The following is a 72,089-nucleotide window of genomic DNA, read 5'->3' as shown; positions in this document are numbered from 1 at the left end:
GACTTAAACGCACGACCTAAAACCATAAAAACCCTAGAAGAAAACCTAGATGATACTATTCAGCACATAGGCATCAGCAAACACTTCATGTCTAAAACACCAAAAGCAATGGCAACAAAAGCCAAAATTGACAAACGAGACCTAAGTAAACTAAAGAGCTTCTGACAGCAAAAGTAACTATCATTAGAGTGAACAGGAAACCTACAGAATGGGAGAACATTTTTGCAGTCTATCCATCTAACAAAGGACCAATATCCATAATCTACAAGGAACTTAATCAAATTTAGAAGAAAAAAATAAAATCACCCATCTAAAAGTGAGCCAATGATATGAACAGACATTTCTCTAAAGAAGACATTTGGCTGGGTGCGGTGGCTCACACTTGTAATCCCAGCACTTTGGGAGGCCGAAGTGGGCGGATCACGAGGTCAGGATATCAAGACCACGGTGAAACTCCGTCTCTACTAAAAATGCAAAAAATTAGCCGGGCGTGGTGGCGGGTGCCTGTAGTCTCAGCTACTCGGAGAGGCTGAGGCAGGAGAATGGCGTGAACCCAGGAGGTGGAGCTTGCAGGGAGCCAAGATTGTGCCACTGCACTCCAGCCTGGGTGACAGAGAGAGACTCCGTCTCAAAAAAAAAAAAAAGAAGTCATTTATGGAGCCAATAAACGTATGAAAAAAAGCTCATCATCACACTGGTCATTAGAGAAATGCAAATCAAAACCACAATGAGATACCATCTCATGCCATTTAGAATGGTGATCATTAAAAAGTCAGGAAACAACAGATGCAGGAGAGGACTGGAGAAATAGGAATGCTTTTACACTGTTGGTGGGAGTGTAAATTAGTTCAACCATTGTGGAATACAGTCTGGTGATTCCTCAAGGATCTAAAACTAGAAAGACCATTTGACAAGGCAATCCCTTTACGGGTTATATACCCAAAGGATTATAAATCATTCTACTATAAAGACACATGCACACTTATGTTTATTGAGGCATTGTTCACAATAGCAAAGACTTGGAACCAACCCAAATGTCCATCAATGACAGACATGATAAAGAAAATGTGGCACATGTACACTATGGAATACTAAGCAGCCATAGAAAAGGATAAGTTTATGTCCTTTGCAGGGACATAGATGAAGCTGGAAAGCATCATTCTCAGCAAACTAACACAAGGACAGGAAGACAAACACCGCATATTCTCACACATAAGTTGGAGGTGAACAATGAGAACACATGGACAGAGGGAGGGGAACATCACACACTGGGGCTTGTTGGTGGGTGGAGGTTTAGGGGAGGTATAGCATTAGGAGAAATACCTAATGTATGTGATGGGTTGATGGGTGCAGCAACCCACCATAACATGGGTATACCTATGTAACAAAACTGCACGTTCTGCACATGTACTCTAGAACTTAAAGTATATACAAAAAAGAAATACATATATATATAGACATATACTATACATGTATTAAAATATATATAATGTATAATATATATGTATTAAAATACATATAATGCACAAATTTCATCTATATGCAATACATATATAATTATTATAAAATATGTGGAGATATATATACTGTATATGTTTAGGTTAGGAATACTTATATTTATAAATTAGTTATATAGCTTATATGTTTTATACATAAATTATAAGATATTAACTTAAAAGTATAAATTATAGTTTTCTATCACATGTAAATTCCATATTACTTGATAGACAGTAATACATTTTACATTTTATATACTTCATGAATTCCATATAACACTCAGGCATAAATAATTGTAACTTTGGTTAAAACAGTGAAATCAAATACTAGAGGGAATTTAGAGGAAAGTTGTAAACAAAGATCATTTACATACTCAACATCGTTATCTGAATATTACTTAAGCCCTCAGCCAAGTAACTTTAGGCAAAGCACAACTTATACAGTCACAGGAAACGACTGGGAGTATCACCTTCTCTGCCATTAGGTTTATTGAAGCATCATCATTTGGTCTCTCTGCTTGAACCTGATACTCACTTGCAGTTTACAGTTTGTTTTCTCTGTAGCCAGAATTATACTCAGAGTAAAACCAAAAGGGTTTGTCTTTGATCTCACTTAAGTGTTTTATTTTGTTCATCTTGCCACATGATGGGTGTATGACTACTTGCTTAATTCTAGTCTCAGAATTATTTCAATGGCTATTTTCTCTGCCTGGAATTCTCTTCCTCCAAATACCTGCCTAGATTACTACCCTAAAGGTTTAGTCTTTGCTTAAGTAAAGCATTTTTAAAGGCATGTCACTCCAAAAGACATTTTCCAACATCTTCCTATCACTTATTAATTTATCAAAATATGTTTTATCACTGAACATTTTACTTTACTTTTTTCTTGCTTGTAGGTTGACAAAAAATGTAAACTTCATGATAGTAAGCCTAATTACACGATTTTATAACCAATAACCATTAGCCCACACGAAAATAAATGCTTAAGCACTTCATATTTTACGAATGAATGACTGCTCATTGTTTTTGTTCTATGTTCAATATCATTACTTTGAAATGTAAAGAATATAAATTTCTTTAACAGATTGTTTAACAGATTCTTAAATCTGATTTAATTTTTTAAAGGCCGTCTTGCCTATTGCTTTCCAGAACAGAAAATGTTTTATTCCTCTAAAGTATGCTACTTTTGCTTTAAAATATTTCTGTAGGAAATTTTTTTCTGTGGCTCCTACTGATTAAAGAATCAAGTCTAAATATCATAACTTCAAATTATGAATTCAGCTTATTTTTCTGTTCTCATATCTTCTCTATCTCTTTTTACCAACTTTTTCAGAAAAAAAAAACACATTTTCCTATCCAAATATAATCTATGTATTAAATATTCTTCCTACATCTGTATATCTTATTTCTATAATAAAGAGCTGATTTTCTTTCAAGGCCCATTCTAAAAACCTAATCAATGTGTACATATAATGAACCATATATTCTATATATTCCTACCATTTGCAATACAGATTTCTGCATGAACATGGACTTGATTTATTTTTATATTAGACAGTAAGCTTTCTAACTACTGGGCTCAGGATTGGATTTTTCTGAGAAGTGGGATGAGGCCTGTTTCCTGTATGTGCCCTATTGGGTTAGAATTCTTTGTCTGTACCGGTATTCTGCCTGTATTAATTGCAAGTTTTTTAAGTACTAATTTTATGATTTTTTTATGTTAGTCTTTCGGACTTCGAAAATGTTCCAATAATGTTTGTTAGCAAAGAATATTGAAATGATTTAGTATCCCTTCTCCATCATAAATTCCATTCATATTTCAAATAGTTTAACTTTTCTATTTTTTTTTTTTGAGAGAATGACTCTTCTCTGTCTCCTAGGGTGGAGTGCAGTGGCAAAATCTCAGCTCACTGCAAACTCTGCCTCCTGGGCTCAAGCAAGTCTTGTGCAAAATCTCAGCTCACTGCAAACTCTGCCTCCTGGGCTCAAGCAAGTCTTGTGCCTCAGCCTCCTGAGTGGCTGGTATTACAGGCATGCGTAACCACAACAGGCCAATTTTTGTATTTTTAGTAGAGAATGGGGTTACACCGTGTTGGTCAGCCTGGTTAAGTTTTCTTCTGAGGCCAAGCGTGGTGGCACATGACAGTTATCCCATGTAATCTGGAAGGTTGAGGTGGGCAGATCACTTGATCTCAGGAGTTCAAGATTGGCATGGGCAACAGTGAGACTCCACCACTAGAGAAAAATAATTAGCTGGGTGTTGTGGCATATGCCTATGGTTCCAGCTACTGGGAAGTCTGAGATGAGAGTATCACTTGAGCCTGGGATGTCAAGGCTGCAGCGAGCACTGATTATTATGTCATTGTTCTCCAGCCTGGATGACAGTGTGAGACCCTGTGTAAAAAAATAAACAAATAATAATTCTGGCCATTTTTGTCTTCTTAGTTGTGGCTATTTATACACTAAATATTACCCCCTTCAGAAGGTACTACATGATATCCTACATTAGGCTTTAAGAAAAAGACCATGATATTCTATTCAAAAGTAGTTATTTGTAGATGTGTGTTTTTCAGGACTAATTTTGTTGTGTTATTTTGGATTTTTATGATTGATAATGACCTTTCATAACTGCAGATTTTCATTTTTTTATAAATTCTTAGTTTATGTTTGTTTAATTGGATTACAGATTTTTTCTAACAAGTGAGTTCAGGAATCTAACTATAACTCTGTTGGTTTTTCCTATTGTTTCTAAATATCTTTTCATTTATTCTATTTATTCATTTTTTTTTTTTTAGAAACGTAGTGTCCCAGGCTGGAGTGAAGTGACAAGATCATAGGTTACTGCAACCTCAAACTCCCTGGCTCAAGAAACTCTTTCACCACAGACTTCAAAGTAGCTAGGGCTACAGGCACAGTCCAAAACACCCAGCTATTTTTTTTTCTAGCAACATCATCTCACTATGTTCGCTAAGCTAGTCTGGAACTCTTGGCCTCAAGTGATCCTCCTGCCTCAGTTTCCTAAAGTATTGAAATTATAGGCATGAGCCACTGTGGCTTCAGAGACTTTTTATATAAGTTCCCTACTTCTTAATTTTTTAAAATCACTAAAAATGCTTCTGCTTTATTTATTTGTGATTAAAGAAAATACATGCCTTCACGCACCTTTATAGAATTGGTAATGTGTTTCTACAAACCCCTGACAATGCTAACTTTGCCTTTATATAGGAAGTACCCAGCAGTCTTCTTGTGGCTGACTCCAGACACATAAATTATTATTTCTAGTCTTGTGAGTATGTTGATGGTGGCAGAAGAAGAGGTATAGAAGCTTAACTGACAACTTCTTGATACTGCTGCCAAAGTTATTGTGAGCTGAAGAAACAGAGAAGAGAAGGATATGAGATATGCATTATTCCATTAGGCAATTTATATCATGGCTTTCCTATAAGATTTTATATTATAGCTTTCATTCATTACAAATATCCCCGAGACAGTTCAAATTATGTTTATCTCCATCTCATCTCATATATGCTTACTTCATAGACTCTTGGATTTTGGCAAATCACCTTACACCAGGTAACAGAATACAGAGTAATTTCAATGTCTGCCATTGTGATTTTTCTTCCATTGTTACCCATATAAAGAGGAATAATATGGATTCAATTATATACTAGTTTTTTATAAGCTTCTGATTTTATGTTTCCATTAATTTTCTTTTTATTATCAACCTCTGAATTATATTAATGATATAGAGAATATGACTCTTGTGGCTTAATCTGATATTGGTATACCCTGTAGTGTCTGTACAAGCAGTTATAACAGCTCTTCCAAAAGATGTTGTAAGTGTGGGAATCTGGCATTTCTTCACTTCTGATAGGGTATTGGAGAAGGAACTCTCCTATATCTCCCATTTCTGGATCTGTTCCAATTTGTGGATTAAATCTTGGGTGCAGGCAGATTTTGTGGCCCAGTAAAACACCTTCCTGGTCAATGACTCCTGAAATGGCTAGGGTGCAAATGCTTCCTAATGGAATGGAAACATAAAGAATACAATAAAAATTAAAGTGAGAAAAGCATTTAATTTTACTTCAATTTAAACTTAAATGTTTGCTTAAATATAATTTTTGTTGGCTTGGCATGGTAGGTCAGACCTGTAATCCCTGCATTTTGAGAGGCCTGTAATCCCATGACTGCCCAATGCAGGCAGACATCTTCAGGTCAGGAGTTTCAGACCAGCCTGGATAATATGGTGAAACCTATCACTACTAAAAATACAGGGAAAAAATGGCTAGGCATTGTGGCACGCACCTTTAGTCCAAGCTACATAGGAGGCTCAGGCAAGAGAATGACTTGTATCTGGGGAGCAGAGGTTATAGTGACCAAGATTATGCCACTGCACTGCAGCCTGGATGACAAAGCAAGAATCCATCTCAATAATAATAATAATAATGCAATAAAATATAAAATAAAAGAAATCCTTATTTAGCAATTTAAGCACTTGATATTTTACGAATGAATGATCCTTCATTTTTATTCTATATGCTATATCATTACATTGCAATATAAACAGTATACATTTCTTTTTTTTCTTTTTATTATTATTATTATTATACTTTAAGTTTTAGGGTACATGTGCACAATGTGCAGGTTTGTTACACGTGTATCCATGTGCCATGTTGGTGTGCTGCACTCATTAACTCGTCATTTAGCATTAGGTATATCTCCTAATGCTGTCCCTCCTCCTTCCCCCCACCCCACAGCAGTCCCCAGAATGTCATGTTCCCCTTCCTGTGTCCATGTGTTCTCATTGTTCAGTTCCCACCTATGAGTGAGAACATGCGGTGTTTGGTTTTCTGTCCTTGTGATAGTTTACTGAGAATGATGGTTTCCAGTTTCATCCATGTCCCTACAAAGGACACGAACTCATCATTTTTTATGTCTGCATAGTATTCCATGGTGTATATGTGCCACATTTTCTTAATCCAGTCTATCATTGTTGGACATTTGGGTTGGTTCCAAGTCTTTGCTATTGTGAATAGTGCCGTAATAAACATACGTGTGCATGTGTCTTTATAGCAGCATGATTTATAGTCCTTTGGGTATATACCCAGTAATGGGATGGCTGAGTCAAATGGTAGTTCTAGTTCTAGATCCCTGAGGAATCGCCACACTGACTTCCACATGCTTGAACTAGTTACAGTCCCACCAACAGGGTAAAAGTGTTCCTATTTCTCCACATCCTCTCCAGCACCTGTTGTTTCATGACTTTTTAATGATGGCCATTCTAACTGGTGTGAGATGGTATCTCATTGTGGTTTTGATTTGTATTTCTCTGACGGCCAGTGATGATGAGCACTTTTTCATGTGTTTTTTGGCTGCATAAATGTCTTCTTTTGAGAAGTGTCTGTTCATGTCCTTTGCCCACTTTTTGATGGAGTTGTTTGTTTTTTTCTTGTAAATTTGTTTGAGTTCATTGTAGATTCTGGGTATTAGCCCTTTGTCAGATGAGTAGGTTGCGAAAATTTTCTCCCATTGTGTAGGTTGCCTGTTCACTCTGATGGTAGTTTGTTTTGTTGTGCAGAAGCTCTTTAGTTTAATTAGATCCCATTTGTCGATTTTGGCTTTTGTTGCCATTGCTTTTGATGTTTTAGACATGAAATCCTTGCCCATGCCTATGTCCTGAATGGTATTGCCTAAGTTTTCTTCTAGGGTTTTTATGGTTTTAGGTCTAACATGTAAGTCTTTAATCCATCTTGAATTAATTTTTGTATAAGGTGTAATAGGCTGCATTGTTGCTAGATGCTGACAATGGGCAATCATTGGGGTCAACGAGTATAACAACTGCTTCTGAGAATTAGGTACTAAATGCCTTTGTACTGTACTTTATTTTGTACTTTTTGTTAATTTGTTTGTTTTTGGGACAGGTTCTTACTCTGTCACCCAGACTGGAGTGTAGTGGCTTGATCATGGCTAACTGCAGCCTTGACCTCTCCACTCAAGCAATCCTCCTACCTTAGACTTTTGAGTAGATCACACTATGGGCGTATACCACCAAAAGTAGCTAATTTCTGAAACAAATATTTTTAGAGATAAGGTCTTTCTATGTTGTTCAGGTTGGTCTTGAATTCCTGGACTCCAGTGATTCTCCCACTTCAGCCTCCCAAGCAGCTGGCACCATAGGTGTGCACCACCAAGCATTGCTAATTGAAAAAAATTCATATATTAGAGATGAGGTATCCCGGTGTTGCCCAAGATGATCATGAACTCCTGGGATCAAGTGATTCTTTCACTGCAGCCTCCCAAAATGCTAAGATTACTGGTGTGAGCCACAGCACCTGTTCAGTATTTTCTCTCTCTCTCTTTTTCTCTCTCTTTTCCTTCCTTCCTTCCTTCCTTCCTTCCTTCCTTCCTTCCTTCCTTCCTTTCTTCCTTCCTTCCTCCCTCCCTCCCTTCCTCCCTCCCTCTCTCCCTCTCCGTCTCAAAGAAAAAACAAAAACAAAGCAAAACTAAACAAAAAAAAAACTTGAAACCACAAATACACTTGTTTTTGAGTCTTGGCACTAGCACTTTCTGACATGTGTCATTAAATATACCATTTAACCTTTATGAAACTCAATTTAGGAATGTCCTAAAAAGGAGCTGTAGTGCTGCAGCTGTCTAATTTTGGGTGGTGGCTCCATATCATGCAGAACTAACTGGAACTTGGTCATAGTCTTCTCTATTTTTGTCAATTGATCACAGGGAACTCCTCACGAGACCATCATTACAGGTTGAAGGAGAGGAGGCAGGGTGGCAGGAGTAGAGACATGGACTTTTGAGCCACTTCCTCATATAATTTACTTGTCCCTTCAGGACCTGCTCAAGCATGGTCACATATATGCCACTTCCATTTGGTGATGAAATGCTTCTGTGCACAATGCACTTTGTGGCTAGATGGTTAAGAAATCAAGCAGTTCATGATAGACAGTTTAGTTCAAATGGTGACTTGATGACCCACACTCAAATGTTCAGTTTCCACCAAAGCCCAGTAATGGGCCAAGAGCTGTCTCTCAAACTGAGAGTAGTTATCTGCAGAAGATGGCAGGGCTTTTCTGCAAAATACTGGAGATCAATGCTGTGAATTACCTATGGGAGCCTGGCAAGGCTTCCAAACAGCAACCTTATCTACCAATGATGCCTCAAGCACCATTGGATCTCCTCGGTTATATGGCCCAAGAGGCAGAGAAGCTTGCACAGCAGCCTGGAACTGCTGCAGAGCTTCTTTCTGTTCTGGACACCACTCAAAACTGGCAGGCTTTCAGGTCACTAAATAAATGGGCCAGAGTAACACAACCAAATGAGAAATGTGTTGCCTCCAATATCCAAATAGGCTCCATAGATATTTTGCCTCTTTCTTGGTTGTAGGAGGTCCCTAAAGCAGCAACTTGTTCTTTACCTTAAAAGTAATATCTTGACATGCCCCACACCATTCAACCCACAGAAATATTACTGAGGTAAAACATCCCTGAATTTTAGTAAGATTTATTTCCCATTTTTTGATACAAAAATGTCTCATAAATAAGTCCAGTGTGTTTGCTACTTCTTCCTCACTGGATCAAATCTGCATAATTTCATCAATGTAAAGGACCAATATGCTATATTGCAGAAGCCGAAACTAATTAAAGGCTCTCTGAATAAGATTACGACACAAAGAGAGTTGATATACTCCTGTGGTAGGAAAATAAAAGCATATTGATGGCCTTGCCAGCTGAAGGCAAATTGCTTCTGGTGAGCCTTATGAACAGGAATGAAGAAAAAGATATTTTCCAAGTGAATGTTTGCATACCAGGTACGAGCAAATGTATTAATTTGCCCAAACAATGTAACCACATCTAGTACAGCAGCTACAATTGGAGTCACCATGCTGTTAAGCTTATGATAATCCACTGTTATTCTCCAAAATCCATCTGTCTTCTGCATAGGCCAAATGGGAGAGTTGTAGGAGGATGTGTTGCTAATTACCTCTCTTGTGTCTTTCAAGTCCTTAATGGTGCCACTAATCTTCACAATTTCTCCAGGAATTGGATATTGTTTTTGATTGACTATTTTTCTAGGTATACGCAGCTCTAACAGCCTCCATCTGACCTTTCCCATTATAGTAGCCCTCGCCCTGCAAGTCAGGGAGCAAATGTTGGGTTCTGACAGCTTCTAATTATGTCCGCGAATTATGGATTCTGACACTGGGTAAAGGACCACAGTGTGAGCCTAGGGACCCAGTAGACTCCCTGTAAGTCTGGCTGAAGCTAAATCTTTATTAATTACCCAACCTTCATAAGGTCCTAATTTAACTGAAGGATCACAGTAATGTTTTGTGTCCCCTGGAATCAACATCAGCTCATAGACAGTGTCCAGTAGTCCCTGAAAAGTCTGATCATTTCACCTTCTTCAATGCACAGCTGGCAAGCAGCTATGCCCAGCTTTCCTTTAATAGTTGAGTGCTGCCACTTGGCCCCTGCCACATCAGGATTTAATTATTCCTATTGTATTTAAATTTTGTAGTGTAGTTACTGACATGCAGAGAAGAGAAATTTCAGGGCTTTTCAAAGATGCAGGTGCTGATCTCACAAATCTGTGTCACAAGGCACTGATCAACAGTGTGTCTTCTGAACCCTCCCAACTGGGATAAGTATGTCTAAAGTGACAAATCCACTCCACCATCCCAGTCTCCCTAAGCCTTTTATCTCTTCCTTTACATTAAACCAATAAAGAGCAGATATTTACAGCCCACTCACAGTTGGCCATCTTTTTATTTATATTTCAGCTAATGAAGCAAATAAACCATTAGAACTTTTTTAAACTCCCTGGGCTGCAACTTTGAATGCAGACAGCCTAGTTAGTGAGCCCTGATCAATAAATTCAGCCTGATACAATTCTCTGTTTCTTCCATTATTTTCTCATATCTGTGCTGTCCTTTCCCATGTCTGTTCTCCAGTCTGCTTTTTATATACATTAGAGAGCTCAAATAGTTCTTTCTGTGTGTACCACACCTCTATGACAAACACACAGCCAATATCATACTGAATGGGCAAAAACTGGAAGCATTCCCTTTGAAAACTGGCACAAGACAGGGATGCCCTCTCTCACCACTCCTATTCAACATAGTGCTGGAAGTTCTGGCCAGGGCAATCAGGGAGGAGAAGGAAATAAAGGGTATTCAATTAGGAAAAGAGGAAGTCAAATTGTCCCTGTTTGCAGATGACATGATTGTATATCTAGAAAACCCCATTGTCTCAGCCTAAAATCTCCTTAAGCTGATAAGCAACTTCAGCAAAGTCTCAGGATACAAAATCAATGTTCACAAATCACAAGCATTCTTGTACACCAATCACAGACAAACAGGGAGCCAAATCATGAGTGAACTCCCATTTACATTTGCTTCAAAGAGAATAAAATACCTAGGAATCCAACTTACAAGGGATATGAAGGACCTCTTCAAGGAGAACTACAAACCACTGCTCAATGAAATAAAAGAGGATACAAACAAATGGAAGAACATTCCATGCTCAAGAATCAATATCGTGAAAATGGCCATACTGCCCAAGGTAATTTATAGATTTAATGCCATCCCCATCAAGCTACCAATGACTTTCTTCACAGAATTGGAAAAAACTACCTTAAAGTTCATATAGAACCAAAAATAGCCTGCATCGCCAAGTCAATCCTAAGCCAAAAGAACAAAGCTGGAGGCATCACGCTACCTGACTTCAAACTATACTATAAGGCTACAGTAACCAAAACAGCATAGTACTGGTACCACAACAGAGACATATATCAATGGAACAGAACAGAGCCCTCAGAAATAATGCCGCATATCTACAACTATCTGATCTTTGACAAACCTGACAAAAACAAGAAATGGGGAAAGGATCCCCTATTTAATAAATGGTGCTGGGAAACCTGGCTAGCCATCTATAGAAAGCTGAAACTGGGTCCCTTCCTTACACCTTATACAAAAATTGATTCAAGATGGATTAAAAACTTACATGTTAGACCTAAAACCATAAAAACTCTAGAAGAAAACCTAGGCAATACCATTTAGGACATAGGCATGGGCAAGGACTTCATGTCTAAAACACCAAAATCAATGCAACAAAAGCCAAAATTGACAAGTGGGATCTAATTCAACTGAAGTGCTTCTGCACAGCAAAAGAAACTAGCATCAGAGTGAACAGGCAACTCACAAAATGGGAGAAAATTTTCGCAACCTGACAAAGGGCTAATATCCAGAATCTACAATGAACTCAAACAAATTTACAAGAAAAAAACAAACAACCCCATCAAAAAGTGGGCGAAGGACATGAACAGACACTTCTCAAAAGAAGACATTTATGCAGCCAAAAAACACATGAAGAAATGCTCATCATCACTGGCCATCAGAGAAATGCAAATCAAAACCACAATGAGATACTATCTCACACCAGTTAGAATGGCCATCATTAAAAAGTCAGGAAACAACAGGTGCTGGAGAGGATGTGGAGAAATAGGAACACTTTTACACTGTTGGTGGGACTGTAAACTAGTTCAACCATTGTGGAAGTCAGTGTGGCGATTCCTCAGGGATCTAGAACTAGAAATACCATTTGACCCAGCCATCCCATTACTGGGTATATACCCAAAGGACTATAAATCATTCTGCTATAAAGACACATGCACAGGTATGTTTGTTGCGGCACTATTCACAGGAGCAAAGACTTGGAACCAACCCAAATGTCCAACAATGATAGACTGGATTAAGCAAATGTGGCACATATACACCATGGAACACTACGCAGCCATAAAAAATGATGAGTTCATGTCCTTTGTAGGGCCATGGATGAAACTGGAAAACATCATTCTCAGTAAACTATCGCAAGGACAAAAACCAAATATTGCATGTTCTCACTCATAGGTGGGAATTGAACAATGAGAACTCATGGACACAGGAAGGGGAACATCACACTCTGAGGACTGTTGTGGGTTGGGGGGAGCGGGGAGGGACAGCATTAGGAGATATACCTAATGCCAAATGACGAGTTAATGGGTGCAGCAAATCAACATGGCACATGGATACATATGTAACAAACCTGCACATTGTGCACATGTACCCTAAAGCCTAAAGTATAATAAAAAAAAAAAAAAGAATTTTGTAGGTGTTCAGTCAGGAGGGTGGGGAAAATTATAAGTCACAAACCTTCTTGTAAAGCCTGAAGGTTTTTGTAAAAGTCTCAGGATAAGGTTATGGCTGAAGGCAACCTAATCCTTAAGTTGAGTAAATACCTTAAAGTAGGTACAAAGGAAGGTAGAGTAGTTCATCTAACTAGCTTCTTTACTCATGTGGTCCTAACACTAACCTTTGATCTACTGCAGGTACTTAATTGCTTTCAACTCAGGAAGTCCGCAGTGTCAATTACTCTCTAGTGATTACTCAGACCTTTGTCAATTAATCCTTACTGTACAAACGCAAGTCTTGCTGGCTGGTCCGGGCCACGGTCACAACAGTTTACAGCATTCTGAGTGGAGTCTCTCAGTGGCCTAGATGCTTCGTCAAACTCACAAAGCAGAATATCTCTGTGTCAGTGTACTGTATCCACCCATCATTGAGTTAGGGTCTGCAGGACAGACCCCGACAGCCAGTGCCTCCATGTGAAGAATGCTGCAAAAGAGGTGAGATGGAACCCCTGAAAATAAATGTTGAAGAAGACTGTGTGGTCAAGTCAGTAAAACAGGAAGGCATTGGTGCTCACTTGGGATTTCCTAGTTCAGGGGGAGTTGGTCAGGCTGAGGTTTCATCATGGGACAACAGTTACCAGCTCAACAGAAACAGTATGTAAAATTGTTGTAAAAATTGCTTAATGCAAGCGAGCATCAACTTCCTGTGCTCAGTTAAGGGAGCTAATGCCAACTGATGTCTCACATCATCCATGGTTCCCAGAAGAAGGAATGCCAGAGGTAGAACTCTGGGAACAACTGGGGAGAAATCTTAAACAGCATTATGCACAAGGGCAACAAGTCCCAGTATCATCTTTAACACTATGGACCCTAATAAGGATGGTTTTAGTCCCATTATAAACAGAAGAGTCTAAAAATGGGAAGGAGGAGAAAACATAACCTGCCTTATTGCCTCCTCTTCATCAAACCTGATATCACTGGGCCAAAATAACAGAGGAAACAGAGGTTTCACATGAGCACCTTCCTCCAATAAGTAGGAAAAAAGATGAGAAACATGCTCCAGCTATGGGACCTTGTCTTAGGAAAGTGGCATTAGAGAGGGAGCTCTTAGCCTGCCAGGTAATGCAAGACCAACCTGGCAATCAGGTACATGAACCTATTTCTTTTAATGCTTAGAAAGAGCTGAGAAAAGGCATGGAAAAAATTGAGCCACTAGCCCATTTATGAAGGAATGATTGAGGCCTTTGCAGACTACTTTTGTATGACCCCATGGGACTGGTTAATGCTAACTAAAGAACTATGCAGCCTAGCCAATATGTCCTCTGGAAGTCAGAATCTGATGAGATGTGTGAACAACAAGCCAATCAGAATCAGGTGACTGGGCAATATATAACAGCTGATATGCTCCAGGGAAAGGGTCCTCATGCCAATGTACAACAACAACTAAATTTTGATCCTCAGGCCTGTGCTGATGTCTCTCTGTGTGCTCTCAGGGCTTGGGACCACCCAGACCACTGATATCTTATCATTGCAATTGGTTTTTGAAAGTGCTAATGTGGATTCCCAGCAGGCAATGGAGACAATCAGAGGAAAGGCAACCACCACTGGGGAGCTAATACTAGCATGTCAGCTGGTAGGAACTGAGATACACAAAGCCAAAATACTGTCTATGGCATCAAGACCTTCTAAAGTGAAAAGGTAGAGAGACCAAAAGTGTGTTCTATGGGGAGAGCCAGGTCATATGAAAAGGGAATGCCCCCATAGTAGAGACCAAGGTAACTCAGGGAAAGAATCCCCTTCTGTATGTCCCTGGTGTAGGAAGGAGAAGCACTGGGCAAATCAATGCAGGTCTAAATTTGATAAAAACAACAACCCCATAAGAAACCAGTCGGAAACTTCATGAGGGGCTGGCTCCAGGCCCCACTCCCAGGTTGGGCAATGACAGCAGCTTTCCTTGGTCAGATGGGAAGCCCATAGTCCTCTCTCTCAGAGCGGCCAGCACTGGGAGCACAGGACTGGACTTACACTGCCCTAGTGAATTAGTGCTAAAAGAAGGACAAGACCCTAAAAGGGTTGCAGTTGGGATCTGTGGCCTGGTGCCTCTGGAAACAGTAGGATTACTCCTAGGGCAGTGCAGCCTACCCAGTAAAGGAATTAATGTGCTCAACAAGGTAATTGATAGTGATTATCAGGGTGAGATATTGGTTATGATGGAATGCACAGGTCTGCATATTTTTCCACCTGGATCAAAGATAGCTCAGTTACTGATTTCACCATACTGGGTCCCTAATGCCCACAGAAAGAAAATGAGAAAGGAAAGTTTTGAGAGCACAGGAGCCATGGGAGCATATTAGAATCAATTAATCACTGATCAGAGACCACCATTACCTTAAAAATTGGAAATAAGAATTTTACTGGCTTATTGGACACAGGGGTGGGCATTTCAATCATTAGTAATCAAAACTGGCCAGAAAATTGGCCTTGGGTCACTCAGAAACAGAAAATTTTGACATCAGCACACACAGCCAAGCGGAGCATGCTTCCCTAACATGCTATGATTCTGAAGTAAGACAGACAGTTATGCAACCTATAATCATGCCCATCCCTGTTAATCTTTGGGGGCATGACCTATTAGCCCAATGTGTGTGGGGAGGTTGCTCTGCATATCCCTTACTAACAATGGCCACTGTTGTTATTCTTCTGCTACCCCGACATAGCTCTCTCAAGATCTGATTTAGGAAGAACAGTGGCTGCTGAAGGGAGATAAATTACGGATGGCTGATGAATTAGTTGAAAAGTAATTAAAGCCTGGACACATCAAATTATCTCACAGCCCCTGGAATTTGCCCATTTTTGTCATCCCCAAAAGTCTGGGAAATTGAAAATTTTGCATGACTTACGGGCTATTAATGCTAATTTACAGCCTATGGGGTCCCTTCACCTGCTCCCCCCTCCTCCATGGTGATTCTTCAAGATTTGTCTGTAATCATTATTGACTTAAAAGATTGTTTTTATACAATTCCTTCAGCAGCACAGGACAAAGAAAAATTTGTGTTTACAATATCAGCTATCAATAATGAAAAGCCAGTTTGTTGATTTCATAGGAAAGTGCTTCCTCAAGGAATGCTAAACAGTCCTACCATGTGTCAGTATTATGTAAATCAAGCTCTGCTTCCTAGTAGAAAATAGTTTTCTGATGGCAAGATTATTTATTTTATGGATGATATTCTATTTGCAGCCTCAATGGAGCCAATACTTTTAAATTTATATTCATCCGTTGTAAAGAATACACAGCTAAAAGATTTAATCGTTGCTCCTGATGAAGTACAGATGTTTTCTACTTGGAAATATCCTGGGTACATACTGACTTCCCAGTCAGTAAGGCCTCAAAATGTTAAATTAAATACTAGCAACCCATACACCTTAAATGATTATCAAAAATTTCTGAGAGATATCTCTTTGTTTATCTACTGATAAACTACAAAATCTGTTTTCTATCTTAAGGGGCAATCCAGCCCTAGATTCTCCCAATTGTTTAACCCCTGCAGCAAAAAGTGAAATCAAGGAAATAGAACTAGAACTAGAACTGCAGCAGAAAGGGAAATTGAGAAAATAGAACTAGCCATCTCTCAGAGGAAGCTATATCACACAGACCCAGGCATTTCAGTACATGCTCTTTATCTTTCCCACCAAGCACTCCCCTAAAGTGTCAATAGGACAGATAGTCCCTGGTCTATGCTTCCTAGAATGGGTTTTTTGCTCACATAATGAAACTAAAACACTATTTCCCTATATTCAGTTAATTACTAAAGTCATCTATTCAGGCTGCATCAAACGATGCAATCAGTTACTAGGTTGTGATCCTGACGTCATCAGGATTCCTTTAAGTAAAAAGCAGTATTGCCATTATTGATTGATCGCAAACAGCTTTCTCAATTACACAGGACAAATAGAGCATGTGCTTTCTGCTAATAAACTCCTAATATTCTTATCTCATATGTGGTAATTTTGCCTGAAGAAAGAGTTCAATCCCCATACATAATGCTTTACACTGTTTACTGATGGGTCTGGTAAACATGGAAAAGCAGCAGTCTGGTGGAGACCACACAGTTCAATCACTTGATCTGGGTTTAATAGCACTCAGAGAGCTTAGATTGCAGCTCTGATACTGGCCTTGGAAACTTTTTCCACTCAGCCCATAAATATTGTATGTGACTCTGCATACTCTGTTTATTTACTACAAAACATTGAGAGGCCTTAATTAAGCTCACTCTGGAGCCAGCCCTGTGTGCTCTTTTTCTTTCACTTAAGCAATTGCTAGATCAACATACACATCCTATTTTTATTACACACATTCGAGTCTACAGCTCTCTGCCTGGCCCATTGGCTTATGACAATAATCAAGCAGCCCTTCAGGTTATGACATTACTGCTTAACCAAGCCCCCCAATTGCATCAATTTTGCCACCAAAATTGGAGAAATTTAGCTAAACAATTTCAACTTATCCAGAGACTGCCTAAACAAATTATCCTACAATGCACAGATTGCCAGCTCACAGTCATGTCCCCTCCTTCAACAGGTGTTAACCCTGGAGGACTAGAACCTAATCAATTATGGTAAACAGATGTTACACACATCCCTGAATTTGGGAAACTAAGACATGTACATGTATCCATTGAGACCAACACTCATTTAATTAGTGCACATGATCTGCCTGGAAAGTCAACTCGGTATGTCATTAAACATCTTCTTTTAACTTCTGCATTTATGAGACCACCCATAAAAATTAAGACTGATAATGCTCCAGCTTATGTCAGCTCACAATTTCAACAATTTTTTCACACGTGAAGCATCCAACATTCCACAAGCATCACATAAAACCCAAGGACAAGAAATAGTAGAACGTGCCCACTCCACCCTTAAAAATATGTTCAAAAAACTAGGGCAGTATCCCGCAACACTATTGGCACAAGACTTATTTACCCTTAATTTTTTAAATTTAGATGACAAAATTTAATCAGCTGTAGAAAATCACTTTGCTAAAACCTCTCAAGGCATTAAACCTACAGTTTAATGGAAAGATGTAAATAGTAATGAAGGGTGTGGTCCTAATGAATTATTAATGTGGGGAAGAAGGTATGCTTGTGTTCACACCCCCTCAGATCCTCTTTGGATTTCAGTATGATGCATCAAACCACACCATGGCATGGCTAGGACCCAACCCAGTGCCAGAAATGAACGAGTTAACTCTGTAAGGTCCACAGCTCCAGATGATGGGGCTTTCATGAAGGACACAAGCACCAGACGTTACCTGGGGGATGCTGAAGAGGACAACTCACGGGGCTGAGCAAATCTTCCTCTGGACACAGGCACCCTTTACTCCAGAAAATATGTTTATTGCTTGCTTTCTGTTGTATATTGCAACTTATGTAGGGTATTAATCCTTTTCATGTTCTCACTTTGTCTGCAGCCTGCACCTAGTACATTCTATTGGGCTCATATCTTAGACCCATCTTCCTTTCACCCTGTCACCTGGACAGACACTTCCTTCCCAGCCTATAATAACTTGACTGCTTGGCTAGGAGGGATAGATTTATTCCCCGTGGCATTCCTCAATAATGGCACACATTGGACTAAGGTGTCAAATAACACTACATATCACTCCACTATCCTCCTGAGCAGCCTTTGTGGCCTTTTCCAAGAAGTGTAATAGTAACATCCTTTTTCTGTGATTGAAATACCCAAATATGTTTGTGTCTTGTGGAAGCAAAATTGTTGACATTTACTATTCTATAAAGTTCTGAAGAATAAATAGAGAAAAACACTTCATAAAAATTTTTGCAAAGGCCCCGTGTGGTTACTCATACCTGTAATCCCAGCACTTTTGGAGGTCAAGGCAGGAAGATCACCTGAGATCAGAAGTTTCATACCATCCTGGCCCTGGCCAACATTTTTAAACCCCATGTCTACTAAAAATACAAAAATAAAAAATAAAAGTAAAAAAGCTTAGCTGGGAGTGCTGGTGGGCACCTGTTATCCCAGCTACTCAGGAGGCTTTGTCAGGAGAATTGCTTGAACCCTGGAGGCGGAGGTTGCAGTGAGCCAAAATTGCCCACTGCACTTCAGCCTGGATGGCAAAAGCAAAACTCCATCTCAAAAAAAGATGAAATTTTGCAGAAATTTTATATGAGATCTCATTTTTCACTTACTTTTACTAATTACTACAGAAATGCAAATCAATACTGCAATGAAATATCATCTGAGGCCAGTCAAAATGGTGATTACTAAAAACCCAAGAAAGAACAGATAGTAAAGCAGTGCAGTAATAGGAATGCTTTTACACTGTTGTTTACAGTGTAAACAGAAATACCAGAAAAACCACTGGACTCAGCGATTTCATTACTGGGTATGCAGCACCCACAAAAAAAAATAATGTTATTCTATTTAAAGACTACATGTATGTGTATGTTTGTTGCTTCACAGGAGCAAAGACATGAAATTAACTCAAATCCCCATCAATGACAGACTGGATATCACCCATATATATCATGAAATAATATGCAGCCATAAAAAGGAAGGAAATCAAGTCCTGTGAAGAGAGATGAATGAAGCTGGAAGCCATCATTTTTGGCAAACTAACACAGAAACAAACAAACAAAAAGCCTGCGTTTTCACCTTCATATGAGAGTCTGAAGTTTGAAGACAGATAGACACAGGGAGGGGAACACCACACATCTGGGTATGTCATGGTGTAGAAAAAAAAAAGAGCTTCAGGATAAATCGCTAATTAATGCAGGGCTGAATACCTAAATGATGGATTGATAGATGCAGTGAACAATCATGGAAATGTTTATCTATGAAATAAACCAGCATGTCCTGCATATGTACCCTGGAACAATAATAAATAAAACAAAATTATAAAAAAAATAAATTAACTAAAAATAAAAAGGCTTTCTTTTTGCACAGATGAGGTTAGAGTAACTTTATGTCACACTTTATTTAAGACATTTTGTTATTACAAATCAGAGTTGTCACAAACTTAGTTGATTGAATTTATTTTCTTTTATTTTTAGAATGGAATCTCACACTGTCCCTTTGGTTGGAGTGCAGTTGTGCAGTCTTGGCACACTGAAATCTCCTGGTTCCCATGTTTGAGGGATTAGTCTGCATAAACTTTTGATTATCTGAGATAACAAGTGTGCACCACCACAGCTGATAGGGTTTCACCATATTGGCCAAGCTTGTCTGAAGCTCTGACATTAAATATTCTGCCTTCCTTGGCCTTCAAAAGTGCTGAAATTACAAGTGTGAGCCACCATGCTAGTCCCTTGATTGAATTTCTAATTGAGAAAAAAAATCCATCTTGAAAACCTTAGTTTTTTGTATCATATTTTTATGAGTTTCTTTATATGTTTCAAAATTCAAGAAAAAGAATATAATTTTAATGCATTTTTATTGGAAATAAATTTATTTCTATTAATATATAATTAAAAGAGAAGGTTAACTTAGCATGTTATTTTTCTTTTGAATAAAGTTGTCAGGTTTTAGAAATACAATTCAATATGTGAAGAATTAGGAATCTTTTATTTTAATAATTATACTCATCTTTTTTTTAAGTATGCTATCTAATTTCTTTTTACTTTTATCTTATCTGTGTTAAATAAGTTGTGCTTGTTTTCAGGATTCTGTGTATATTTTTCCAAAATTAGGAATTTTTTTTTTCTGCTAAAGAAAAACATTGTTTTTATAATAATGCTACATAGACCTGTTAGCAACATTATATAACAATTACAATTAGGCTGCTAAAAGAATAAAGGCATTTGGTTAAAAATGAAAAGTATCTGGTTGAAAATAAAGGAGCAGGCCAGGTGCAGTGGTTCTCGCCTGTAATGCCAGCACTTTGGGAAGCCGAGGCGGACAGACCATGAGGTCAGGAGATGGAGACCACCCTGGCTAATATGGTGAAACCCCGTCTCTACTAAAAAACTACAAAATTAAAAAATTAGCTGGGCGTGGTGGTGGGCGCCTGTAGTCCCAGCTACTCAGGAGGTGGAGGCAGGAGAATGGTGTGAACTCGGGAGGAGGAGCTTGCAGTGAGCTAAGATCGCTCCACTGCACTTTAGCCTGAGCGATAGAGTTTGACTAGGTCTCAAAAAAAAAAAAAAGCGGCAGATTTTAGGTTTTAATGATAGATCACATATTTAAGATATAGCTATTAAATCAGTGAATATAGAAAACTTGAATTTTGGAAATGCTTATACTTAAGTTGTTTACCATTCATTTACATTTTTGTAGAAACTAAATAGAAAAATGAGAATAATTTAACTGTAGCAAATTATTCTTAAATTTCTACATTTCTTTCCCTCAATAGTTAGAAATAGTTTGTCTTTCAAATAGCATCTCAGCAACTATCATTTGTGAAGATTATAAAACGCTGCCTTTCTGGATCTAATAGATTATACCATGCAGGAATTGCAATCTGGGAAGGATTCCTTTTACTAGAATCTCCATATGGGATGTTCACCAAAATTTGGTTAACAACCACTATTGGACAAAAAAGTAGAATGTAAATTCTGATACTCTAGCCCCTTTTACCCCTCTGGTTCTGAATTTAAAATTGATAGAGATTGCTAATTATACTTGCAAGAAGTGAATGCGGCAGACGGAATATAAAATTTAAGTTAAGTCCCCTGCTTTTGTGCTTGGTTGCTTGTGCTTTATATTATCTCAGCACTTTTCTGTGGCATGCGTGTCTGCATAGTTACTTTTTCTATGCGATGAGCTTCATCGGGCCACAAACTGGATATTGTTTATTTCTGTATCAGAAACCTCAGATGAAGAGCAAAGTATATAGAAACATGTTAGATATGTGTAAAATAACTATATTTTGCTCCGTAGCTACAAGAAAATTATGACCTTTGGAGCTTCTGTGTATGCTCTTGTTTCTTCCACAACTAATCTTAATCGCTGTATTACTGAGTGGTAATAATTCTAAATACATCAAATAAATTATATCATATGATCTGCAAAGATGCATTATACTCACAAGAAGAAACTGAATTCTTGGAGAACGAAGTAACTTATTCCTCTTAACTTATTTATGAGAGGGCAGTGGTTTGTCTTTAATCTTTAATGAATTGCAAGTTTTAATTGCTATTATTTTATTATTTCCAATGAAAAGTTTTCTGTGACGTCTTTATGATGGTTCATCTGTGAAATGAGCACTAACACTAAATATTAAAACCAATAGATTTTTTTGAAAATAATATGAAAAGAGCATATAATTTTATTAACCAACTTTTGATATTTATTTCAACTTCTTTCATTATTCTTTTAAAGTTAGACTAGTGCATCACTAATGTCATCTGGTCTGTAGAGTAATGCTCATTCCGAAGATGATGTATTTAGATTGAAGAGAAACCAGTATTAAACAAGACAGAAGATAGGAAAGCATACAATATTGATGTACTAAGACAACTTCAGGTCATCTTTTACATTTAGCTGCTTTCTAACTGCAGTACTTAAAGTTTTTGGAAACAGTTTAGGTAAGTTATGGGTAAGAGATTATAAAATCATCTGTACACTAACTAAAATTTTTAAATATACCTTAAAAAACATAATTTATTAGGTGTTTAATATTTAAACAATAGTAATATTCCAGCTGCCTTTCTTGGTCATTTTTATTAGTATTTTCCCAATAGAAAGAGGTTAAAATTTTCACAGCAAAGACAGGCAGTGTATTTATCTCTTATTATATAATTAACTTACCATTGGAAGATTTCTAAATTATACATAAGCAAAATACTGAAATGCAGTCATCTCCTTGATTTAACAGTTCTCTAATAAAGCAAATGCCAAAAATATGGCTTTATCCATATAGATATTTTTATGCATCTCTAAAGTTTAAATTGAAAAGATGACCATGGTGCTGTTATCAGACATAATAAAAATTATTTTATAAACTTGGGCAATGTGGCAAAACACTGTCTTTACAAAAAATAATAGAATTATTCTGGTGTAGTGGTATGAGCCTGTAGTCTCAACTAGTTGGGAAGAAAATCTGCCATTTTATTCACTAACTGTTGTTATTTCTTTAAACTTCTTTATTATACTTTTAAAGTTAGATTAGTGTATCAGTGATGTCTTTTAGTTCCTAGAGTAATGTTTATGGCTGAGATTATGTATAATAATCACCTCAAAAATCAACATTACTCATCATCAAATAAAAGTTTTTATTATAAAATGAACATTTTCATCACTGACAGGAAAGTACCCCTTCCTAGCCATGTAAGAAAAAAATACATAATATATTTATATATAAATATGCCACATATAACTTTATATAATATACTTTTTTCTTGCAAGCCTGTAAAGTAATCATATAGCTTTTGAGCCACTTACAAAAGTGGCCAATAACATTTGTTCCCTTTTCACATTTGAAAAAGCTCAATTACTCCAGGCACTATCACTCACACTGGTATTCTTGGCACTTTGTGAAGCCAAGGTAGGCAGATTACTTGATTATATAAGTTTATGTCCAGCCTGGGCAACGTGGTGATATCTCATCTCTATTACGATGCAAAAAATTAGCTGAGTGTACTGGTCTGCACCAGTAGTCCCAGCTACCTGGGACACTAAGATGAAAACATTGCCTGAGCTGTGATTGTGCTGCTGAGCAATGAAGAGAAGCCCTGTCACCCACCCCCACCACACACAGCTTTAAAACATCTTGATTTTGTTTTGTTTCACTCATTTTCTCAAGCCCCACGCCCCCTACACATAGCTTTATAACATCTGGATTTTGTTTTCTTTGTTTCACTCACTTTATTAAGGCCTAATCTCTGGTACGTATGATAATAAACACTGTCATACAACTTTTTACTGTACACTGTAGTATATAGCTCTTTCTAGTTTGTAAAAAAAAAAAAAAAAAAGAAAAGAAAAAAGAAAGAAGAAAAAGAAAAAAAGGCTGTACCCCCTCATAAGAGTTTAGTGTTCTTTCAAGAAGGTAGTTCTCAGATAGCTCAGAGGTAGAAAGAAAAAGGGATCTGATTTCTGGGCTGTCTTCTATTTCACTCACAGCATCTCCCCTTCTTTGTGTTAGCATATAACTTAGATTTCTTTTAAAAGTCTGTAGTCCACCTATAATGCACTGATTTCCCATTATATATCTTAATATAAGTTTCTAGATTCCATAGCTAAACTGTAAGCCTAGGTTATATGTATGATTTGCATATATAATTCTTATTTACCTATTTTAGTTCTATAGCCTCACATGTGCCTTGCTCTCCTTCTTAAGTGTGTAAACAATTTATTTTTATTAGCTTTCTCTACTCAAAACATTTTTTTCTGCAATCTAGTCCACATTTCTGTTCTTTTTCTTTCAAATTATTACAACACTTTGAGTTTAGTCTTCAAAACTTTCACTCAAGTATTTATGTGTGTGTGCATCTATGTGTGATCATTTGCACCAATTTGGCACCAGGGACCATTTTTCTGAAAAACAATTTTTTAAACCTGTGGTTGCAGGACAATTTGGGGAAGATTCGATTGCCCTACATTTCTTATGTACTTTATTTATATTGTTATTACATTGTAATATTAAATGAAATACTTACACAACTCACTATCATGTAGAATCAGTGGGAGCCCCGAACTTACATTCCTGCAGCTAGATGGTTCTATCTGGAAGTGATGGGGAGAGTTATGGGTGATAAGGCTTAAGAGTCTTGTGAAGAGTGCAAAACCTAGATTTCTCACATGCACAGTTAATAATAGGGTTCTAGCTTCTGTAAAAATCTAATTTTGCCAAAGATCTTACAGAAAGTGGAGTTCAGGTAGTAAGGTGAACCATAGGTAATGGTTAAAATAGAGATAAAGCTTCCGTGCTTGCCCACCACTCACCTGCTGATGTGTGACCCAGTTCCGAACAGGACACAGATGGGTACTGCTTGGTGACGCCTACCTTAATCCAAGGAGTTTGAGATCACAGTGAACTATAATTGTGCCACTGCACTGTAGCCTGTGAAACAACAACAACAACAACAACAACAACAACAAAAAACACCTATTTATACAGGGAATTTTAAAATTTGTTTCTTTAATAATATCTTTTGGCACAAATGTGAGGAATCATTTACAACTTTGAATGTGGACATTAACAAACATAAAAATCTTCTTGATTATTTGGAACAGTATATCAAACGAAGGTGCAAATGTATCTTATTGTAAAATGTGATATAAAGAATGTTTTGTTCAGTTTTGAATAAAATAATGAGGTCATTGAACAGAATCAGAAGACATTAGAGTTGTTTGTGCTCATCCACAGAATTAACATCTGCTTTCTCTTTACTGTTTTAGTGGTAGCAGAGATGTAGTCAAGATGGTAACTGGTTTAAAGGGAAATAATATTGACAAAATACAGTGACTGACTAGAAAAAATTCAGTCTTATTTGGTGAATAATTTTGGATATAAAAGAATCTCAAAGATTGTTTTCATCTCTAAAATAAACTGCAATTTGATGATTGAATTATAAGGATTGATAGAAGAAAACATTATTCTTTTTATACAGTAGATATCTGTTGAAGATAGATTCTTTTTATACAGTAGATATCACTTGAAGTAAAAAAAGTTTCTTAATGTGGTTACAACAGATTTTAACACCCACTTGTAGTTTGACAAACAGATTTCATTCTCTAGGCCTAACCAGCTACTTTTATCTCTGTGCAAATTGATTGAGAGAGGAAATGGTAAAATGTCTTTGAAGATGTTATATGTTAAGTAACACATATAAGTCTTTCTTCACCTTCATAACTTCTCACATCCAAGCTGCATGTATTGTTTTGAACTTAGCTGCCATTTAGATTTTGGTTTGTTTATAAAGTCATCTTGCCTGCTATTCACACCTCTGAGACTTGGAACAATTTCTTTTTACCCTTTCTGCCACTCCTTTTTTTTTTTTTTTTTCTGAGACAGAGTCTCGCTCTGTTGCCCAGGCTGGAATGCAGTGGCGTGATCTTGGCTCACTGCAAGCTCTGCCTCCCGGGTTCATGCCATTCTCCTGTCTCAGCCTCCTGAGTAGCTGGGACTACAGGCCCCCACCACCACGCCCCACTAATTTTCTGTATTTTTAGTATAGAAGGGGTTTCACCGTGTTAGCCAGGATGGTCTCGATCTCCTGACCTCATGATCGGCACACCTCAGCCTCCCAACATGCTGGGGTTACAGGTGTGAGCCACCAAGCCTGGCCTTTTCTGCCACTCTTAATCCACACATTTAAAGTAATTATATATATGGTTATTACCTTTTTACAAGTAGTGAGACCAGCCTGGCTGAGACAGTGAATCCCCATGTCTACTAAAAATATAAAAATTAGCCAGGCATGGTAGCAGACGCCTGTAATACTAGCTACTGAGGAGGCTGAGACAGCTGAATCGCTAGAATCCAGGAGGCATAGTTTGTAGTGAGAGGCGATCCTGCCATTGCACTCCAGCCTGGGTGAAGAGAGTGAAACTCCATCTAAAAAAAAAAAAAAAAAAGACAGTGAGGATTAATTCCTTTATTATTATGTGTGCAGCTCTCAGTGTATTACCTGGTCTTTAAGTGCTATAAAATTAGCTGCTGTTATTATTGCTGATCATGTATCTTCAGTTTACTCACACCAAATTCTAATTAATAGTATAAAAGAAAATATTAGAAGAATAAAACAGATAGTAGTGGCTATATGGAACTACACAGCCATCAGGTTCTGTGTCGGTAATGTTTTCCAATTTGCAACAAATAAGTGACTTTTTACATCTATAAGTTCTGCAAACACAGATTTCTCTAAACATATATTAAAATGTTCAAAAATAAAAAAATCAATAATATAATAAAAAACTAACATAAATTTAAAAGCCATTACAGTAAAATTGTCTATATAACATTTGCATTTTATTAATTATTTAAGTTATGTAGAGGTGAAGTAAACTATACAGAAGGATGTTTGTACATTATATTTACATACCGCACCATGGTTCATTAGAAACTTGAGCAGGACACAAATTATAGTAATCATGAGGATCCCGGAGTCAATCCCCTACAGATGCCAAAGTATTACTATATATAAACATTTAAACTTTGGTAAGTAAGCATTGCTTACTTTAGTTATGACATAATTACTGTGATGGTGTTAATTATCATTTACTCACATTTATGTAAAAACACTGAGAAAGATGATAATTTTTTTTTTTGAGACAGAGTCTTGCTGTGTCGCCCAGGCTGGAGTGCAGTGTCACAATCTCGGCTCACTGAAATCTCTGCCTCTCGGGTTCAAGCAATTCTCCTGTCTCAGCCTCCTGAGTAGCTGTGATTACAGGTATGTACCACCATGCCTGGCTAATTTTCTTTTTTTTTTTTTAGTAGAGACAGGGTTTCACCACGTTGGCCAACGTGGTCTTGATCTCTTGACCTCGCAATCTGCACGCCTTACTCTCTCAAATTGCTGGAATTACAGCCGTGAGACACTGCGACTGGCCCAAAAGATTATAAACTTAAAAATTCTCATTACATTGTTTTAATGTTTGCTCAGGTAACAACAGAACATTTGTGTATATTCCCTGTTTATGGTATGTTAACATACTAAGGCACTTGCTATTTAATATTGCCTTTTGTTTTTCAGGCTAACTCAAACAATTTGAATATGACTGGGAAATATGTAATTGCATTCAGTGATTATTTTGAATTTATTTGGGAGCTGGATGTGGGACCTTACACAGTAGCAGGCGTTGCCAACAGAAATCACAAAATACAGACTTGTGGGTGTGCCTGTACACAGTGATCAAGCAAGTAGCGTGTATTATTATTATTATTATTATTATTATTATTATTATTATTTTAATTGAGACAGAGTCTTGATCTGTCACCTAGGCTGGAGTGCAGTGGCAGATCTTGGTTCACTGCAAGCTCCGCCTCCCGGGTTCACACCATTGTCCTACCTCAGCCTCCCATTAGCGATTAGCTGGGACTACGGGTGCCCGCCAGCATGTCCGGCGATTTTTTTTTTTTTTCTTTAGTAGAGACGGGGTTTCACCGTGTTAACCAGGATTGCCTCGATCTCCTGACGTGGTGATCTGCCCGCCTTGGCCTCCCAAAGTACTGGGATTACAGGTGTGAACCACCGTGACCAGCCTATTATTCTTGTATTATTCAAAGGATAGTATGATAATGACTGAGATCACTGGTGTAAATTTGATGATGCAGATGTAACAGAATTGTAAAAGGAAGATGATAAAGAAACAAAAGGCCGGGCGCGGTGGCTCACACTTGTAATCCCAGCACTTTGGGAGGCCGAGGTGGGCGGATCACGAGGTCAGGAGATCGAGACCACGGTGAAACCCCGTCTCTACTAAAAATCCAAAAATTAGCCGGGCGTGGTGGTGGGCGCCTGTAGTCCCAGCTACTCGGAGAGGCTGAGGCAGGAGAATGGCGTGAACCCAGGAGGCGGAGCTTGCAGTGAGCCAAGATTGTGCCACTGCACTCCAGCCTGGGTGACAGAGCGAGACTCTGTCTCAAAAAGAAAAAAAAAAAAAAAAAAAAGAAATAAAAAGTATTTTGGTGGAGAGTACACAAATGTATTTGCTCACATGCTGAAGTGCATGTTGTAGAGAGATGAGAGAAGAGGTGGTGAAATGCTTATGTACTTATTTTTAATAAATGGACATGATAGATAAAGGTGATGAGATGGTAGGACATATATTATGACTAACTCTTGCAAGATCACATCACATCATTATGTCACCAGCCATTGAGAGAAGTGTATGGAAACAAAATGTGAAATTTATCCATACTGGAATAAAAGTATTTACATGTAATGGTGTTTATTTAAATCCTGCTCAAGGTAAGCCTTTAGATTAGCTTCTTACTAATACAAAATAATTTGTGTTTGGCTTGTATGATTTTTTACTAGGCATCAACATGTGTTTTAATTTTTTTCTTCAGTTTTCATTTACTTTTCCTTATTGAATCATTAGCCTGCATTTATATGAATGTATTGCCTTTTTGGTTCAGTTATTTAAAGTGAAAAATTTAAGCTATCTGTACCTCAGAATAGTGGTTCTTAATATATGGAAATATGGAAGAGCATTATTTATAATAATTCTTATTTTTTACTCAAGCATTAGTTTGCAATATGGGTTAATGAAGTGGTAAGTTAATTAATAAGAATTAGTGTTAACTAACAGAAATTTTATTAAGAAAGTGCTTGAAAATACAAATGTTTTTGACTGTATATTTATTTTTATTTAAGCAGTAGAACTATTTATCTGCCTAAAGCAAAAGAAATCACTATGATTAGTATACAAATTGCTGGTATATCCCACATTACCCCTGGAGTTCACACCAAAAAAAATATTTTGTGGTCCTACCAGTGACTGGTCCATGGCTTTGCATTTTATTCATAGAGTACTTATAATTGGTTTGGTTCTCTATTATTCTGATTTACATTTTCCTAACCATAAAAATATTATTTCAAATTTTAAATACACAATAGACATTTTTTCAGTAATTGTGAATTCTTAGTAAATTTAAAATTGTGGGCCGGGCGCGGTGGCTCACGCTTGTAATCCCAGCACTTTGGGAGGCCGAGGCGGGCGGATCATGAGGTCAGGAGATCGAGACCATGGTGAAACCCCGTCTCTACTAAAAAATAGAAAAAATTAGCCGGGCGTGGTGGCGGGCGCCTGTAGTCTCAGCTACTCGGAGAGGCTGAGGCAGGAGAATGGCGTGAACCCGGGAGGGGGAGCTTGCAGTGAGCCGAGATTGCGCCACTGCACTCCAGCCTGGGCGACAGAGCGAGACTCCATCTCAAAAAAAAAAAAAAAAAAAAAAAAAAAAAAATTTAAAATTCTGTAATCTAAATGTGCATTTATTATTTAAAAATTGGTTCCTACACCAATAAATTTGTATCATAGCTTATTCTACTTTATCATTAAGTATGAAGCTTTATCTCTTATAGCCAGATAAAATTTTAACTTATAGTTAAAAACATAGATCAGTTTTTAGACCAGCTTTTGCAGCTGATATTACAACTCCTAAAATTTGGAAGGCCAAGGCAAAAATAACCTTGAGGGCAGGTATTTGTAACCTGATTTGGCAAAATAGTTAAACACCATCTCTACAAACAGTTTTTAAAAATTAGCTAGACATGGTGGTTCATACCAGTAATCTCAGCACTTTATGATGCCAATGTGGGTGGATTACTTTAGGCCTAGAGTTTGAGGCCAGCTTGAGCAACAGCAACATTCTGTCTCTAACAAAAAAATAAATAAATAAATTAAATAATTAGCTGAGCCTGCTGTCCTCTTCCTATAGACCCAGCTCACTGGGAGGCTAAGGCAGCAGGATAGCATGAGCCCATGATTTAGAAGCTGCAGTTAGCTATGACTGCACCACTGCATTCATTCCAGTGCATCAATAGAGACTTTGTCTCTTAAAAAAAATTAAAATGACTCTAGTCTTAAGTTAGCACTAATTATAAAAGGATAGAGTGCATTATAATAACTTGATTTAATGACTCTTTTAGCATTGTTTATATTATCTTTTTTTTTTTTTTTTTGAGACGGAGTCTCGGTCTGTTGCCCAGGCTGGAGTGCAGTGGCACAATCTCGGCTCACTGCAAGCTCCGCCTCCCGGGTTCATGCCATTCTCCTGCCTCAGCCTCTCCCAGTAGCTGGGACTACAGGCACCCACCACCACGCCCGGCTAATTTTTTGTATTTTTAGTAGAGACGGGGTTTCACCTGGTCTTGATCTCCTGATCTCGTGATCCACCCGCCTCGGCCTCCCAAAGTGCTGGGATTACAAGCGTGAGCCACTGCGCCTGGCCTACATTAATATATCTTAAGAAAATGTTACTGAACTACAAAAGGTTGATATGAATTTTTGGAGACCTACACATATTTGTATTTTACTTACATCTTTGACTTGACTCTGTAAAATTAAAGTCACAGAGCTTTTTTAGTCAATCTGATATCTGTACTGTATTAGCATGCTAAAGACATGCTAGACTGGGCAATTTATAAAAGAAAGAGAGGTTTAATGGACTTACAGTTCCACATGACTGGGGAGACCTCAGAATCATGGTAGAGGAGCAAGTCATGTCTTACACAGATGGCAGCAGGCAAAGAGAGAACTTCTGCAGGGTAACTCTGATGTTTTAAGCCATCAGATATGATAAGACTTATTCACTATCACAAGAACAGCACAAAAAATATCTGCCCCTATGATTCAATTACCCCCTCATTTCTTTCCTCCCATCACATGTAAAAATTCAAGTGGGGTGGGAACACAGTTAAACCATATCATTCCAACCCTGACCCCTCCCAAATTTCATGTCCTCACATTTCAAAACGAGTCAAGCTTTTCCATTAGTCCTGCAATGTCTTAACTCATTTCAGCATTAACTCAATGTCAAAGTTCAATCTCTCAGCTGAGACAAGGCAAGTTCTTTCTGCCTATGAGCCTGTAAAATTTAAAGCAATTTAGTTACTTCTTAGATACAATAGGGTACGAGCATTGGGAAAATACAGCCATTCCAAATGTGAGAAACTGATCAGAGTAAAGGGGCTACAGGCCCCATGCAAGTCTAAAATCCAAGGAGGCAATACCATCTTAAAGCTTCAGAATGATATTCAAGAGCTGAGTTCCCATGGTCTTGTGCAGCTCCACCTATGAGGCTTTGCAGGGTACAGACTTCCTCCCAACTGCTTCCACCAGCTGGCATTGAGTGTCTGTGGTTTTCCAGGCACAAAATTCAGGCTGTCAGTGAATCTATCATTCTGGAGACTGGAGGATGGAGGACCTCTTTTAACAGCTCCACAATCATCGTGTATTTTGCTACCTGTGTTTTCAATGGTAGAAATACTGCTGCTGATGGCAGGGATCACGTATAGCTGTTGATTCACAGTATTTATGTGATAAGTAGCACCAACCTCTTTGAGCCCCACAAATCTTTTTGGTGGGTGTGGTCCAGCAGGGGCAGATATTCCCACTCAGTAAGTGCTTTACAAGCTGACATAAGAAAAAAATGCTTTCTTGGGAAGAGTTATATAAGATGATATAGTATTGAATTTTCATGTGTTAACCATGGACTTAGACTTAATCATTACAAGTTTACTTATTATGAAACTTTTGGGCTTAAAGTAAGTGTATTTAATTAATTATCATCAGGACTTTATATAAATAAAACTTTAAAATTTTCTTAGTTTTAACTGAGCACTTCATTTATTGTTGTGACTCATAAAACTATGAGCTTCGCATAAATATCTGCTTTACTCCTCAGTAAATAGCAATAATTTCTTTGTCTTATGTATTTAAAATCACTGTAAGAGCTATAAATTCTTGTCTACTTTGTGTGAAACGTAATACAGCTTACATATCAATTCATCTTAGAGTTGGATTGCATAAATTACAGCACATTGAACTGCAAGTTATGCAGCTACAAAACAGAATTAAGCAGATCTTCATGTACTGATAGCTGTTTGAATAAGTACCAAACGAAGTTGACAATACTGTATATTGTATATTTTCATTTGTGTATAAAATAAACAAATTGCTACATGCATGGATTAGTGCACATATAGATATAATCTCTGGACAAAAAATAGAATATTGGTGGCAAGTTAGTAATTTGTAGTACATATCCTCTTATGGATTTGGAAATATATGTTAACCCAATAAAACTGTTAGCTAAATAGGTTAACAACAGCAGTGTTTATTTCAAAAAACTCTTTTGAAAATATGTATTTACTATGTTAATACAATAGTTAAATAAATTAAGAAAAAAGTGTTTTTCAAAAAGGAACTCTTTCCTCTACATAGAACTCACAAGACAAAGATCTGACCTTTCAAACAGTCAGTTTAGCTAGAAACTCCTACAATCTGCTAGAAAAATATACTCACGTAGAGAAAAATATAAATATAGTTTCACATTTACTAACAAAAGGTCTATACTGAATGCTGCTGTTAATTATATATTTACCATTCAGTTTTCTCTTGAAATAAACTAAATTTTATGTTATTATTTGTTAATTTACATATATTACCTCAAACTTGTTTTAGTTCTTTGTAAGATTTGAACATTGCTACCCTCTTTGTGAAACTGATGTATTTAGAAGCAGTAAAATGCACTCAAAAGTTCTATTCTCATATCATGATGTTTTATACCATGGCTTTCTTAGAATTTAACTAAAATAACATTAAGCAACTTGGGTTGTGAAAAACTTTTTAATGCATACATTTTAAATATAAACTTTTTATAGCATTACATTTGGCTCCTTGTTACTCTAAAGTTTCAGTATTTTTTCACATGTGATTGAAACAACTCACTGTGTTAAGTTACCAAAACCAACTATAGAGGAGCATTAAACTTTCACACAGATTTAGGAAACACTGGTTCTGTAATCAGAGTAAAATGTAATCAGAATAAAATGTAGCCATTTAAATCAGTTATAAAAGTAAGTAATCTATAACCTAACTGCCTCAGTGAAATAGCTTTTACAAGTAATAATAATAATAATAAAGCAGGGAGAGCACTTTGAAAAAGTAGTAAGTAAAGCACAGACTTCAATAAATATATCACTTTCACTACAAGTTTGGCCTGAATAACTTCTTTTCTACAAACAGTGTCAGCTTCTGTACACAATTTAATATCTGCTGATGCCTTGATTTCACACTGTCTGCATTTTTCCAAGAATGTGTCTAAATAGCATAGTTCTCCCTTAGTATATTAGGCAAAAAAAATAAATTTTGTATTTTTGTTTTAGGCATTGAATAGCAATTTATTAATTTTGGAGGAAAAGCAAGCTCTACACGAGTAGGAATTTTGCCTAGTGGAGAAATCTCTAGCATCAGTTACATAGCCAAAAGGTCAGGTGTTAAATGAGAACAACTTGAGCATTATAAACGTGGATAACTACCGTATTGCTACCTGCTAATGTTCTGAAATAAATTTCTGATTCAAACATAAAAGATTTTACATTGTATGAATTCACCTCCTTTTTGGATTTATCTTAATAATTTCACATATCTTTCCTCTTACATTAATTTCCTCATTCATTTATCTTTAATTTATCTTATTGTCTAATATACATTTTTGTAAATGTATTTATCTTTTATTATCTTAGAACAAGATGGAGTAGAAATAATTCTGATAAATGATGCCCACTATGCAAAATTCTATAAAATATTTCTAAGCAGTAGAAGATACTTGAGTATTTATTCTACTCAACAATTTTAGCAAAAGCAAAAATTCTCTAACCCCAGCTATAATTTTTCAAAGCTTCATTTTTTTTGGCCTGCTTGTTACAATATCTTAGCAACTTTATTTTTTTGGAGGTTTTTTTTTATTGTATTTTAAGTTTTATGGTACATGTGCACATGTGCGGGTTTATTACATATGTATCCATGTGCCATGTTGGTGCGCTGCACCCATTAACTCGTCACTTAGCATTGTGTGTATCTCCTAATGCTGTCCCTCCCCGCTTCCCCCACCCCACAACAGTCCCTGGAGTGTGATGTTCCCCTTCCTGTGTCCATGAGTTCTCATTGTTCAATTCCCACCTATGAGTGAGAACATGCGGTTGTTTGGTTTTTTGTCCTTGCGATAGTTTACTGAGAATGATGTTTTCCAGTTTCATCGATGTCTCTACAAAGGACATGAACTCATCATTTTTTATGGCCACATAGAATTCCATGGTGTATAGGTGCCACATTTTCTTAATCCAGTCTATCGTTGTTGGACATTTGGGTTGGTTCCAAGTCTTTGCTACTGTGAATAGTGCCGCAATAAACATACGTGTCCATGTGTCTTTAGAGCAGCATGATTTATAATCCTTTGGGTATATACCCAGTAATGGGATGGCTAGGTCAAATGGTATTTCTAGTTCTAGATCCCTGAGGAATCGCCACACTGACTTCCACAATGGTTGAACTAGTTTACAGTTCTATCTACAGTGTAAAAGTGTTCCTATTTCTCCACATCCTCTCCAGCACCTGTTGTTTCCTGACTTTTTAATGATGGCCATTCTAACTGGTGTGAGATGATATCTCATTGTGGTTTTGATTTGCATTTCTCTGATGGCCAGTGATGATGAGCATTTCTGCATGTGTTTTTTGGCTACATAAATGTCTTCTTTTGAGAAGTGTCTGTTCATGTCCTTTGCCCACTTTCTGATGGAGTTGTTTGTTTTTTTCTTGTAAATTTGTTTGAGTTCATTGTAGATTCTGGATATTAGCTCTTTAAGACAATGTATATGCGCAATGTGAATGCATAATATAGTGTGCCAAGTTATAGGTGTGCCTGTGTTTTATGTATACCTTCAAACTCTAGTCAAAATTAGCTCTATCCCAAAGGACATTGATTGTATTTTCTACCTTGGTGCCCCCAAAATAGAGACTGCCTAGAGTTTTAATTTTCTATATTAGTGGTTTACAGAAATATTGAAAATGCAATGGGAAGAATGGGAAAATAAGAAAATATATGGTTTAATTTGTCGTCATTGATTAACTAGACTGAATTCACTTTATTAATGCTTACCCTAACTTGAATCAACTATACATTACACAAGCTTTTTAATATCCTTCTAATATAAGAAAATTGAGTTAAGAAATCTTCAAATGTGATATCAAATAATTCTAAATGTGTTTTTAAAATAATTTTCTTGAGAGATTGTTCAACAGTGTTAATTTTTCAAATGTGCCTGAGACTCTAGATTTTAGGATATTTGCCAGCATTTCTAAACTCTCAGTACTGATGCTAGTAACAAGCTTACCAATTCCACTTCCAGTCATAAACCAGGCTTAGAGTGAAATCTAAAGTGTAATTTACTAACCTATATAAAGCCTAGACAATCACAGGGACTCTCTGTTACTTCTATGAGCTCATCATCTATAATTGTTTCCCTTCCACTGAGTGCTCCAGCCACAGGGACCTGGCTATTTTTTAAACAATTAAACAGGCTTCCACCAGGGATCATCACACTTGTTGAAATTGCTGCATGTTTACATCATTATGTTCTTATTATTTTGTTTAGATATTTACTTGAAAGTCACTTGTAAGCAAATTATTGTACATTTGTTTTACATAAAACCAAAATATGCTTTATATAGATCTTGCCATGTTTTATATGAAATGTAGAACCTCACTTAATAAAAAGCAAACAAAAAACTCTGTAACATAGCCACTAAAACAAAAACCTAACAAACATCTAAAATCCCAAATTGCAAGTATAACACTTAATTTAAGTATTTTAAATAACATTTTCAGAGAAAAAACATAAATCTCATAGATAAAAATAAACTATGAGATTAGAAAACATAGATAAAAACAAAAACAAATGTGCAGGGAAGGCAGCTTCAAGCCATTTAAAGAAAAAAAACCTCTCATAAACAGCCTGGGCCTTGGAAATAAATAGTTCATATTAGCCAAGTGAACATGTAATCAAGAGACACTATTATAAAATTGTAAAAATTTTTTGTGAATTGCTATACAACCTCCTAAGCACAAGTGAAGGCTTATCAAAATTGAAATCCACATTTTCAATGTGAAGCCCTGAATCCTGCTTCTTGAAGGATTAAAGAAGTCCTTTTTGCTAAATTATTGTGTTTTTTCTAGGCTGTCTAGGGAATACATAAAGAATTGATGAAACACATTTATTTCTGTTTTTCCTAACTCAGAACTTCCTGTCAGTTGAAAATGCCAGAAATTGGTCATAAACCTTTAAGTTGCTGAGAACAAAGAATACAGTTTTTATACAATAGGCAACTATAAAATGGAGCAAAAGTTGAAGAGATTTTTATTTGCAAAAATCTGAATATTCAAAAGCAGTTTAATATACTGAAAGATTTAAAAAATCATGCCCATGCTCACAACAGAAAACATTCTCAAAAAGTATGTAAAGCAATATACATTAATTCTCAAGTTATCTATAGCTTCAATGTGAGAAGAATGTGAAAGCTAAGACAGAATTAGAAGCAATCCCCTTGAGAATTAAAGAAGAGTGTTAATACAGATCTGTTTTTTAAAAGTGATAGGTTTAGCATTTCTCTTATACAAAACACCAATGGAATGCAAGCTAAGCCTTTAATAATTAAGAAAATACCTTGGAAAAATGAAGAAAACCTAGAATTCAGAGTTAGCACATTTTGACATTTCGAATATAGTTTTCTGCAAAACAAAAATATAAAAACCAACAGAAACATAAGACTAACATAAAGTAAATGGAGAAACGGGAAATATACAAAATTTTATACACGAGGAATTTAAAACAATGGTTTTAAGTTGGGCTAAAGAAAGATGACACAGAACTGATGAAAGAACAATATGAGAGCATCATTGAGACAAAATATTTTAAAAAATATGAAAAATTTGAGGTAAAGAGCACAATGACTGAAAGAAAATCTACAATAAATGAGCTTAAGAGAGAACTTGAGCCATAAAATATTCAGTCCCTTTTAAGAAATGGAAACTGAAATAACCCGCTCTGAGAATTAACAAAACAAAGTTAGGTGAAGAAAACCTAAGAAGTAAATAGAACACCATAAGTTATAACAATACATGCATTACGGGCATCTCATAAACACAGAAGAAGAAGAGGCAAAAAAAACTGAAAGCAAAAATGGCCGAATATTTCCAAATTAAAAATCTGAATCTAAAAGCTAAAGAAGAATAAAATCTTCAACCATAATATAGTCAATGATAGCCACATCAAGAAATATTAGAGTGAGTCAAGGGCTAAGACAAAGAAAATTGTAAAACCAGAAAGTGATAAGCAACTCACTATGTTCAAGGGGGTCTTGATTAAAATTAACAGATGATTGTTCAGCAGAAACCGTGGAAGTCATAAGGTAGTAGGATATCAAAGTTTTAATAGAAAAAATGCAATCAAACTGGAAATCTATAGCTGGTAAAATGATTCTCAAGTAAAAATGTCTAGATAAAGGAAAGATAAAGAATTTGTGACTAACCCTTCTCTAAAATAAAAATGCTATTACTATCATAACCCTGGCAAAATTATGTATTAGTGAACACTCCGTGTTTACACATATAATGTGAGATAATAGTATAAATGGAGAAGAATGGAAAAGCACATAAAGTAGCACATTTTTATATTGTTTAAATTAAACTTTAGGTTATTGAAACAAGTAGTGTTATTAAAAGTAGGCTATTTTGGCCGGGCGCGGTGGCTCACGCTTGTAATCCCAGCACTTTGGGAGGCCGAGGCGGGCGGATCACGAGGTCAGGAGATCGAGACCACAGTGAAACCCCGTCTCCACTAAAAAAATACAAAAAATTAGCCGGGCGTGGTGGCGGGCGCCTGTAGTCCCAGCTACTCGGAGAGGCTGAGGCAGGAGAATGGCGTGAACCCGGGAGGCGGAGCTTGCAGTGAGCCGAGATTGCGCCACTGCACTCCAGCCTGGGCGACAGAGCAAGACTCCGTCTCAAAAAAAAAAAAAAAAAAAAAAAAAAAAAGTAGGCTATTTTAAATTCACAATAGTAATTGAAGTCCCAAATATAACTAATTCTAATATAAAAAAATACAGAAATTTTCTAAATTAACCAAATTTCAAAAATGAGGAAACGAGGAATTAAGGATACAATAAAATAAATAAAATATTAAAAACAAGTAAGTAAATCTCAGAGTAAGTAATGTTTTACTTGTAATAACTTTAAATATGAGCTCTTGCATATAAAGGCAAAGACTGCCACAAATGCACCCTTAGAGGAAAATTCATGTATATGATTTATCTGAAAGTCTTTCTTTAGGTATAAAGACACAGACACCAAAAGTAAGATGATACAAGCTTCTGGGAAAAGCATGACAATTGACTACAGAGCACTATATATCTGTCTCTTCAACTATACAATAGTTGCAGGGTCAGAATCGGTATGATGCAATAATTTTGGAATTCCAGAGTCTATCTGAAGCTTTACAGCTTCCAAAAGAAGATTTGTATAGTAAACAATAATTACATTTTATCAATTTCATAGCATAGACAAACAGCAGCTATTTATTCTGTATTAATCACCACTGTGGTATGCTGCCTTGCAAATACCTCTGGAGTAGCTAGCAAGAGCTATGATAAACAGAAAGGACCCTGCCACTTAAATCTCAGGAGGACTTGTGCACCTGCTGCTGCTTCTGATTATAGAGGTCCCAACATAGGTGAATAGCCATTGTTTCATTGCTCAAACCTTTTGCAACCTTTTCCTCCTCCTGCTCAAGCAACTTTCAGAATATTGAAAGAGCCAGAATATTTTTTCCTAATTTTTCTTTTTTTCCTTTAAAGAGGTCAGACATTTGTGTAAAAACAACAGTCAAAAGTAAACATATATAAATAAAAATTTATGATATATAGCGATGTTAACCATATCTTCCCCAGATGGTACAGGCTCAAAGTAGACCCAAGAAGTTCAGTAAGACTGGTTTTCAGTACAGAAAAATCCTAAATGATAAATAAACAATACCCCAGCCAATCACAGGGAAAGAAAATCTGATTTTAAAATTACAGCATGTTAATATTTAAATCCCCTTTTTCAGCATTAACAAAATCACTAACCATAAAGTGGAATAGAAAAGTAGGGCTCATTCTAAGAAAAAAAAAGAAAAAAAACTAACAGAAGCTTTTCCTACACAGCCCAAATGGCAGGCTTACTAAAAAATAATTTTTTTAAAATTAATGTTCCTAGGAAGGTTATACACAAACAAAAAAGCACAGACAGTCATGAACAAAAAATATTAATAAAGAGCAGTACAATTATTTTAAAAACTAAAAAAATCTAGAGATAAAAAGTGAAACAACTGAAATAAAAATTCACTACAGACATTTAAAAGCAAACTTGAGCAGACAGAACATAATATCAGCAAACCTAAAGAAACAGCAGTTGAAATTATTAAGTAAGAAAGAGAAAGAAAAAATATAAAGAAAGGTGAACAGAGCCTAATACCTGTGGGACACCATCAAGCAGCCTTATTTATGCATTTGGGAAGTTTAAAGAGAAGAGACAAAGAATGAAAGAGTATTGTTTTTAAAATAGTGGTCAAGAATTTCACAAGTGTGAGAAAATAACACCCAAGAAGCTCAATAAACTCCAAGTAAGATAAACTCAAAGAAACACACTCAAACTTACTTGATAATTCAATTTTTTTAAGCAAAAATGAAGAGAACTTTGAAAGCAGCAAGGTAAGTGACTAGTCATATACAGAGGATGCTCAAAAATAAACAGTGGATTTCTTATCTAAAAACTCAGAGGCCAGAAAGCAGTAGACTAATATATCCCAAGTGATGTACTAAAAAACATTCAAACAGAAATTTTGTGTTCAAGATGTCATCAAAAGTGAGAGAGAAATTATAACATTCTCAGAAAAAAAGCTGATGTCTTTTAACACTAGAGTACCCTTTAAGAAATGTTTTATGGGGTACTTCATGGCAAAATAAATGGGCAATAAACAGCAGTATGAATAAATAAATATTAAGGTAAAGATAAATGCATGAACAATTTTAAAACATATATGTAAAAATTAACAATGTGCACCTTCATAATTGGTTCTCCACATAATTTAAAACACACACACACACACACACACACACACACACAGACACACACATATAATCACTAACATGTGTTTTTGACATACAATGCATAAAGGTATAATTTTGAAAACTCAAAAACTAAAATAATGGGGCCAGTCTATACAGGGATAAGGGTTTCATATTTTACTGAAGGTAAATAACTTTAGAATGTTCTATATAATCATCAGAACAACTGTAAAGGAAAGAATAACAGGCAGGTAGAAAGCTTTCTGAACTACACCAGAGTAAGAGCGGGGGATTCAGCTTCTTAGCACCATGAGACCAAGCATAAGCTGTCCCACCAGGGATTAAGCATGGAGAGCCTAAGGCACACAGCATAGCTGCTCCTTCACAAAACTAACTACACCAGTGGCCAGAAAGTGGCCATACTTATCACCTGATGAAGCGCTAGAGGTAGAAAAAATGTCACTATGTGAAGGCTCAACTGAAACAAAGTTGCCACAGCAACTGCCCCAAATCTATCTTTTTCTTCATGGACTCCCAAGACTTTGAGGTTAAAACTATTGTTTACACAAGAGAAGACAAAAAAGGGAAGACAGAGCATTTGCTTCAGTGGAAAGGTTATGACAAACAGGATGACACTTCGGAACCAGAGCAGCACCTCCTGAACAGTGAAAAATGTTTCTACATCTTTAACAGATGACAGACTGAAAAGCAGAAAACAAGGATATGGACGAAAACAAGTAGAACTTTGTCACACAATGCCAGAAAAAGAACTGTCAGATCTACCAACACCAACTTTTCTAAGATCTCTCCTAAAATGCTATTGACTGGCAAATACCACAAGTCCATAAATGTCCAGGTGTTTGCTGCCAGTCAGAACATTAGGAAAAATGCAGCTTCACCTCTATTTCATCCAAAGAATATGGAGATAATAAATTGAACTATCAAGACACTTGCACCTCAGAGCCCCTTTAACAGCAAGAACACAGTGAGTGACTTTCAGGAACCTGAGAAACTAAACCCTATTGCACCAGATTAGCAGGACACAGTGGTGTTCAAGGTGGCAGCAGAGAATCCTGTCAGAGCTTTATCAAATCCCAGTGCAGGACCAGCTGGAATAGAAAAAAAACACTGATACATGCGCTATTATCTCAGATGTCTGGCTCAGTTACTACTGCATCCATGGCCACAGGCTCAGCTACCAAGGAAGGTATATTGGTATTAATAGACCCATTAACAGCCAACAGAACAACAAATATGCATATACCTGTTCCAAGAGGGAGAGGTGGGCAAAGAAAGGTTATTGATGATAAAAGAAACCAGCCTTTTATCAAGAGGATGTATTTCACCAGAAGGCTGTAGAAAATGTCAGCAGATACAGAGACATTGTAGTGTGGAAAGAAGATGGATTCACCTAGATATTGGTATCAACTAGATTGACAGAAGAAAACATAATGAATACAGAACTAATGAAAGAAATTGTGAAAGCTCTGAACAGGGCTGCTGTTGATGATAGCAAACTTGTGCTGTTCAGCACAGCTGGCAGTGGCTTTTGCCGTGGTCTTGATTTTGGGTAATTTGTGAAGCATTTAAGAAATGATAGAAAGAGAACAAGCATTGAAATGGTGGACAATATCAGGAATTTTGTGAATACTTTCATTCAATTTAAAAAGCCTATTGTTGTATCAGTCAATGGGCCAGCCGTTGGACTAAGTGCATCCATACTGCCTCTTTGTCACTTGATTTGGGTTAATGAAAGCCTTGGTTTCAAACCCCTTACATGACCTTTGGACAGAGTTCAGATGGCTTTCTAGTGTTACATTTCCAAGATGATGGGTGAAGGATCTGCCAATAAAATGTTGATTGATGGGCGAAAGCGGACAGTACAGGAGGCACGTGCCAGAGGCCTGGTATCTCAGGTATTTTGAACTGCAACTTTGACCCAAGAGGTTATGATTCGAACTAACGAGCTTGCCTCATGTAATCCAGTTATGCTGGAGGAATGTAAGGCCCTTGCTTGCCGTAATATTAAGATGGAGTTGAAACGAGCCAATAAGAGAGTGTGAAATGCTGAAGAAAATCTGGGGCTTAGCCCAAGGGATACAATCCATGTTAATGTAAGTGGAAAATAAAATTGGTAAGTTTAAATTGTCAACCTGTCTGCTCAGGACACAGTAGCTGAGTTAAGCAGAAGACATCATTCACTGCAAGATGCCCTAACCCACCTTCATAACCCAAAACAATTTCCTCCATACCTAAGGCTGGAAAGAGAACTAGATATATCCAAGCTATTTGTTTAATATTATCAAGGAGGTTTTAATTACTGTAACTTTAAATAAAAAGTGAAGCAGCTTCTTTACAAAAATGTCATAATTTTATGCACATATAACCCCAAAAATAAAAGCAGACTGGTAAGCACTTCACTGTTCTTTCAAATTCTAATTTTTATCTATGGCTATTACTCTATAAAAAACAGAATTATGATTTATTAGATTTGAAGGACAAAAAACTGTAATAACATTCTTTAAAAAATTTTATATTCTAGAATGCAGAATTTAATGGGGTATGAGGCAGCCTTTTCCCCTTGCCCCAATATAGAGACACAGAAACATCTGAGATGGTGCCTTTGACTTTATAGTGGCACAAATGCCACAGAGACACCGAATTCTAAATTAAAAGTCTAATATTTTAGGATAAATATTTCCAACACAAAATTCGCTGATGATTATTTTCCCAAACTGAACATAGGTTACAATTTATACTGAAATGTCAACTGACTTTCCTTTTCATTATGAATGTCTAGTTTTTATCCAGTTAACATGAAGAAATCTTTATCTCTCCAAAACAAAACTTGTTGTACAATATTGGTGAATCAAGGAATCATTGAGGTAGAAATATCCAAGTGTTAATGTTTAGAGTGAATACTTTTGGGTTAACTTTGAGTATATTCTATTTAATAAGTTAAAATTTTGGACACGTTATTAAAGGCAGAAATTTCTTTAAAGCAAAGAAAATATACCTATACTATATATGATATTTAAAATTACTGGTGTTTGCTTTTATGTGCACATAATTTCTTAGAGCACTCTACATGTTCAGCTATCCAGAAGCTCTTGGAATCCTGTCTCCTTGGGCTTTTAAGGAGGCTCCATTATGTAGGTATAATTGAGTAGTCCACTGGCTAATGGTGATCAGTGTGACCTCTGTCACAGGCACAGAGATAGGTGCATGAGTGAGTGAATGTTGTGTCCAGCCACTTCACACAGCTACGCACATCAGCTGTGACGAAGTGAATAGGTCAGGTTCCAGCACAGAGGCCAGTTCCGTGAAGGTCTTTGGCTGAATTTGGCATACCACAGGCTGTTTCCTCTGCAGGCACTGTGGAGTGCAGTGGAATCTAGAAGCTTAGAGATGCTAGAAACTGCAAAGCCCCAAAGAGGGTGTCCCAAGCCTTTCTTGGGAAAGATTTAGGACTGAGTTCTTTAAGGGTCAAAGCTCTGCTGTCCTTTATTTTTATTTTATTTTATTTACTTATTTATTTATTTATTTATTTATTTTTGATAGGCAACAATGTGGCAAGTGGGGTTTGTGAGTTTCAGCCCTGTTTGTGTTACTAATTTTTCAGTTTTGTCATTCAGTACTGAGTCCTTGTCTCCTGTCCAGGAAGAACGAGGTACATGAAAAACTAAAAAATAATCAAGGTAAATACATGCTTTATTGAGTGACAGTACAGTTTGCAGGAGACGTAAAGTGGGCAGCTCCTTTTTACAAGCAGGACATGCTTTCATCTGTGCAGCACTCAGTGAAGAGAAGAACCAGAGTGAAGAGCTCCAATCTGCAGGCAGGTTGTGCTGACATCTCTGCAGCCCTCAGTAAATAGGAGATGCACACTGGAAAGCTTTTATCTGCAGGAAGGTTATTGATATGTCTTCGCAGCCCTTAATGGAGAGGAAATCTATCTAATTGCAGGCATCTAATTCCAGTAACTGTACAACTTTCAGTGGAAATGAGACCCACAGTTGGTAGCTCCAATTTTCAAGCAGGTTATCCATAATCTGCCTAACTCTGGTGTTCATATGGGATTCAATGGGCAGAAATAGTGTGCTGATTGGTCAATGTGTGGTCATTGGTGGGCCCAGAAAAAGACATAACTTCTTACCCTCATCTCCAGAACATGAAGCCTGGCCACCAGTCTTCAGAAAATCCATGGCTTGAAGACAGAGTTTTAGTGAGAAACTGCTTCATTCTGCCTAGGTGCCGTTCTGTCTCCTGCTACAGTTTATGGTGTCAAGGCTGTTTTTGCAAAAAGAAACCTCCAGGTCCCTATCAAGCTGCCCTCAGTCCCTACCCAATTCCATGAGCCTTCTATGCTCACTGGGGCCCAAAGACTAGAGAAAACTGAGGTGGCAGAAGGTTTTTGTTTTGGCACAACCTCAAGTGTAAGCACACCTGGCCAGGTCATGGCAGCACCTGGGCTCAGCCAAAATTTTTCTTCAACATTAGAGGGGGTACTAGGAGCTGGGAGAGGCCATACAATGGGATCAGGCATTTCAGACCCTTTGTAGGAAACATGGCTTCCCTGGCCCCAGAAAGCACAGGGATGCCTGAGTCTGCAGCTATGGCTAGGCAGCTGCAACTCCACCTTAATAGGTAGGGTTCCTGATAATTCCACTTGGATGTGGGTGTGGCTTCTGCCTGTTCTTTGTTCCCACCAGCTAAACAGAGTGTGGAGCCCTACCTGTCCCTCCCTCACTGAATCTGGCATCTTTTCAGCAGCCCCTTTAAATAGGCTGCTGCTGCCAGTACCTGCAGCAACTCTCCCATACCAAAATAATGCAGGGTGAACCTAAGAGTCCCTACCCTCTAATCATGCTTTCGTCTTTTTATTGACAAGCCCAAGCTGTCAGTTATTAGCATATAAAAAGACAGCACTTTGGAAATTCTAAAGAACACAGGATTTGTATGCCAGAAAAAAGAGACAAACACCAAACATATTTCTCAATCTTACAGCTACTAAAGAGAAAGACCCCAGGAACAGAGTGTCCAACTGTTGAATTCTACCAAATGATCTAAGAATTAAAACAATTTATTTCTTTTTTAAAAGTCATTTATTTTAAAAGAAGACAATGCAGGTTGAACATTGCTAATACAAAAACATTAAATGTACTCCAGTGTGAAACTAGAGTGATGACATGACACAAGTGGAAAACTCCCCAGAAAATTTCTTTGTTTTATGCACAAAACACATTAAAATTACTTCATGAGGTGGAGCCAAGATGGCCTCATAGGAACAGCTCCAGTCTACAACTCCCAGCATGAGTGGCACAGAAGACGGGTGATTTCTGCATTTCCGTTTGAGGTACCGGGTTGATCTCGCTAGGGAGTGCCAAACAGTGGGTGCGGGACAGTTGGTGCAGCACACTGTGCATGAGCGGAAGCAGGGCGAGGCATTTTCTCACTCAGGAAGTGCAAGGGGGCAGGGAGATCCCTTTCCTAGTCAAAGAAAGGGTTAACAGACGGCACCTGGAAAATCGGGTCAGTCTCACCCTAATACTGCACTTTTCCAGTGGGCTCAGAAAACGTCACACCAGGAGATTGTGTCCTGCACCTGACTCGGAGGGTCCTGTGCCCACGGAGTCTTGCTGATTACTAGCACAGCAGTCTGAGATCAAACTGGAAGGTGGCAGCCAGGCTGGGGGAGGGGCGCCCACCATTGCCCAGGCTTGCTTAAGTAAACAAAGCAGCCAAGAAGCTGGAACTGGGTGGAGCCCACCACAGCTCAAGGAGGACTGCCTGCCTCTTTAGGCTCTACATCTGGGGGCAGGGCACAGACAGACAAAAAGTCAGCAGGAACCTCTGCAGACTTAAATGTCCCTGTCTGACAGCTTTGAAGAGAGTACTGGTTCTCCCAGCACGCAGCTGGAGATCTGAGAACGGGAAGACTGCCTCCTAAAGTGGGTCCCTGACCCCTGAGCAGCCTAACTGGGAGGCACCCCCCAGTAGGGACAGACTGACACCTCACTCAGCCAGGTACTCCTCTGAGACAAAACTTCCAGAGGAACTATCAGACAGCTGAATTTGCAGTCTCACAAAAATCCACTATTCTGCAGCCATGACTGCTGACACCCAGCCAAACAGGGTCTGGAGTGGACCTAAAGCAAACTCCAATAGACCTGCAGCTGAGGGTCCTGTCTGGTAGAAGGAAAACTAACAAACAGAAAGGACATCCACACCAAAAACCCATCGGTACATCACCATCATCAAAGACCAAAAGTAGATAAAACCACAAAGATGGGGAAAAAACAGAGCAGAAAAACTGGAAACTCTAAAAAGCAGAGCACCCCTCCTCCTCCAAAGGAATACAGTTCCTCACCAGCAACGGAGCAAAGCTGGACAGAGAATGACTTTGACAAATTGAGAGAAGACATCTTCAGACGATCAAACTACTCCGAGCTATGGGAGGAAATTCAAAACGATAGCAAAGAAGTTAAAAACCCTGAAAGAAAATTAAATGAATGGATAACTAGAATAACCAATGCACAGAAGGGCTTAAAGGAGCTGATGGAGCTGAAAGCCAAGTTTTGAGAACTACGCGAAGATTGCAGAAGCCTCGGTAGCCGATGTGATCAACTTGAAGAAAGTGTATCAGTGATGGAAGATGAAATGAATGAAATGAAGTGAGAAGGGAAGTTTACAGAAAAAAAGAATAAAAAGAAATGAACAAAGCCTCCAAGAAATATGGGACTATGTGAAAAAACCAAACCTACATGTGACTGGTGTACCTGAAAGTGATGGGGAGAATGGAACCAAGTTGGAAAACACTCTGCATGATATTATCCAGGAGAACTTCCCCAATTTAGCAAGGCAGGCCAACATTCAGATTCAGGAAATACAGAGAATGCCACAAAGATACTCCTTGAGAAGAGCAACTCCAAGACATATAATTGTCAGATTCACCAATGTTGAAATGAAGGAAGAGATGTTAAGGGCGGCCAGAGAGAAAGGTCGGGTTACCCACAAAGGGAAGCCCATCAGACTAACAGCTGATCTCTCAGCAGAAACTCTACAAGAGAGAAGAGAGTGGGGGCCGATATTCAACATTCTTAAAGAAAAGAATTTTCAACCCAGAATTTCATATCCATCCAAACTAAGCTTTGTAAGTGAAGGAGAAATAAAATACTTTACAGACAAGCAAATGCTGAGTGATTTTGTCACCACCAGGCCTGCCCTAAAAGAGCTCCTGAAGGAAGCACTAAACATAGAAAGGAACAACCAGTACCAGCCACTGCAAAAACATGCCAAATTGTAAAGACCATTGAGGCTAGGAAGAAACTGCGTCAACTAACGAGCAAAATAATCAACTAACATCGTAATGACAGCATCAAATTCACACATAACAATATTAACTTTAAATGTAAATGGGCTAAATGCTCCAATTAAAAGACACAGACTGGCCAATTGGACAAGAAGCCAGGATCCATCAGTGTGCTGTATTCAGGAAACCCATCTCACGTGCAGAGACACAAATAGACTCAAAATAAAGGGATAGAGGAAGATCTACCAAGCAAATGGAAAACAACAAAGACAGGGGTTGTAATCCTAGTCTCTGATAAAATAGAATTTAAACCAACAAAGATCAAAAGAGACAAAGAAGCCCATTACATAATAATAAAGGGATCAATTTAACAAGAAGAGCTAATTATCCTAAATATATATGCACCCAACACAGGAGCAACCAGATTCATAAAGCAAGTCCTGAATGACCTACAAAGGGACTTAAACTCCCACACAATAATAATGGGAGATTTTAGCACCCCACTGTCAATATTAGACAGATCAACGAGACAGAAAGTTAACAAGGACATCTAGGAATTGAACTCAGCTCTGCACAAAGTGGACCTAATAGACATCTACAGAACTCTCCACCCCAAATCAAGAGAATATACATTTTTTTCAGCACCACACCACACCTATTCCAAAGTTGACCATATAGTTGGAAGTAAAGCTCTCCTCAGCAAATGTAAAAGAGCAGAAATCATAACAAACTGTCTCTCAGACCACAGTGCAATCAAACTGGAACTCAGGATTAAGAAACTCACTCAAAACCGCTCAACTACTTGGAAACTGAACAACCTGCTCCTGAATGACTACTGGGTACATAATGAAATGAAGGCAGAAATAAAGATGTTCTTTGAAACCAACGAGAACAAAGACACAACATACCAGAATTTCTGGGACACATTCAAAGCAGTGTGTAGAGGGAAATTTATAGCACTAAATGCCCAAAAGAGAAAGCAGGAAAGATTCAAAATTGACACCCTAACATCACAATTAAAAGCACTAGAAAAGCAAGAGCAAACACATTCAGAAGCTAGCAGAAGGCTAGAAATAACTAAAATCAGAGCAGAACTGAAGGAAATAGAGACACAAAAAACCCTTCAAAAAATTACTGAATCCAGGAGCTGGTTGTTTGAAAAGATCAACAAAATTGATAGACCGCTAGCAAGACTAATAAAGAAGAAAAGAGAGAAGAACGAAACAGATGCAATAAAAAATGGAAAAGGGGATATCACCACCGATCCCACAGAAATACAATCTGCCATCAGAGAATACTACAAAGACCTCTACGCAAATAAACTAGAAAATCTAGAAGAAATGGATCAATTCCTTGACAAATACACCCTCCCAAGACTAAACCAGGAAGAAGTTGAATCTCTGAATAGATCAAAAACAGACTCTGAAATTGTGACAATAATCAATAGGTTACCAACCAAAAAGAGTCCAACGCCTGATGGATTCACAGCCGAATTCTACCAGGGGTACAAGGAGGAAGTGGTACCATTCCTTCTGAAACCATTCCAATGGATAGAAAAAGAGAGAATCCTCCCTAACACATTTTATGAGGCCAGCATCATCCTGATACCAAAGCCTGGCAGAGATACAACCAAAAAAGAGAATTTCAGATCAATATCCTTGATTAATATTGATGCAAAAATCCTCAATAAAATGCTAGCAAACCGAATCCAGCAGCACATCAAAAAACTTATACACCATGATCATGTGGGCTTCATCCTTGGGATGCAAGGCTGGTTCAACATGCGCAAATCAATAAATGTAATCCAGCATATAAACAGAACCAAAGACAAAAACCACATGATTATCTCAATAGATGCAGAAAAGGCCTTTGACAAAATTCAACAACCCTTCATGCTAAAAACTCTCAATAAATTAGGTATTGATGCGATGTATCTCAAAATACTAAGAGCCATCTATGACAAACCCATAGCCAATATCATACTGAATGGGCAAAAACTGGAAGCATTCCCTTTGAAAACTGGCACAAGACAGGGATGCCCTCTCTCACCACTCCTATTCAACATAGTGCTGGAAGTTCTGGCCAGGGCAATCAGGCAGGAGAAGGAAATAAAGGGTATTCAATTAAGAAAAGAGGAAGTCAAATTGTCCCTGTTTGCAGATGACATGATTGTGTATCTAGAAAACCCCATAGTCTCAGCCCCAAATCTCCTTAAGCTGATTAGCAACTTCAGCAAAGTCTCAGGATACAAAATCAAGGTACAAAAATCACAAGCATTCTTGTACACCAATCACAGACAAACAGAGAGCCAAATCATGAGTGAACTCCCATTCGCAATTGCTTCAAAGAGAGTAAAATACCTAGGAATACAACTTGCAAGGGATATGGAGGACCTCTTCAAGGAGAACTACAAACCACTGCTCAATGAAATAAAAGAGAATACAAACAAATGGAAGAACATTCCATGCTCATGGGTTGGAAGAATCAATATCATGAAAATGGCCATACTGCCCAAGGTAATTTATAGATTTAATGCCATCCCCATCAAGCTACCAATGACTTTCTTCACAGAATTGGAAGAAACTACTTTAAAGTTCAAATGGAACCAAAAAAGAGCCCACATTGCCAAGTTAACCCTAAGCCAAAAGAACAAAGCTGGAGGCATCACGCTACCTGACTTCAAACTATACTACAAGGCTACAGTAACCAAAACAGCATGGTACTGGTACCACAACAGAGACATAGATCAATGGAACAGAACAGAGCCATCAGAAATAATGTCACATATCTACAACTATCTGGTCTTTGACAAACCTGACAAAAACAAGAAATGGGGAAAGGATTCCCTATGTAATAAATGGTGCTGGGAAAACTGGCTAGCCATATGTAGAAAGCTGAAACTGGATCCCTTCCTTACACCTTATACAAAAATTAATTGAAGATGGATTAAAAACTTAAATGTTAGACCTAAAACCATTAAAATCCTACAAGAAAACCTAGGCAATACCATTCAGGACATAGGCGTGGGCAAGGACTTCATGTCTAAAACATCAAAAGCAATGGCAACAAAAGCCAAAATTGACAAATGGCATCTAATTAAACTAAAGAGCTTCTGCACAGCAAAAGAAACGACCATCAGAGTAAGCAGGTAACCTACAGAATGGGAGAAAATTTTTGCAACCTACTTATCTGACAAAGGGCTAATATCGAGAATCTACAAGGAACACAAACAAATTTACAAGAAAAAAACTAACAACCCCATCAAAAAGTGGGCGAAGGACATGAACAAACACTTCTCAAAAGAAGACATTTATGCAGCCAAAAAACACATGCAAAAATGCTCATCATCACTGGCCATCAGAGAAATGCAAATCAAAACCACAGTGAGATACCATCTCACTCCAGTTAGAATGGCCATCATTAAAAAGTCAGGAAACAACAGGTGCTGGAGAGGATGTGGAGAAATGGGAACACTTTTACACTGTTGGTGGGACTGTAAACTAGTTCAACGATTGTGGAAGTCAGTGTGGCGATTCCTCAGGGATCTAGAACTAGAAATACCATTTGACCCAGCCATCCCATTACTGGGTATATACTCAAAGGACTATAAATCATGCTGCTGTAAAGACACATGCACATGTACGTTTATTGGGGCAGTATTCACAATAGCAAAGAGTTGGAACCAATCCAAATGTCCAACAATGATAGACTGGATTAAGAAAATGTGGCGCATATACAGCACAGAATACCATACAGCCATAAAAAATGATGAGTTCTTGTCCTTTGTAGGGACATGGATGAAACTGGAAAACATCATTCTCAGCAAACTATCACAAGGACAAAAAAACAAACACCGCATGTTCTCACTCATAGGTGGGAATTGAACAGTGAGAACTCATGGACACAGGAAGGGGAACATCACACTCTGGGGACTGTTGTGGGGTGGGGGGAGTGGGGTGGGACAGCATTAAGAGATATACCTAATGCTAAATTACGAGTTAATGGGTGCAGCAAAACAACATGGCACATGGATACATATGTAACAAACCTGCACATTGTGCACATGTACCCTAAAACCTAAAGTATAACAATAAAGAAAAAAGAAATTTCCTGACTCCTGGAGTGAAAACCTGTTTTTCCTGGCTCTATTTCATAAGAAAAATTATTTTCCTGATTGGACATCATGTCTTTCCAGACCTCTTCCTTGAGTAAAATTTATTCCCTCACTTCTTGCTTTGAAAGACCTTCCTCTTGGCTCTCTTATCAAATGGAATTCATTCCCTGTAACCTGAGCTGTAAGTCACTTCTTATTAGCTCTCTTTTCTGACTCTCTGGCTAGATATCTCTTCTTTCTGGTCTCTTTGCTAATGGGTAAGATTTTCTGACTACTTGATTGTCTCTCTCTCTCCTAAATGAGAACAATTTTCATGTGATTATGAGCTTAAAGTCACTTCTTTGTTCCTTTTCCTAAATGTCTATTATTCTCTGACTCCTTGGATTGAACTTATTTTTTTCCTTTGTTCTTTTATTTGAGGTAAGAGCTCTGTGATGAAATACTTCTTTTCATGATTGAAGATTATTTCCTGGCTCTCTGGGATAGAACTTTGTCATCACTCACTCTTTTTCCTGATTTGAAATTTTTCTCTGACATTTGGGCTCAAATTTCTTCTTTCTGATACTATTTCCTGATTGGGGTTATACCGTGACTTCCTTTAAAATCCTTCCTTCTCTCTCTTTAAAAAATTAATAATGATTATTCTAACTTTCTTAGATAGATGTTCCTTCTTATGGGCTCTCTTTTTTCTGAGTGACATTTATTCCTAATGTGCAGAAGTATTTTCCTCCTAGGGGATTACTGTGTGATTCCAAGAGATGGATTTTTGTTTTGTTTTGTTTTGTTTTTCTTAATATTTTTCCCCTTATTACAGATTATTCCAACATTCTGAGGATTATTTCCTGATCCATTAGTTGGAAATCTCATCTTTCTGGCCCTTTTACTTTATGGGGTATTATTCCTTGTTTCCTAGGGTGACAATTTCTTTTTCCAGGTTATCATTTTTCTAAAGATTATTCCCTGACCCACTGGGGTTGCAAGTCTCTCCTGCCTTGCTCTCTAATCTGACTGGAAATTGTTTCCTGATTTCCAAGTCTGGAACTCTTTTTTTGTCAGTTTTCCTTCATGTTTGGGATTATTCCTTTATGTTCTGTGTTGTGTATCCTTCTTCTTCCCATGAGGGGCTCATTCTCTGACATTTTTGGTTTCAGTTATCCTCTCGGGTGACTATTCTCAAGTAAGATTTTTTCCCTGATTCTCTTATGCCAAACATCTTTTCTGCTAGCTACTACCTGAGTGGAGTTTTCCCTGACTCCATTGGCTGGGTTCCCTTTTTTTCTAGCCTCTTTCCTGAGTGGAGGTTATTTCTTGATTCCCTGTGTTGGAGACCTTTTCTTCCTTAAGATGAATTTCCCCATCCTTCTGGCCATCTGGAAGTTTATCTCTATCTTTACCTATCTGTCTCTATCTCTATCTCTATCTCTGTCTCTATCTCTTTTTCTGTCTCGTGATCTCTATTTCTAATCTCCAGTGAAGCTCTTTGACACCTCTGTTTTTTATTTGTATTCTTGCCTCTCCCATGGAAGTCTCCTAGCCAACTAAAACCCACCTTCTTGGACCCTTGTAGACTTTAGGCTTTGCTAACTCTATATCCTTGTTGTTGGCAGGCCTTTTTCAAGGATAATTTGGAATTTCAATGATCTTTGAGAAACTTAACATCTCCCTGCATGGGTGCTCTTTGATGTCTTCCTTCTTATTACTCATGTTTATTGTTTCTCCTCTCACTACTTTCGATCTTCTCTTTACCTTCCTTGAATCCTTTGCCATATCCTCCTTCAGATCTCTCATCATCCATTCTTCTATCTACCCGTAATTAAACCTGTCTCTTCCTATTTTAGCCTTTCAACTCTCGATAGTCAACGGAAATTTAGGCCCACTAACTCAGAGGCTCTTGAGGGACATGAGTATCTTCCCCATCCTCCAAAAAATTATTGGCCTGAAGTTGAAATGAAAAATGGCTAATTAGAAGAGATTGAGTATTTTGTCTACTGAGCCTTTGGAGACATCCAGGTTGCAACTAGATGTATTCTATACCTAAAATGTAGTCCTCTGGCTCCATAGATTAAATATTGGGGCAAAATAATACCCTAAAAGTCTGCCTCACCAATACGAACAAAAGGTATTAGACCTATTGAATAGGAAACCTTGTCGCATTTGCCAGAAGAACAATTTAGATACAATATAATATAGATATAAACCAGTGAGTTTTATATTACTCTATTGCCTCATTCTTGACTAAATAGGAGAGCTATAAAATATGTTTGCCTCTATCTGTATTTTTATGCAAATACGCTATGTGTGTGATATATTTCTACCTCTGGATATTATTACAAAGTTAATTTTTAATCACTTAAAAATCTGCTATTCAAATTGGCTTAGAGATAAATAAGTGCTATTGTGAATTACATACTCCTGATAATCCTAGAAATATGTATTCACGTTCACATGACTCATGCAAATATTTAGTACATAAGATTAGTTTAAATTGTTTAATACAAACAGCTACATATTATGAATTGTTGTTATTATTAAGTATAAAAAGACATTTGTGGGCCAGGCATGGTGGCTTATGCCTTGAAGCCAGCGTTTTGGGAGGCTGAGGCAAGTGGATCATCTGGAGTCAGGAGTTTGAAACAAGCCTGGCCAACATTATGAAACCCCATCTCTACTAGAAATACAAAAATTAGCCAGGAATGGTGGTACACACCTGCAATCCCAGCTACTTGGGAGGCCGAGGCAGGAGAATTGCTTGAACCCGGGAGGGAGGGGTTGCAGTGAGCCATGATCATGTCACTGCAGTCCAGCCTGGGCGAGAGGGCGAGATTTAGTTTAAAAAAAAAAGAGAGAGAGAGCGAGAGAATACTTTTGTCATTTGTATCCTTCTTGGATTTACTAATTTACTAGTTAAGCTGTGTTATGTTCACTGGACATTTAAGATTTTATAAACATTTATATGGCAATAGAGTCATTTCTGAAGTTTAGTAAGAATGTATTCTCCTTTCAACAGAACCTAACTAGAACCTGGTTTTATTACAAAGCATTGTCTGAAATATCAAATACAGTTAAAAATGATTTGCATAAAATCAGAGATAACTGGGCAGCTTTAAGAACTATAGTTGACTGTGGAGAAAATACTTCTATGGCCCTCTTGGAAAAACCAGCCTCGTAATTGATTAGAGTTCCTGGCCTGAGATGTAAGAAAGACAGGTCATTTCTGGGCAAGCTCTGGAGCTTCATGATATCTGGGGACATTGAGAGGAAAGGATTTCAACCGAATGTATAGGTTCTGAAAGGGAAGCCCAGTGGCAAGTTCCTGGCTTAGTTCCTAGTCTCAAGTCTTTAAAAAGCATAATCTGAAACTAATTATATAAAGTTCTCAAAAAGAAAACTGGAAAGGCCTCTGTTGCCAGGCATGGTGGCCCAGACCTATAATCCAAGCATATTCAGAGGCAGAGGTGGGAGAATCACTTGAGCCCAGAAATTCAAGACTAGCCTAGGCAACATGGTAAAACCCCATCCCCAAAATCAATCAGAAAAAACAAACAACATGTGAAAATTAGCTAAGCATGATGGGAACTTGTATGAATTCTGCTTGCATTAGTTAAAGCAGCAAATTTTAAATTATCAACTTCTAGTTGATAAAACATAACTAAATTACAACTTAAATGCCACTTAACTATTTACCTTAAAATATATAATTTTGCTATATGAATTTCATTACCACAACAAAAGTCAACTATTTTCCCATTTTTCCTTTACCTATTCTTAGTTGCATAACCATCATCTCTTGGTGACACATGGACATTTCTCCTGGAACAGACTGGCTCGCTGCGTGGAAGACCTCCATAATTCTCTCATCAATGTAACATGGGAAATTTAATGATAAAATAATTAAATATTATGTAAAGAACACAAAATCTGAAACATGACTTTTTCTTCTCTAAAACAAATTTTTAAAATTATTTCTTATATGACTCCATTCTTCCTTCCCTAAATTACTAGACATTCATGACAACTTAAATATTTCTTCTGGCTTTGGAAAATCCCATGCCTCCACAAGGCCAGCTCTTCTAATGAAGCTGAAGGTGGACATTAATTCTTACGTAAAAGTTTATTTTTAATTGTTAAGAACTAGTTAGTTATTATTTTTCTTTTTATATGAATCACTGATGACTACTAATGAGACAGGGAAAACATGTAAATCCATCAAACTTTTCACTGAATGTAAAGTTTACAAATGCTGTCGTTTCTCAGCTGAAGAAGGTAAATTTTCCCATGTTGTTCAATCCATCTCACACACACAAATATTGCTGCCTTTGAACTACTGAACGCTAAAATTCTACATAAAAGTGCTCCTTTGTCTCTAAGTGATTAGCTCTATCTTAAATATTGACAAATTATAATGTACTAGTGCATCTCTTCTAATGATGTCCAATATTTATTTTTACTGCAATTAGCAATACTCTTAAATGGGTCATTACAATATTGTACCTCTTGCAAAAATAGAAAACTTCCTCCTTTAACATAGTCTTCACATGCTAATTTGTAGAGGTCAGCCTTTCAACTTTGATGTATTCGCTGGCTAGCCTTCTCATGGAAATGTGCTGGCTTGTGTATTCTGAAATCAATAAATACTTCAGTTCACTGATACTCTGCGTGTGAAATGTAAAACTTAAAATGGCAGTTTTCAATTTCCTCCATATTATGATGGAGGCTAGGTAAGAATTTTAATTTGTTCTGCATAAATTTCTTTGCTAAGAACTGTTACTTTATTGTCTAGCTTTCTTCTGTTCAGTCTGAAATCTTAAACTTCCTCTTCTCAAAAATATTACTTCTATTCAATCCTACTATTCACCTCATGCTGCTTATAACTAAATTCTCTCTTCAAGTAATTTCAAATCTTACACTAAGGACCTTGTGTTAAGGTTTCACCATCCCTGTACAATCTTAATGATTGTACATATCCCATATATTTACACCACCCAAATATTAATATACACCATATCTTAACTCACACCCCCCATACATTTAACAACTCTACACTTCTGTCATATGCACTTAAAAATGCTGGACTCCTTCAAGTCTACATTTCAAGCCTTAATTTTATTAATCGATATTATTTAAGCCTAGTGATTACTTATCTTTAAAATGCTCTTTTAGTTTTTAGTGTCCTCACATAACCAGTAAGAATGCCTTTCACATAAATATTATTGAGGTCTCAGAACCTGGATGGCCAGGCACAGTAGCTCACACTGTGAGCCAGTGTGGAAGGCTGAGGCAGCTGGACTGCTTGAGCCCAGGGCTTTAATGTCAGCTATGACAATGTAATGAGATCCTGTCTCTACAAAAATATAGAAAAAAGAAAGCAAATTTAGCTACGTGTGGTGGTGCATGCCTGTAGTCACAGCAATGCAGGAGGCTGAAACAGGACAATTGCTAGAGCCCAGGAATTTGAGGCCATAGTGAGCTATCATCCCACCAACGCACTTTGGCCTGGTGAGAGCAAGATTTCAACCCAACAAAAAAACTGAACAAACAATTATTAGGTTGGCACACTGGGTGACCACTACCAAGGGACCTAGAAAATTGAAGAACTCATTAGATTAAGAAGCCTACCATCAAAGAAGACTGCCAGGAACTTTAAGAAAAATTAAGAGGAGTTATCTAGCAAACACAAGGTTAAAACTAATGTTTGCTCACAGTGTGAATCCAAGAATCTAAGGCTGAGGTGGGTGGATCATGAGGTCAAGAGATCAAGGTCATCTTTGGCAACATGGGAAACCCCATCTCTCCTAAAAATATAAAAATTAACTGGGCCTCGTGTGCAACTGTAGTCCCAGCTACATGGAAGGTTGGGGCAGGAGAGTCGCTTCAACCCAGGAGGTGGAGGTTGCAGTGAGCAGAGATCATGCCACTGCACTCCAGCCTGGTGACAGAAGAAAATCTAAAATATAACACAAGAATCATTTTATATTGGCATAAGAGAGAGATGTAGGATAAATGCAGAGTGAAGAGAGAGCACAATTCTATCAGTTAAATATGTAAATACAATCTAGATAAATACAAAATATATTAGGAGAAAAATGATAAATTATTGTTCATGTAATTCTCGTATGAGGAAAGCTTTTTCAAAATATATCATAAGGGTACACCAAATGCCATTCAAAGAAACACGAATATTTACAAAATCAAAAAATGACACCTCAGAAAAATATAGTATGTAAAATTTGTATCATAAAATACAATTTTTACAAATCCATTATGAAATATTAATTTTTAGTGTAGGCTGTGGTCATTTTTAATAATCTTCAAGAATTGCATATTAAATAATGGAAAACATTTTCATATATCCATAAAAAAGGTAGATATATTCTAATGCTTTAGTGGTGTCACAGGTAGGAAAATGCATATTCTTATACATGGCAGAATAGCATTAATCTTTGCCCTCAGGGTCAACTGAGAAAAAACAAAATACCATAAAGCTATGTACCTTAAAATGGAGCAAACACCGCAATTTCAACTTTAGAAAACATATCAAATGAATTACACATCAGGTTATTAAAACTCAAACGTTAGATTTTTGAAGGTTGGTTAATAGAAAATACAATTGAACCAATTTTTTAATACCTTTTTTTTGTTTGTTTTGGTTTTGTTTTGTTTTGTTCTGTTTTTATGAGATGGAGTCTCACTCTGTTGTCCAGGCTGGAGTGCCGTGACGCAATCTTGGCTCACTGCAAGCTCCACCTCCGGGTTCACGCCATTCTCCTGCCTCAGCCTCCCAAGTAGCTGGGACTACAGGTGCCCACCACCACACCTGGCTAACTTTTTTTTGTACTTTTAGTAGAGACGGGGTTTCACCATGTTAGCCACGATGGTATCAACTTCCTGACCTCGAGATCCACCTGTCTCGGCCTCCCAAATTGCTGGGATTACAGGCGCGAGCCACTGTGATCAGCCTACATGGAGTTTTTTTTAAGTAAAAATTGACCCCTCATTCCTATTGAGTAAATCATTCATAAATACCATTTTCAGTGATTTTCCTCCAGCAAAAAAGATACATACATATTTGTGAAGCAGTGGTTTTTAGAATTTTCCTGAGTCACAGACTGTTGAGAAATTGAAGTTATGGATTTCTTAAATGCAAAATGCTTTATGGCAGGCCAATGTGCAAATTATCCATATCAAAATGCAAAGGAATACATTTGTATAGATATTTCCATGTGTATACACAAATAACAAATATTGCAAGATCAATCATAAAATACTGACTTACTTATTTCCTGATGGAAGTTTTTCACGATTCCATTGTATTTTGATAATACATTTTATATGAAGTTCTGGGCATAATGAATATAAATGAGTTCTGCAGAAAACCTGCTGAGTACAGGCAATCAGCATTAATGAATTCAATTTAGTTTTAAATGTGACATTTCAGTGAACAGTAATTAAGATTTTAAAATGAAATTTTCACATTATTTCAATCATTCTTTTAACACATCTTTCGTACTTATAAAGAATTTTGCTCATTATCAGTAAATTAATATTCTGTACATGAAGTAAATAAAATTGAGAAATTTTGATATCTTCAAACTTACTGACTTTTAGTCCTATTGTTCCATCTTTATAGTTTAAAACATTACCCAAATGTCCTTCACATGAGGGACGCAAACCTTTTGTTCCTTCACTATCTCCTCTTGCAGATCTCAGACTTCCTAAAGGCTCCTGTTTCTCCAAGAATGTGGTGGTCTTCACCTGCTATCACTTTGAAAAGATGGTTTGCTGACTTGTCCTATATAATTGCTTTTCCACCAAAAGACTAAAAGTATTAAGTATCCTATCAATAAGATTGTCACATTTAACCTAAACACATTTTACAAACATTTTTCTATCCACTATATTTCAGTTCTAGATGTTTTCTCCCAAAGCAAACGTATTTTTATCCTGAAATGACCATGTCTTTCTCAATGCAAAATTTGAGACATTTACTGAGCACATGCCTTCCATTAAGGGATCAAATACAAAATCTATCATTCAAATTCCTTGAAAAGTTTTCCAGTATTAAAAAATAACACCTCAAAAAAATTAACCTATCACATATTCTATGTGATAATGAAGCACATGTCTTTTTTACAATATATAATCTACTTCATCTTTGTATTCACATCACTTGTTTCAGTGCCCCAAGGGTATATGAAAGACTGTCATCTAAATATATAAGATTTTTTATTGAAAGTCATTAGCCACATTATTTGTTCTGAATTGTTTCTTTTTTGTTCTGCTAACTGCTTACATAAAATGTCCCAATATGATTTACAATTCTACATTCACTGTATCTCTGTTTCTGTAAACGTAATCCTTGTTTGCCGTCATTCAAGATTTTTGCCTTACTCATTTCTTATTTTGCCTTAGAAGTGTCCCTAATAAATTACTCTTAATATAGTATTTCACGTTATTTCTCAGAAAGGCTTAAATGTGCTAATTAATTTCATAATAACTTTCTTCAGTTTAATCTTTTCTATAGGCTAAGGTGATTTTTGAAAAAATGCCAGCAAAAATTGTATTTAAAAATTACATTGCTTTGTTATTTGGGGGAAGATCTTAAATCCTTTCCAAGACCTCTTGCAGTCACATAGCCAGTCATTCAAACTTTGGGACTTCTTTTGTTATTTCTAGGCCCTAAATATGTTCCCCAGATTTGCACATGACTGCTTTCTTCCCACTATTTGGAAGTCAGCCAAACTTTCTTAAAGTGTTCATTCCCCCTGAAGCCTCTAAGTACTTCCTTTATTTCCCTTCTTAACTTTTGTGTGCCTATTACATTTATATTTATTCTTACACAATAAGACATGTTAGATGAAGTAATTTAGAAATAACATCTACAGAAATCACCTGTTCTTGTGCTTGAAATCTATGGGGAAAAATAAATTGTCATAGATTACTAAACATAAGTCAAAATTGTTTCCATACCTACAAAACCATGAGCCAAAAGCAACTTTCAGTTTCTACTAAACTTAAAATATGAAAGTAAAACCTGAATAAAAATGTCCTTCTGCTATGTACCAGGAAGTGTGCTAGATGTAACAGAAACAAAAGCAACTAGGAAAACTTAAATATGCACTAAAGACAACTTAACAATCAACAGATTAATACATGGTACAATGAGGCCGAAATACCCACAATATACAGTGAAGAAGAAAATCTAAAATCTAAGCTGTTTCTGAAGCATAAATTGCAATATGTGAGATATATGCCGGGAAGAATAACTCTCAAGAAGTCCAAAAAAGCATATTGGTGATAGCATAAAGAGTATTGGGAACTAAAAACAGATTTGGATAACGTTATATAAAAAAAATTCCAAAGTATCCAGAATGCAATCATTTTGATGGTAATATGAAGGAACTAAGTAGGTAATAGGCTGACACAAAAGTTTAAAGCTGTAATAAACACACAATCCCTAGAATTTAAGATTCAGTAAGACAGAGATCATTAGTTGGATCAAAACAAGTGTTCAAACACACTGGGAAAATGAATAATTAGGTATTCATGTTACCTAAAACACTATGGTGACAAGATAAAAATGTTTTTTAGGAAGGAAAGGATGGGGCAAAAATGCCAGTCATTCTATTACTCAACTTCAATATTCTCATATTATTTTCTACTTTCAAGTACTTAACACTTCCTTAAATGTAAAGATCTTAATGAAATATACTTTCTCGAGAATGTGTTTTCAGAAAATGTGAAAAAATATTTCCTTCTTGCGAGTCTGTCTAGATGTCTCTCTATAGAAGATTCCCATCTTGTAAGTCTACCTAGCTGTCTATGCATAGTTTGTCTATGCTATAGAAGTATTTCCATGAATTGAAAGTAATTCCATTAATAGCATTTGATAAACACTGAATTATTTCTCTCATTTTTGTCAGGGTTTCTCCTAAGTTTTAAAGCTTCTGGAAAGCTTTGAAAATCTATTTACACTTGTATTGAAATACTAATATACAAATATGATTACCATATATTAATTTATGTAAAGTTTATTCCAATATCCTTCCAACTACACTTGCACTTAACATGGTAAAAAGAAGAGGATGGCTAAAGCATTTCAGATCATGTGACATTATGATATCTTCAAAACTTTAGTAATACTAAAGAGACCTTGAAATGCTGTTAAGTGAAGAACAGTTAGGATATTATCAATAAGGAAATGTTACGTTTCCATTCATATCTTTGCCAGCATTTTTAGCATCTGCAGCTTTCTCAAAATAAATGCAAAGGGTCTGAATTTGCTGGTTTCCCAATCATTTATCAGAAGAACTAAAATATATGAAAATATTTTACATTTATATAATGCACTCACTGTAGTACTAACAAATCCAAAAAATGCATTTCACATCATTACTATGATTATTTTAATGCTAAGTCACCTCTATAGTCAGGCTATTTTATTCCAATTTGTTCCCTGCCTCCACAACATATTTACTTTCGCTCATTTTCCTTTTTCACTAGAAGGTGACCTTTACCACAGACCCTTCACCTGCTGCCATGAGAATTTTCCCAATGTCAAATAGAAATCTGAAAATAACAGTTTAAAAACAAATAAATACTTTACATATTCAGTAAATACATTGAGTATATATTTACTTTAAAATATATATATATATATAAAAACCAACATATATATGTAGTTACATATATATACAGACACACATATATATCTAACATATATATACACACACACACACACACACACATATATATATAACAGTTGCCTTCCAATATGAGACCATATTTCCCAAATACTGCTTTAAGCATCTTTTCACTGGTTTCTAAACGGAGGCCACCAATGAAAAGCTTTTCAGGCCAATCTGCTTCTATCATTTTGCTGTAAATGGTAACAAAAATCTATATTTAGATAATAAATAAGCCAAAAGATAAAATTTTATTACATATTGTGTTGAAAACTCAAGTGAAATTCCCTTGCAGAGGCTGACATCTTTTTGGGTTTTCTTACTTCAAATATGTAAAATGTGTAACATGCAGAGTGAAAGGGGCACTGAATTCATGGACAAGTGCTGCATTTTAATATATACCTGACAAAAACTTGTTTGTAAAAATGAGATGAGAAAAGCTACTGTAAATTTCTTAAGCTGCAATATGCAGGATGCTCCATTTAAATACTTTTATTTGAAAACTATGTATTTATACTGTACAGTATGTTTTGTGGATCTTTTTCTTGACATTTAAATTTCCTGTTGCCAAAGTGCACCGTTCACTGCAACCTCCTCTCCCAAACCTCAAGTGATCCTCCCACGTCTCAGCTAATGCGTAAGCTACAGGCACCCACTACCAGAGCTAGCAGGCTTTTTTGTGTGTGTTTCTTTAATAGACATGGGTTTTCCCATGGTACCCAAGCTAGTCTCGAACTCCTGGGCTCAAGCAATCTTGTGGCCTGGTGCTACCAAGGTGATGAGATTTCAAGGGTGAACCACCACACCCAGCTTGATATTTTAATAAATCAAGCTAACTAAAATACATGCTTCCTTGGAGGAGAACATTTCAAACTTTTTACATTTTAGTGATTTGAAATATACAATAGATCAGGGATCACCAAACCCCGGTCGCCAACTGGTATCTGTCTGTGGACTTTTAGGAAACTGGATGCAGAACAGGTGGTGAACCACTACCACAGTCTGATCCCTGCCTCGTCAGATCAGCGAAGGCACTGGATTCTCACAGGAGTAAGAGCCCTACTGTGAACTGCGCATGCGAGGATCTAGGTGGCGCTCTCCTTAGAAGAATGTAATGCCTGAGTGTGACCTGAGGTGGAACAGCTTCATCCAGAATCCCTCCTCCCTATTCCCCGCTGGCCTGCCCTGTCGCCCTCGTAGCCCTGCTGCCCCACCACTGCCCCCTGTCACATTGCTCTGGCCCGAAGCCCCTCCCTACACTGTAATCCTCTTGGAACAGCCGCCCCCCACCTTCCCATGGTGTCTACCACACCACCTTCTACTCCTGCCCTCCTCTTGTCTGTGGAAAAATGCCTTCCACTAAACCGGTCCCTGGTGCCAAAATGGCAATAGATTAAAGAAGCTCATTATATTATGCAGGCTGGTCTCCAACTCGTGACTTCAAGCCATTCTCACACCTCCTCTTCACAAAACGGTAGGATTACAAGAGTAAGTCAGTGTGCCAAGTTAATAGAATAACTTAAACACATTTATTTTGTCTCCATTTTAAGCTCTCTGTCACCGTTTATCTCAATTACACCCACTTATTCGGTTTAAATTATTTACGGTGTCAGAGATACATGAAACATATTTCAAATACTGTCATACAAGGAAGGAGACAAAGGCTTTATGCAGACAAATTTAAACTGAGATTATTTATGGCCCTAGACTTCATTATTAACTAAAGTAATGCAATGTATGTCAAAATTTGTTAATTCCTTTCAAGCAAATCACAAATTTGACATGTGATGAGTAAAAGCTTTTAATCACAATGGTTAAGTATATTGCCTATATATTTGAATTATCACCACATTCACAGAGAAAAACCACTTTAACAACAAGTGCACATGAAAAAAAAAGGCGCCCTAGCTCCATCTCCCATAACTTGCCCATGTGTCGTCCATGTATGACGGTAAAGGGAAGAATATTCAAGAAAAATAAACGAGTTTAACAAAAGTGAGTTTCTTAATAGCACCAAAGAGTTCTCTCCCTACTGTTTTCCCCCATAATTCAACACTCATACATTGAAAACCCCACCTCCTTTTATAGACAATCCACAACATCCGGGGTGTTTGTATTCCTGACAAGAAACCAATCTGTGCAAAGAAACATAAAATAAACGTGCTTTTTGGTAGGACAAACTGATATCCAGCACTTTCATATATACAGTTATACCCATATACATAAATCCACACATAATAACAATTATAACATTTCTAAACATTTGCTAAAGAAAACCTGAGAGAAATGGTCTGATTTACCACATTTCCTCTATTCACAGGAGATGATTTAGACATTAACTCTTTCTCCTGAGATACAAACATGTCCTCTTTGCTTAAAATTAAGCTTTTTTTGCCTCATTTCCCTGATTTTCTGAGAAATCACCTGTACGCCACCCTCTGTTACCATAAGCTGAAGGAACAATTGAAGCTTGTGGCATATCCAGCTAAAAAGCTGAGAAACCTGGATGTACCACTCCCATGAAAGCCGCAAACAAAGTAGGGAAAGAGGAGCATAACATAAATCAAAGGAAGTGTGGCCCAAGACAGTTTTGAATTAAAAAAAAAAAGGAAAGAAAATTAAAATGCCAAAATATGTTCTGTATTATTTTCATTTTTTACTTTCTTCAACTGTGGTAGTGTTATCAGTCTTAAAGAAGTATTTTTATTATGAAATAGTCATCCATGTTTCATCCCCCTCTCAAATGTTAGCAATAAGCTCACCCTACATGGTGTCTGCTTATTTCATAAAATAATGCATAGAGGGGAAACATAATAACTCAAATTTAAAGAAATTTATAAGAAACAAGCAATAATAAGTAAAGTAACATTAAAAGAGAGCAAGAAAATCAGTCAATTAGAAATGTAAAATTTATACATCTTAATCTGCCATCTTCCTTTTTGGTTGTAATATAAATGTTTAGACACCTTATTTTATTTGCTTAGTAGATAAATGTAGTGATTTGATCCAAAGTTCCAAATTAACAAAAACAATACACACACACAGGCAATTTCTCTGTCTTCAATTTGTGTATAACAAATAACATCCTTAATTAACAGAGCTCTAGTAAAATAAATAGCATTTGTATTCCTGAAAAAATATTTTATTAGCTGACAGATTATATTGTCCACAGTAAAATTATTCCATTCTATGTATTCTGTTGCAAAATAAAATGTAACATAAGAAAATACACTTAAATATCTACACAATGCAACCCAAACTTATTTTTCTGAGTTTGTTTATAAATTGTGCATATCAGAATTTAAAAGAACAGTTCTTTAAAAAATGCCTACTTATAAGTCACATTTTAAGTGTTTTATATTAATTTTAACAAATTAAAACTTATACATTCTATACTCACACTTATGAATTACTTGGTTCATAAACTATAACATACCAATATGGAGCTGATTGTGTCTGCATAAATATTTTATCTTTTCAATGTTTTCTTTTCTGATGGATAACCTAACAGTAAAAGCATGCTCTTAAGGTAAAGATATGTTTATAAGTTAATGTATATTTTAGAAAAATGTTTCTTAAATTATGGTTACAAATACTTCGGTATTATGAGTTTCTTTGTTACCAAAACCCACTGTAGCATTTTATTCTCACATTCTCTTTGTCACATTCTTAGCAGAAAAACATTAATTTGACCATGGTTCTGTCTACATTATAGATTACCCTTTTTCCATTTTGAACAGATATTTCCCTTTGTTTCAATTTATATTTACTTGAGGAAATGCAAGTATTAACATTATATGTAATTGAGTAGCATATTATACTTAATGATAATTAATACAAAAAAAGAATTAGTAAGTTAGCTAGTGAGACTATACCACAGGAAAAATAGATATGTAAATAATACATTATGACTGATGTCATAGGATGTATGAGAAAATGCTTCAGTGTTTTTTTAAAAAAAGCATACACATAATGTCATTTTCCAAAAAATGATAAGCATCAACTTCTTTGATAAAATATCTACATATATTTTATACCAAGTTCATTTTTAGAAGTCCCATAACATTTTTCTAATTTTTATTAGGCCTAATTTGCAAAGCAGGAAACTTAAGTTACAAGCATTTAAAAGGTACACAGTTTTAGGAGTCTATTACTAAAAAAAATTAGGATTTAAACCAACAAATCTTTCCTTCAGAAATATTTTGTTCTTAAAGAAAACTACCTCTTATAAAGACATGGAGAAAAACAAGATGGAAAATGATTTTTAATCTATTATGTATGCTACTAAGAAACATTTTCTAGGCAGAGATAAAACGTACAGATTAATGGAGTTGTTAAAATCTGTGTGGTGGAAGGAGAAGTAAAAACACAAATATGGAGCAATATTTGCTGGGAGAATGTGCAGAAACATGCAGTGTTCTAAGTAAAAATCAACTTGGTGGAATAACCTGCATTTTCTTTTGATCAACGAAATAGGACTAAACAGACAAAGATCAGGGAATGTCAGTAGTGGACACAGGGAGGGAGGGCAAGATGATGAAGCATATTGCTTCAAATAGGCTACTTTTTTTTTTTCAGGGCAGCAGTTAAAAATAATTTAACCAAAAGCTTAATGTCTGCAAGATACTATACTGCATGTGGTGATTTGTACAGTATAAAGTTAGGCAAACCTAGAAAAATCTAACCTTCACCATTTAATAGCTGTGTGAAGTTAGACTGCTTTATCTTTGACATTTACCTAGTCAACAAAGAGAATATAATAATGGTATCTACTAGAGATTATTATCATAAGATTAATAATGTGCTGAGCACAGAACAAGTAACATAGTTCAGTGCTCAATAATGTATAGAATTGTCATAATTATATTTATATTCAGTGAGAACTAGAGGTTTACTTGCAATCCTGCTTTCTTTAGTGACTGGTCAAAAATATACAAAATAAACTTTAAAAATTGTGTTGCTTTGGATGTTTTGCATTAAGTAAAACATCCAATAGTTTAATTATATTAATGGGTACTTATACTCATATTGGGTGAACTAGCCCCCAGTATTTCAATGTAGGTTATTTTCTATTTTCTCTAATTGTCAGCCAGTCTGAGAAATAAAAGGAAAGAGTATAAAAGAGAAATTTTGCAGCTAGGTGTCCGGGGCAGACATCACAGGATGGCAGGTTCCATGATGCCCCCTGGGCCACAGAAAGGAGCAAGTTTGTATTATGGATTTCAAAAGGGGAGGAGCGTATGAATAGGGTGTGGGTCACGGAGATCACATGCTTCAAGGGCAATAAAGTATCACAAGGCACATGGGGGCAGAGAGCAATCACAGGACCAGGGTAAAATTAGAATTGCTGATGAAGTTTCATGTTCCACTAGGCACACATTATCATTGATAACATCTTATCAGGAGACAGAGTTTCAGAGCAGACAACGGGTCTGACTAAAATTTACTAGGCAGAAATTTCCTAATCCTAATAGGCCTAGGGTCGCTACAGGAGACAGGGGCTTATCCCTTATCTGCACCCGTGTAAGACAGACATTCCCATAGCATCCATTTTAGAGACCTCTCCCTAGGAATGCATTCTTTCTCAGGGCTATTCCTTTTTTTTTTTTTTTTTTTTTTTTTTTCCGAGACAGAGTCTTGCTCTGTCGCCCAGGCTGGAGTGCAGTGGCGCAATCTCGGCTCACGGCAAGCTCCACCTCCCGGGTTCACGCTATTCTCCTGCCTCAGCCTCTCTGAGTACCTGGGACTACAGGCGCCCGCCACCACACCTGGCTATTTTTTTTTTTTTTTGTATTTTTAGTACAGATGGGGTTTCACCGTGGTCTTGATCTCCTGACCTTGTGATCCACCCACCTCGGCCTCCCAAAGTGCTGGGATTACAAGCGTGAGCCACCGCGCCCAGCCTCTCAGGGCTATTCCTTGCTGAGAAAAAGAATTCAGTGATACTTGTCCTCTTCACTTTTATGAGAAGAGAAATATGACTCTGTTCTGTCCAGCCCCTCAGGCAGTCAGGCCCAATGGTTATCTCCTTTGTTCCCTGAAAATCGCAGCCATCCTGTTCCTTTTGGATGCCCAGATTTCATATTGTTCAAACACACATGCTCTACAAACAATTTGTGCAGATAAGGCAATCATCACTTGATCCTGAGGCGACATACATCCTCAGTTTACAAAGATGATGGGATTAAGAGATTAAGACAGGCATAGGAAATCATAAGACTATTGATTGGGGAAGTGATAAATGTCCATGAAATCTTCACAATTTATATTCTTCTGCCATAGCTTCAGCTGGTCCCTCCATTTGGGGTCCCTGACTTCCAACAACACACTTCTACATGACTAAATAAGGAAGACAAAGAAATGAAGAAACACACATGCATGAGTACAAGCACACTGACATACACACAAACACTGGAAGAATAAATAAGAGAATAATTTAACCAGAGAAACAAACATAAAAGAATGATAAGAAATATTTGCATTATTATCATAGCAATGTGGAAAATAAGATGACAGATAATTTCAAAAAAACACGATTTAACAAGAATTGTTTGGAAAGAAATAAAAACCCTATATATAGGCCCAGCTTGGTGGCTCATGCCTGTAATTCCAGCAATTTGGGAGGCCAAGGGAGGGGCAGATAACTTGAGACGTGGAGTTTGAGGCCAGCCTGGGAGAAATGGTGAAACCCTCTACCAAAAATACAAAAAATTAGCTGGGATTAGTGGCATGGGCTCTAGAGGTAGAGTTTGCACCAAGCCAAGATCATGCCACTGCACTCGAACTGCATGATACAGCACGACCCTGTCTCAAAAACAAAAACAAAAACAAAAACAAACCAAGTATACACACCAAAAAAAAAAAACAACAACAACAAATTCATATGTAATGAATTCTAGGGAATAACTCAGAAAAATCTGCTTAGGAGCCACTTTTTGCGACAAATTCTTCCTTCTTCTTTTCTCTTTCTTTCTTTTCCTTTTTCCCTTCACTGCCCTCTCTTACCCATCTTTTATTTCCTCCTTTCCTTCCTTTCTTTCTTCTTTTGTTCTGTAACTAATATGAGAAGAAAATAAGTGATGGAGAATAAGGAAGAAAAATGAAACATTGTGTTTCAGAATGAATGTAAACAACTATAAGTATGATTAATCAATACATCAGACCAGCCAAGCAGGTGCTTAACGTCATGGGGGGGATTTCATGACGTCATCATCTTGGGATTTCATTCTGGGACAGAGTGTGTGAGCAGCAATAAGGTCATATAGGGACAAGGATACAATCTGGTGAGGTGTGGATTATGTCCCACACATGCACCTGAAAAAAAAAAAAAAAAAAAAGAGGTGAAGACAGATGACACAGAAGTTGCTTCCACCTGCATCTCCGCATTCCACTGATTGGACAAGCTGTCCACACCATGGCCCGGTGTTCAAGTGGGTATTCTCCAATCTGCCATTAACATGTGGAGTGCAAACAGGGGCTTGGGACTTTGAGGGTTTTCATACCCACGGCCAGATGGGAGTGGGATGGATTGATGTGGGTGAGATGTGGCCTCCACACTTGCCTCTTCATTTTCTGACTTCCAGGTTCCTCATCGAATTAGGGTTTCCTTGGTCTAGTTCACCATCTTCCACACAAAACATTACCCATTTCACGAAGGACGACTCTCATGGCAATTCATTGCATGAGTGTTTCTTTCTAAACACTGTCAGGTTTTCATGGCTGGACAGCTTTGATAGTTTTAAAATGTAAATTCCCACACGGCCACCGACAGGGAAACTACTGATCCCCCACTTCTATGGGAGGGCGGCATGATTCCTGTAGGATGAGAAGCAGGCAACAGTGTCTACCATTTGCCTTGTTATCTAGGCTCTGTTTCATTTCATGTGCACATCCTTTCTCGTTGTCTCACGGCTCCTTCTTTGGGCTGTTGCTGGATGGAACTGCTCTCGCCACAGATCTTTTGGCTTCCAGGGATTTCAGAGAGGAAACTGGACTTCAGATAGACTGGCTGAACTCCAGGTTGTGAGTCATGGTTGCATTGTGGGGGCTGAAGATGTTTGCACTTTGCAGGAGGATGTTGGGTCCCCGACAAGAATCATTGAACATTGCTTGGACTCCAGCACAAGGCAGCTCGTTCTCTCAGGTGAGCAGAATTAATTTTTCTTTGCGTTCCTGGGGGGTCCACATTGCCCATCAATAGCATCACTGGACACCCTTTTCAGGCTTGCCGTTGCCACAGATGGCCTCTTAGACCCTGTCACAAGCTCATCGGCCCACAAGTGATGCCAGATGAAGGTGAGAGAACACTGCTCAACCTCGGATTTGCCTTTGTCGTGGCCCTTGCCTTTCCCAGATAGGCCCTGTGAGGCCCAGGATGAAGGGAGGCAGTGAGGTCAAGTGCCCAGCCACCTTTTGCCTCTGAGGTCTTAGGTATGATTCCATCACATAAAGAATCCTCGACAACTCACCAGACTCTATCCTAATCCCCATCAGACCTGATTCTTGCACACAGGCTCTTTCAGGAATGGAGACAGAAGAGCCATCTCCAGCAACCAGCTCACAGTCTCCAAACACCTCCTCCTCCACCAGGACCTGACCAGCGAGACGACCCAAAGGGGCAATCAGGTCGAGACTTTCAGGGTCCCACAGTAGGTTGTTGCAGACAGCCTTTTTTCCCAATACCAGTCTAGCTCTGCCTGTACCATTTTCATCTGCTTAGGCAGTCTGACAGCTCTGACAGCCAGGCACACAAGCCTGCCTCATGAATGCGCACGCGATAGTCTCAAAGCACCAGACCTGAGCAGGGAGCTATTGCTAGCCTCGCAGTGAATGCCACCGTTGCTAGTGACAAGTCCCCGTGGCTTGGCGGAGAAGGAGAACTCCCTGGAGGTGCGTCGGCGGTGGAATCTTGCCTGTCTTCTCTCGGAGATCCACAGGACAGTCCCATGATTCTACGAGCGGGTAGATGTGAGTCAGCCTGAAGAAATATCAAGCAGAGCCCCAGGAATGAACCGCAAAATCCCTAAGCATCCATAAGGATCTGGAGAATGCCTCATGCCTAATTACACGTTGTAGGGTTAGTATTTTTGAAACTTGTCACACAGTGATTACTGGGTACGGCCCGCCTGTGTTCCCCGGGGTGGCTGTCTCCCAGTTGGGGCTTCCTGCAGAACCACTCAGCCACAGAAGCTTCTGGGCCATGTTTCTATTGGAGTGTTGCTAGTGTTGGATGTCTGCTTGCCTGTGTGGCTTTGTGTATTTGTGGGTGTATGTGTGGGTGTGTATGCCTGTAAGTGGAGTCTGCTTATAGTAGTGTGGCTAACACATTGCAGTGCTTCTTTTTTTTTTTAGTAACTCAACATTCAGGTCACCTGTGTGTCTGTGGGTCCGCTTGCACTTTGGGTCTCCGTGTTCTTTATTCTTCTGTGGATCATGAATCCACAGCGAATTGGGAGTCTGGCTGAGACCCGCCAGAGTCCAAATTACCTCCCCCTGTAAAAAAAAAAAAAAAAAAAAGTAGTCTTCTGGAAAGAAGAGGGGCACGTCGTACCCAGGAATTGACATCTCCCAGTGTTTCACTGTCCCGCGGCCAACCCAGGGAGGGCACTAGCAGCCTTGTCCTCAGGATCCCTTGAATTTACCTCCAATTCGGTTTTCCAGCCAAGCAGGTGCTTAACGTCATCAGGGGACACTCCTCCATTGTCTTGGGATTTCATTCTGAAACA

Source organism: Symphalangus syndactylus, chromosome Y, assembly GCF_028878055.3.
Source record: "Symphalangus syndactylus isolate Jambi chromosome Y, NHGRI_mSymSyn1-v2.1_pri, whole genome shotgun sequence".
Classification (NCBI taxonomy): domain Eukaryota; kingdom Metazoa; phylum Chordata; class Mammalia; order Primates; family Hylobatidae; genus Symphalangus; species Symphalangus syndactylus.
The sequence above is the reverse complement of the archived record's forward strand: the minus strand, read 5'-3'. Positions refer to the sequence as shown.